This window comes from Chionomys nivalis, chromosome 11 (genome assembly GCF_950005125.1).
Source record: "Chionomys nivalis chromosome 11, mChiNiv1.1, whole genome shotgun sequence".
Lineage (NCBI taxonomy): Eukaryota > Metazoa > Chordata > Mammalia > Rodentia > Cricetidae > Chionomys > Chionomys nivalis.
Window position 1 is genome coordinate 18165586 of NC_080096.1, and position 68525 is coordinate 18234110.

The 68525-nt window shown below is 50.7% G+C and overlaps 2 protein-coding genes across 8 annotated transcripts; one reads left to right on the forward strand and one right to left on the reverse strand.

The window, feature by feature from the left end:
• Nucleotides 1–1933: 1933 nt before the first annotated feature.
• Nucleotides 1934–34014, reverse strand: Pafah2 (platelet activating factor acetylhydrolase 2). 5 transcript variants are annotated; one of them, XM_057785020.1, is made up of 12 exons: nucleotides 33954–33996; nucleotides 33195–33352; nucleotides 28287–28421; nucleotides 26961–27111; nucleotides 26138–26234; nucleotides 19849–19917; nucleotides 19297–19435; nucleotides 17256–17369; nucleotides 11357–11448; nucleotides 9742–9912; nucleotides 8795–8949; nucleotides 1934–4296 (listed from the first exon to the last, which is right to left on the reverse strand). In XM_057785020.1, exons 3-12 carry the CDS (start codon nucleotides 28374–28376, stop codon nucleotides 4202–4204), a joined length of 1173 nt encoding a protein of 390 aa, XP_057641003.1. In that variant the 5' UTR covers nucleotides 28377–28421; nucleotides 33195–33352; nucleotides 33954–33996; the 3' UTR covers nucleotides 1934–4201. The 5 variants fall into 5 exon arrangements, with proteins under 5 accessions (XP_057641003.1, XP_057641004.1, XP_057641007.1 ...); XM_057785021.1 differs by lacking the exon at nucleotides 33195–33352 and having other exon boundaries at nucleotides 33954–34014; XM_057785024.1 differs by lacking the exon at nucleotides 33954–33996 and having other exon boundaries at nucleotides 33195–33385.
• A 14925-nt stretch (nucleotides 34015–48939) lies between these two features.
• Nucleotides 48940–65731, forward strand: Extl1 (exostosin like glycosyltransferase 1). 3 transcript variants are annotated; one of them, XM_057784700.1, is made up of 12 exons: nucleotides 48955–49004; nucleotides 49765–50539; nucleotides 56713–56803; nucleotides 56997–57104; nucleotides 58499–58618; nucleotides 59119–59251; nucleotides 59402–59508; nucleotides 61476–61565; nucleotides 62233–62319; nucleotides 62616–62776; nucleotides 63651–63840; nucleotides 63940–65731. In XM_057784700.1, exons 2-12 carry the CDS (start codon nucleotides 49785–49787, stop codon nucleotides 64120–64122), a joined length of 2025 nt encoding a protein of 674 aa, XP_057640683.1. In that variant the 5' UTR covers nucleotides 48955–49004; nucleotides 49765–49784; the 3' UTR covers nucleotides 64123–65731. The 3 variants fall into 3 exon arrangements, with proteins under 3 accessions (XP_057640684.1, XP_057640685.1, XP_057640683.1); XM_057784701.1 differs by having other exon boundaries at nucleotides 48940–50539; nucleotides 63651–63819; XM_057784702.1 differs by lacking the exon at nucleotides 56997–57104 and having other exon boundaries at nucleotides 48940–50539.
• Nucleotides 65732–68525: the final 2794 nt, after the last annotated feature.

Genomic DNA, 68525 nt, shown 5'->3' on the forward strand with positions numbered 1-68525 from the left:
TCTCTGTGTAGACCTGGAACTTTATAGACCAGGCTGCCTTCAACTCACAGAGATCCGCCTGCTTCTGTCTCCTGAGTGCTGGGATTAAAGGTGTGAGCCACGTGGTCCAACATCCAAGGCCGTCTATCCAGCATCCTTTGATCCCTTGATGTTAACCAAAAACTAGAACAAACGGCCAAAGGCCTGCGGAGTCAGAGGAAGGATCATAGTCACAACAGCAGGGGTGACAGACACACTTTACTGTCAGGAGGGTCCCTAAAGAAAGCCGCCCCTCAGCACCTCCTTCCTTTTCTCGTAGCTTCAAACAACACAGATGATTACCCATTGCACACCGGAAGTCACAGATTCAATATGAACAAGTTGATTCATCAAGGGATCTGAAGAATGGCATCTTGACCACAATGGAGTCAATACAAACTCTAAAATGTGATGGCAGAAATTACAGTCACAGAGCAAGGGTGTCCCCTCTCGCCACAGGCCTTGGAACCAACCTCTCCGGCATGGGACACAGGCACAAGCACTTTCGTTCATTCTGGATGGCACAGGGTATTAAAAGTGCCAGGTGGCAAGCTTTGGCATAAGAAATTAAGACTGGAAGTAGATGGTTGCCATGCTCTCCTCCCGTGTCAGCATGGTGACCTGCAACCACATGCAGACAGTGGCAACCCTGCCTTTAGACCCACCATGAGCATAAGCATCACGGAGGCAGGGGATGTGGCTCCGTGGAAGAGCACTTACCTAGTGTGTGCAAATCCTCAGCACTTGGGGAAAAAGGGGGCGGGGGTAGGATTGAGGCAGGCAAATCTCAGGGAGTCAGAGGCCAGCCCAGACTACACAGCAAGTTCCAGGCCAGCCAGGACTACTTAAAGACCCTGTCTTTAAAAGAAATAAAAATGAAATGATGTTGATCCTTATTAAAAGCTGAGCACTGTTAACCAAAATATTGGTGACTTAAGCTGGGTGGTGGTGGCGCACGCCTTTAATCCCAGCACTCAGGAGGCAGATGCAGGTGGATCTCTGTGAGTTCAAAGCCAGCCTGGTCTACAGCATGAGTTCCAGGACAGCCAGGGCTACACAGAGAAACCCTGGTGAGAAAAACTAAAAAGACCCTCTCTTAAAATCAGCTGATTAACTAATCAACAAATAAACAAACATAAGCATGTACTTGTTTAAAAAAAAAAATCCTTGGTGACTTGAGCCCACCCAGGAATGCCAGCCCTTGGTTTTAGAGTTGGGGAATGGCTCAGTTGGCAAAATGCTTGCCACATAGCATGAGGACTTGAGTTTGATCCCTATACAGACACAGACATATAGACAATAGTGGTACCCACGTGAGAACCCAAGTGCCTAGGAGGCCGAGACAGGAGGATCCCTGGGGGCTTGCTCAGAAGCCAGTCTATCCAAATCAGTGAGCTGCAGGCTCAGTGAGTGATTATCTCAGAAACTAAAGTGGAGAGTCACAGAGGACACCTGATGTCAGCCTGCGGCCTCCACATGTATGTGCGTATAAGTGCACCTGCACCTGCACACCCTTTAAGTGTGTGGGCTTCTGTGCAGACAACAGCTTCAAAGAGGCCATGGTTTCATGACTTACTGGATAGTTCTCCCAAAGGGACGATCCCCCTGATCCAGTAGATACACGGACCGTTGGCATCATTCTGAACGAGAAGGTCCTTTGTCTCAGATCCAGGTCGCCTTCACAGCTTTGTGCCTGTATTATTTTGGGGTCTCAGGTAAAAGTGCTATGGCTCCCATAGGTGACCCCAAGGTGTCATCTTCTTAGGATGGCCTAGGGATAGTCCTGTGGGTACAAGGGGACTCTGGTCCCCAGGTGGGAGGCTGCAGGGTCCCAGTTTAGACCAATATGTGCTCTCTTGAAAAGAAATTCCAAAGAAGAAAGCTGGCCAGCCAGCGACTTCAGAATAGACAGGTTCTTTAATCACACAGTGAACACTGACAGAGTTGACGTCAAGGGGGCCAACAATCACGTTTCAACAGATCTTGAAGGACGGAGATCATGTGCATCATTCTTACTGTGATACACAGACAATTAGAAAGTGCATGTGTGGGAAGTGGGAAATAAACATTTAATAACCCATGGGTCATGCATCCCCTCACTCAGTCACCCAACAGTTTGTAACACAGGCCCTCACATGCGGGGACTGAGGTTGGGAAGACAGCAGAATCTGCCCTGATTCCTGCAGTGGTGGAGCCAGGGTGAAGCCCAGCTGTGTGGCTGTAGAGCTGCAGAGAGAGAGAGAGAGAGAGAGAGAGAGAGAGAGAGAGAGAGCGCTTCCTGACTTGATTTGGTGGCCCTGACCCTGGACTACTACGCAGAGATCCACTTCCCTTCTGAACTTGCCCTCCTAGGGTTCCCTCCTTAGACTCGGGTGACATACATGTCTTGTATGGCGGAGATGCAGTTCATGGTGGGCCTTCCCACAGAGCTTGGAACTCTGGGAAAACTGCCTTTCTTCCCCAAGATTTTCCATATGGCTCAGCACGACTAACAAGTGAAGGGGACAAAGAGAAGCCACTTCCAGCGCTCCCGGCTTGCTAATGCAGATTACACAGACTGCATATTACAGCATGTCGTTAGGCAAGCATGAGCACCAATATTCAACAGGACAGGATGCAGAGTCTGTTTCTTAAATTTGGGGTGATGGCCTCAAAAAAAAAATAAATTAAAAAAAAACCCAGATGACTAAAGTACCCATATTTGGAACAAGTTGGTAGTTCATGGCACAGGAGGTAAGAGGCAAGACAAAGCTGACCTCAGATCTCCCTGGGAACATTCCCGCAGCTGAGCTGACCAACCCAGTGCCCTCTGGTCTGTGCAAATGGCAGCGTGGCCCCATTAATAGTCCACAGCCTGTCTCCACCTCCTCAGGGTGTTTCCTGACAAGATACACTCGCAAAACCTCAAAGGCGCTCAGCTTCTGAGGGACTCCTTGGTGTCTGTGTCTTTCTCTGGGTTCTGAGGACAATACTGTTGGCCCCGCATGGGCTCCTAAGAGTAACAGGACGGAGGGCCCATTACTGTTTCTCATACAGCAGGGAGAGTGAAAAGTGAGAAACCAGAGAGCGACCTCGTGTTGTACCTCACCAGAGGCAGGTGGGGAACACCAGGAGAGCAGGTGAAGAACACCAGGAGAGCAGGTATCAGGTGGAGAACACCAGGACAACAGGTGGCAGGTGGTGAACACCAGGCAGGGCTGCAGGCCCTAAGGGTCCCCCTCTGGCCTTTGGCACCATGACTTGCATTCAAGAGGCAATGCTAGCCCATGATGAGGGAGTGAACTCACCCAGTCAAGTCTTCACATCCAGGCTTCACTGGGTTCAGCCTGGGGCTGGGGGCTCAGCCAGTCCCACCCCATGACTTATTCTCTTAGTTCAGCCTCAGAAAGTTAACTCGCCAAGGGCCGGGGATGTGGCTCAGTTAATATAGTGGCCTAACTTATACAGCAATCACTGTAAAGTCAGTGCGTAGCAGCAACCACAGATCCATGGGTTTTTCCTCGAGGTGAGCACTGGACGCCAAAAATACTGGGTGTGGGGGCTGTGGTGGCAGTGGGGGCTGTGGTGGGTGGGAGTGGGGGCTGTCGTGGGAGTGGGGGCTGTGGTGGCAGTGGGGGCTAGCAATAATGGCATCTATTGCTCCTGATTCCACGTGGTAACTATGGCTGGAACAGAAGAAATGCCCCAAGCCGAGAGAACGAGCTCTGGCAAGCAGCTAGACACTGTTCTTATTTGAAGTGAACAGGCCCTGGGACAGAGGCAGGGATGACTGTCATGGGGAACAGATCCTCAGCACCTAATACTTCACAGCCATTAACTCAAGACAGGTTTGATCCTCAGCACTGGATAAAGACCAGGCATAGTGACAATGTGTGTCAAAGCCAGTCTGGGATACGAGTCTTTGACCAAAAAAAAAAAAAAAAAAAAGGAAGGAAGGAAGGAAAGAAGGGAGGGAGGAGGAAGGGAGGAAATGTCAGCTTCCCGTGAGCCAGTGATTTGTTCGCAAGCTGCTCTGAGCTGTAAGATCAACGATTCCAAGAGCAAAGGGCCCAGCTGCCCAATCAGGAGTCTGATTACATCCTCTCAATCTCTAAGAAAGGATCCTACCACTAGGTTACAAGTATCCTTGGGCAGCTCCTACGTGGAAACTCGGTTCGAATGACCTACAAATGGCCAGTTGTGCCTACAAACTGGACAGATGTGGTGGGCTCCCTCGAATGAGCGCTGGTCCGATGCCTTCCACGAAGCTGTTCCATTGATCGTAGTCCTCCTTCAGGTCTGGGTGGGCACAAACAGGAAGAGGGTTAGCAGACCACTGTAGAGTCAGGTCAGCTTCCACAGGGTCCCTGGGGCACCCTAGAGAGGAGCACTTGGGATACCAAAAGGACTAGGTATGGCGGCCTCATGGGCAGCTAAGGAGGGAGACCCAGCAGTCAGGGCAGCTGGGTCTACTCACGCAGGCCCTGAGAGGCTGTGGTAGCATGGTGGCTTCCATTTGAGCAAGAGGGAGGCAGTGTCATTCAGCAAGAGACAGAGAGGGAAGAGGTGCTGGAGGTGTGAGGAGGAAGAGGAGATGTGTGATCTTCCAGGAGGGCAGGTGGGGAACAGGGAGGAGGAAGAGGAGGCGTGGGTAGTCAGCGGGAAGGGAGCGGGATTTCACTGAGAAGGTGGCATCGCTGGGCTCTGGAGGCGTTAGGCAGCAGCTGAGAGGCTGCGGAGCCACCTCCGGCTCATTTTAGTTCCCAGTGACAAGGACCCTAGAAGCTTCTTTCCTCTGTAAGGCCAGATGGTGAAGATACAGTGTCTTTACTCAGACTCTGCTCTCTCTCTTCTCACCTGGGTCAGCACAAGAGCTTCCACGCCACCCACACTCTAGGTTCTCAACTCTTCGCCTCACCCATCCTCCGCTTGTAGCCATTCTCCTGCTGGAACCTAGGCTCCTCGTGGACTGGGGGCTCAGATCCATGCCCTTCAGCAAACCTATAGGCTGCTGCTCCTGACTTCTGCCCACTTCACTCCCTTCCCCCATCAAGAACCCCCTGTCCTGAGCTCAGGAAGTAGGGGAACTTCCCACACTACCAGGCCTTCTGTCTTAGAAGACCCCTGTCCCTTCCCTCCCGGTGGCCTTTCTTCATCAGTCGGGACCAAAGCCAGAATGGTCTTGTCTAGGCAGCCCCTTCCCTGGTTTTTCTGCCTTAGTCAGGTCTACCCTCTGACTCCTAGGCAGTCACTGCGTGCTGTGGTCAAAGACACTGTTGTCCAGTATGACACTGCGACACACAATGAAGGGTGTGGTGATATACTGTTTGTGATCTAGCAAATAAAGCTTGTCTGAAGATCAGAGGGCAGAGCTAAGCCACTAGTTAGCCAGAGGGGCCAGGAAGTGGTGGCACACACCTTTAATCCCAGCACTCGGAGACAGAGGCAGACGGATCTCTGTGAGTTCAAAGCCACCCTTGGCTACATTACATTGATACAGTGTCAAAGAGAAACAGAGCCAGGCAATGGTGGCTCATACCTTTAATCCCAGCACTTGGGAGTCACACGCCTTTAATCCCAGCACTAGGGAGGTGGAGACAGGAGTGATACAGCTGGGCAGAGAGAGGAATATAAGGCGGGAGGAGACAGGAGCTGGGTCGGATGCAGTCTGAGGATTTGTAGAGACAGGAGCGCCCCTTTGGACTGAGCGTTGGTAGAGGTAAGAACTCTAGTGGCTGCTGCTCTGCTTCTCTGATCCTTCAGCTTTCACCCCCTAGTATCTGACTCCAGGTTTTTATTATTAAGAACAATTAGAATTCGTGCTACAGAAGGGGCCTGGGCTGTGGGGCTACACAGTCAGGCTGCATGCTGGCACCAGAACCAGATAACCTGAACAAATTACAGATTAAAGAAAATTTCTAAGCTCTAAAACAACGACGTCTGAAAACAACGACGCTAGTAAACAATAAAAGAAACTACTGGAAGGATCATCTCCAGATCAGACACGACAGACAGTGCTTCTAGAATACCGAGCGTGACATCAGAACCCTCAGCACGAGCAGACTAAGTCCCCAACAAGCTTGCTCCAGCCTTGACTCCTGCCACCACCTCCTCTGCTGTTCTCTGGCTGGTCACACCATCATGGGCTCCCGTGCCACCATCAGCTTTTTTTTTTCTTTTTGAGACAGAGTCTTACTATGTAGACCAGGCTGGCCTTGAACTCACATAGGATCCACCTCCCTCTGCCTCCCAAGTGCTGGGATTTAAGGTGTGCGCCACCACTCGTAGATGCCCTGTCATCTTTAATCGTGGGCTCCTATAATGACGTGTGCCCAGGGGAAACAGGAGGTGTGGGCTGAGGATCGGGAGCAGCAGCCGCTAAAGCCCTGGGAAGTGGGTCCACCCCTTTCTCTCAGGAGCAAAGGCATGTCTCTGTGAGCCCCTGCCAATTTCTAAACTCAGGTAGGAACAGTTCTCCGCTCTTAATTTGCAAGGTGAAAAGAGCAAATACAACCAGAATTGCAAATTTGCCTCAAAGCAGCAATGCGTTCTTAACAGGGCAGGCGTATTTTAAACACAAGCACAATCCAAACCAAATGGGTTGCACAAATCGTGGGAAACAGGAATGTATCCAGGCTATGCAGGGGAAGACCCGTGTCCACAGCACGGAGGGGAGAGTCCCATGTCTACTACAGTTGCAGTCAGGGCGTGTCTCTTTAAAAGAGGCCCTGACAAATTGCTCCCAAAGGAAGGCGACAACAGACTGCATGGGGAAATTGAACAGGGAACCACTGCAAGTCCCCAGGCCATTAGCCTAATGAACAGAGGACATTAGAAATGACCACAAATATCTAAAGAGCTGCCACGTGCTACCTGAAGCTTCTCTGGTCAACTCTGGGGACAACCAGAGCAGCTGTGTGTATGGACGTGCATTTGTGTGTGTGTGTGTGTGTGTGTGTGTCAGTAATAAGGTATCAGATCTCGCTGGAAGATTACAGTAGTGTGTATATGTATGGCATGTGTATATGTGTGTGCACATATGTGTGTACGTGTGGGTCTGTGTGCGAATGCGTGTGTATGTGTGTGTCGAGTGAGTGTGTATGTGTGGAGTGTGTGAGTGTGTGGGGGGGATAAGGCATCAGATCTTGCCGTGAGGTTGGTCCAGGCAAGTCGGGCTGCCTCCTGATGAAAATGGCTTGGGAGCGGTCAGCTTCATGAGGGTCATGGTGCTTCCCCTCTATGCTGACTGCACTGACAGGGACATGTGATCACGATAGCTTCAGGCTAGGGCTGGATGGTGCCCCACAATGTATTTCGGGAGGCAAAGATGAGCTGACACAACCAAGTACCTCTTTTGGGAATCTAGTGTTAATAAATAATCATAGTAAATACATAAGCAAATAAAATGAAGTCGTCACTACCCCCAAAGTTTACCCCCCATACAGTTGTGAGCAGTGGAAGCTGAAGAGGAAAGCTGGGAGCCCATAGAGAGAGAACCAGCCGCTCGGTGGCACGAGCTGAGCTGTGACCCACAAGAGAGAGAACCAGCGCTGGTGGCACGAGCTGAGCCATGTTCTGAGGAAGCAGAAAGTGAGCAGACACTTCAGGACAGAAAAAAGAGCACAGAAACAATGAAAGAGGCTGAGGAAGACATGAAAAGGAAGACACACACTGAGCCTGAGGGGCAGAGAAAGAAAACCACATCCATCCTTGACTGGGTCACCCACTGGGTCCAGGTAATACCTCAGAAACTAACTTACAGGATTTCCCCTCCTCCCTCCTTCCTCCTCCCTCCTTCCTTCCTCCTTCCTCCCTTCCTCCCTTCCTCCCTTCCTTCCTCCTCCCTCCTCCCTCCCTCCTTCCTCCCTCCTTCCTTCCTCCTTCCTTTCTTCCTTCCCTCCCTCCCTCCTTCCCTTTGTTTTTTGTTTTTGTTTGCTTGTTTTTTGAGACAGGGTTTCTCTGTGTAAAGCTCTGGTTGTTCTAGAACTCACTCTGTAGACCAGGTTGGCCTTGAACTCACAGAGATCCACCTGCTTCTGCTTCCCAAGTGCTGGGATTAAAGGTGTGCACCACCACCGCTTTCACTTTTTACTTGAGGTAAACTAAACTTCTAGTCTTTGTGGTCCAAAAAAGTTTAATTAGACCATTAGCTTCTTTTTACAATATTTGTGTGTGTGTGTGTGTGTGCGCGTGCATGTGCGTGCACGTGTGCACATGCCACAGCAAGTGTGTGAGGTCAGAGGTCAGTTCTCTCTTCCACCTTTGTGTGGGTTCTGGGGGTTGAACTCACGTCGGCAGGCTTGAGGCACAAGCACCATTTACCCACAGAATGATCTCACCAGACCCAAGACGATCACCCCAAACATCCAGATCCCCAGTGGAAAAGCCAGCTTGCTTGTCCACCAAAGAAGACACCCTCTCTGGGTAGAGATAACACCACGGACCTCAAAAGGCTTTGCTATTTAGCTGCTCTATGACTTACGACATTGGTCATAATCCTTCCATGTTTGGTTTCTTAAAAAAAAAAATCTTCCATGAATTTTGCCCAATTATTACCATAAAGAGCCCACAATGCATAAAGTGATGGTAAGTTTGGGGACCAAGGTCATGGAATAAAGAGAGGAAGATGTACTGTCCCAGTGAGGAAGCTGTGGCTCAGAAAGGTCAGGTGACCAGGCCGGGCTTCAGACAGGTGCCATGACTCTCCCGGGTCCTTCTCGTGTCACGAAAGAACACGGTGCTGCGGGAGACCCAAGGGACCCCACGTGTGCTCCATGAGCCCCAGCTGTCTCCTTACCAAGGTGCTTCTGCAGGAAGGCCAAGATGGCCCGCACCATAACCTCCTGACCTTCATAAGGGTCCAAGGTCCCACGAGTGTGACTGGATAAGAATTTAGCAAGCAGGTTGCCGTTCACGAAAGCAAAGTCAGTTTGACTCCGATGAACAGCTCCGCTAGAGACAAAGAGAAACAACAGGTAGGAGGGTTGAGGTCGGGCACTCGTGTGTGCCTACCGTGTGCAACTCTCCCAGCAACCTTGTCGGGAAGTACTTTCCATGCGACAGAGTCTGAGAAGGAAAGACGTGACTCTGGACAGAGCTAGGGTTGGAAGCGAGGTGTGCCTGGCTGCACCTGGCTCAACATCTAGATCACCATGCCTGACAATACGGGGAAGCAGGGTGACCCCGTTAGAGGGGAGCTGGGAGTGGAAGGTGAGGTACCCAGCACCTGCTGTTCCTATTACACCATAGCTTTTATCCAGGGACCCCAAGGACCATGAAACATTTCCCCTCACTGCCAGAACTGCGCCCAGGTTGGCCTTGAACTTTCCATGCCCCTGCCTCAGCTTCCTATGTGCTGGGATTACAGGTATGCACCAACAGGATCAGCATGCTTTAGTGACTTTTAGAGAAGGGCCTATGTTAGGATAACCTCTATGAACTGGATGATCACAGAGATTCTACAAATCGCCCCAACTGTCAAAGCCTTCTCTAGTCACGGTTTTCAAATCCCCATAGGAGGCTAGAGATGTCTGGAATCCACCCAGACCCAAAACACCCATTGGACCTAAGCAGAGAAGAGAGACACATGAAACCCTATAGGAATTGTGACATAGGGATTCTAGCAACATTTAGATGCTCTTTGAATATATAGAAAGTTCTGGATAACCTAGAAGAAATGAAGGGAGACCCAGCTGATTAAAAAATGAACAGAATGCGGGGGTCGTACCTTTGGGGCATACTTACACGACAGTCACAATCCTGGACTGATCGTCCTGGGCACATATCTTCCTCATCAAGTTGACGCTCTCCACTGTCTGGAATTTCTCAGCGTTGATAAAGAACACAGGGCCCCGGGCCTTGGGGTAAAAGTCATGTTCCAGAGGGAACATCCAGGCATCCAAGGCCACAGCGCACCTGGGATAAAGCAGACATTTGGAGCTGTCACTGAAACCCAGGCAAAAACACTTAGGGTGGAGGAGGATGGAAAGGGACTCTTCTTTCCAACGGGCGGACGACTCAGAAAGCCACACCCTCCTAAGACAATCTTACACAGTCCCCTTTGCTTGTCCCCAAAGTGCCATCTAGAATTTGCACTCCCCCAGAGCAAGGGTCAGATTTCCTTCTCTGGATCTACCCTCAAGTGACACACTCCAGCTCTGCCGAATGTCACCTCATTCAATTACTCACTTCACTCAATAGTCACTGAGTGGCCATGGTGGTCAGAGCTCTCTGGATGCAGAAACCAGTGAGAAAGGCCGTACATCTCAGGAGCTCCCAGGACACCAGGGGAGAGCGAGGCACTTTGAAGGTATCAGAACCACAACTCAGAGATCTGACGCACAGGACGCTACGTGAGCCCAGAGACTGTGTGGCAGAAAACCCATAACCTTCCTGGTACCAAAAGCAGAACCATGGCACTGAGTCAGAGGTACACCCATTCCACCTCCATCTCAGCAGGGGACAGCCACTGTCCACCTAATGACAGGTGCAACCTCAAAGCTCTGCCTCCCTTTTCCTTGCTCTCATACATCACCAAGGCTTGACAATTCAAATGAATCTGATTCCATCCGTGCTCCCCAACTCCATCCATGCTCCCCAACTCCATCCACGCTCCCCAACTCCACCCATCCTCTCGACTCCATCCGTGCTCCTGGTTCCATCCATGCTCCCCAACTCCATCCGTGCCCCTGATTCCATCCGTGCTCCCCAACTCCATCCGTGCTCCTGGCTCTATCTGTGCTCCCTGACTCCATCCATCCTCCCAACTCAATCCGTGCTCCCCATTCTCTACCCTCATGTGTATTCATCCTCTCTCCATTTTGCTCTCCCTCGGACTGCATCCACCCAGCCCTTTGAGCTGCTCTGCTCCATCACACACTCGCCAGGAGGCTCTTTAAAATCTAAGACTGACTGTGCTCTGTTTAAGATCCTTTAATAGTGTCCTCATTTTATTTTATTATTTTTTTAAGATAGGGTTTTCCTTGGCTTGCCTTGAACTCTGTGATCCTCCTGCTTCATCCTCTATAGCACAGAGACATGGGTGTGTAGGTCACGTCTCTTGGCCTGTTTATTTTCTTCATTGTACTTAGTGCTACGAAGTTGCTAGTTACTTTCCTCTCCCAACAACGTAATCTCTCGAAGTCAGACCTTGTTCAGCTGGTCAGATAGTCCCAAGAACACAACCCTTTTGTAACATATCCCTGCTGAATGAATGAGTGAATGAACGGTGTGTGACGTGCCCAGGACATGACCTTTGTGTAACACATCCCTGCTGAATGAGTGAATGAATGAATGAATGAATGAATGAATGAATGAACGGTGTGTGAAGCTTGATGGCAACAGCATCACCGGTACTCACCGAAACCGGACCTCCTGGGTCAGAGCAAGAACAGCTGTGGCTCCTCCAAAGGAGTGTCCCATCACGGCCACCCGGCTCATGTCGATGCCGTCCTGAGGAAACCAGGGAACTCAGCAGAGCAGACACTCACAGAGAAGTGGCTGTAAGGGAATGAGGTGAGGCGCAATGCCACCGAACCTGCACCATCTGCGCCTCCAGCCAGAGGAGGCAGGACTGATGTGGGATTTCCCTCTGTATGCTGTGATTCTGCTTCAAGAGGAAGATGAGCATCGAAAAGGCTCCTTATGGAGTTTGTCAGTCATTTGGGCAAGAAACTGCTCTTGCCTGGACTGCTTGATAAACTGGACATGTGGGAACCATAATGAAATGACTGCTGAACTTGCCTAAAGGTGAGATGATTCTCTGGGGCTCCTGCTACACAAAAAGGTTTGCCAAATATTCTGCAGGACACAGAAAAATGTGACAGACAAGCTGCCAATATAAGTGGAACTGTCTATGAAATTTCCTGCCTCACAGAAAAGTCTGCTGGATACTATGAGCCTGTGAGCTGAAGATGGATGCCCCAATGGTACAGAAGAACTTTGGGTGACTGTCTAGGCAGCGAGATGTCTCTGTCAATTCTAGAGTTTTGGAAGTTGCTTACAATGCACTTCCTGTTTACTTAGATAATATATCCTTTTGGAGTCTTTGATGGAGTTGAAGAATTTATAGTTATAGTTACAGTTTTCCCTAGTTATAATAAAAGATAAAAATAGATATAAATATTGTAACTGTAATTCTTGCTTGATACCTGTTTTGTGATATGTAATTTTACTATGCTACAGTTCAAACCTTTTTTATTTAAACAGAAAAGGGGAGGTGATATGGGATTTCCCTCTGGGTGCTGTGATTACCATTAATGAATAAAGAAACTGCTTTGGAGCTATAGCAGGGCAGAATTTAGCTAGGCAGGGAAACTAAACTGAATGCTGGGAGAAAGAAGGGCAGAGTCAGAGAGACACCATGTAGCCCCGCTGGAGACAGAAGCCAGAACTTTAGCAGGTAAGCCACAGCCATGTGTCTATACACAGATTAATAGAAATGGGTTAAATTAATATAAGAATTAGCCAATAAGAAGCTAATGGGCCAAGCAGTGATTTAATTAATATATTTTATGTATGATTATGTATATTACTTCAACAAGCAGCCCTCCCTACTACACAGAATGATGGCAAGTTCAGGACCAGCCTGGGCTACACAGTGAGATATTGTCACAATTTTTTTAAATATTTATTTTATTTATTTATTATGTATACAATATTCTGTCTGTGTGTATGCCTGCAGGCCAGAAGAGGGCACCAGACCTCTTTACAGATGGTTGTGAGCCACCATGTGGTTGCTGGGAATTGAACTCAAGACCTTTGGAAGAGCAGGCAATGCTCTTAACCACTGAGCCATCTCTCCAGCCCCACATTGTCACAATTTAAAAAAAAAAAAAAAAAAGAGGAATCTCTGGTCTCTGGGGTGTGGCTCAGTGGCAAAAGGCGCAGAAAAGCCTACAAGTTTGACACCCAGCATGGCAAAGAGAAGCAAAAGAGGACTAGAGAACTAGGGGACTTTCTGTCACCTGAAGAGCCGATCTTTCTTTTGATCTTTGGTGTGAGCGACCTTAAGGGGACTGTGCTTTTTGTTTTTGTTTTGAGACAGGGTATTTTTTTGGTGGGGGGGTTGTTATTTTCAAGACAGGGTTTCTCTGTGTAACAGTTCTGACTGAACTGGAACTTGCTGTATAGACCAGGCTGGCCTCAAACTCACAGAGATCTCTCTCTCTCCACATGTTGGGATTAAAGGTGTGGCGCACGCCTTTAATCCCAGCAGTCAGGAGGCAGAGGCAGGCAGATCTCTGTGAGTTCGGGACCAGACTGCTCTACAGAGTGAGTTCCAGGATAGGCTCCAAAGCCACAGAGAAACCCTGTCTCAAAATACAAACAAACAAAAAGGTGTGTACCCCCACATTGGCTCAGCTTGACTTCTGTAATTCCCCTGCTAACACTACTATCTGCTGAGGGCAGGCGTTCAAATGTGTGTGGGTACCCAAACAGACAAGTTGTCAGGGTTCCGCCAGCTCATCAAAAAACACACTGAGAAGCAGCCCCCTTCATCCGCTACAGCAGTGGTTCTCAACCTGTGGGTCACAACCACTTTGACAAACCTCTACCTCCAAAAAAAATTACCATTATGATTCATTATAGTAGCAAAACTAGTTGAAGTAGCAATGAAATAATTTTATGGATGGGGGTCACCACAACATGAGGGGCTGTCTGTATTTAAGGGTTGCAGTGTTAGGAAGGTTGAGAACCACTGGTCCACAGTTCCTGCCTCACAAGCTGGTCCTGGAGGATACCACAGAGCACACAGAGGGGAACACAGGGAACTCCTGCCCTCCCCCCATTTAGCTCTGAAGTGAGGCCCGCTTGTGCAGACAGACAACAAGTCAGGTTCTCCTTCCTCTGCACGGCTGTCCTGATTTTTATCCACAGCCCAGGGAGGCTTTGTGCGCTCTGACTGCTCTGTGTCTATTCCGGGTTGTTCCCAGAAGTCTCTGAAGCGTGGCTCTATAAAAAGCCACCGCTGACGCCTGCTAAGGGGCTGGGGAAACCTCCCCGGGCTTTGTGTTCAGAAGCCCTGCTCTCCTCAACGTCTAGCCCAGCGAAGGTGTCCGTCCTCCCCCTCGGCTGAGAGAAGCACCCGCAGGGAGGGGCTCTTTGTTGTTGCTTGTTTTGTTTTGCCAGACAGGTTTTCTCTGTGTAACAGCCCTAGCTGTCCTGGAACTAGCTCTGTAGACCAGGCTGGTCTCGAACTCACAGAGATCCACCTGCCTCTGCCTCTTGACTGTTGGGATTAAAGGCGTGCGCCACCACCGTCTGGTGTGAATGGGCTCTTAAGCTTTTAAAACCCAAGTGACTGTTCGTAGGCTCCAAACTCAGGTTTGTAGAGGCCTCCCACCCCTAGTTTCCTTTCCACCAGCTGCCTGCTTCCTGCTCCCAACCAGTGAAGGTTTCATCAGTGTCCTTGTTGAGCTTGTCACTGGGAAGGCGAGCAGACAGGATGGACACTCCTCCTTCTCCCCACAGGTGCTCCTCCAGTGCGTGTCCATGCATAGCAGTATTAGTACAGAGGGGTTGCCTCGTCCTTCCCTATGGCTACACTTGACATCACTCGGAAACCGACAGCTGGCTGCTCACTAAATCTGTCCCCAGACACACAACGAGACTATTTCTTTGCAGTTCCATGTGACGGAGTCCTAGCTAACAGCATGAGCAAAAGTCTAACTTCCAAAGCTGAAAGTTTGGTTTAAGAGCACTTGCTGCTCTTGCAGAGGACCCGGATCTGACTTCCAGCACTCAAGTCTGGCTTCTCACAACTGCCTGTGACTCCAGCTCCAGGGGAATCCACACCTCTGGCCTCCGTACTTTTGTACACATCCACATGCAGGTGCACACACTAACACATGACCTCAAATAACAATATATATATTTGAAAGTCTTACTTCCAAGGACATCTATAAAAGCTCTCAGGTGCTTCCCTGCCCATGTCCTTCTGCAGGCCTAATGCATGTAGTCCATGCCCTTCTGCAGGCCTAATGCATGTAGCCCATGCCCTTCTGCAAGCCTAATGCATGTAGAACATGTGAGTTCAAGAGTGCAGAGGGCAGAACCCCTCGGATGAAGGGAGCCCAGGGCTGGGGTGCATTTCAGTGGTGGAGCGGCTTTTTAGCTTGTGCCAAGCTCCAACTTTAATACCAGTTCTGAAAGGAGCCGGGAGCCCTGGACTGCCTCCTGCCCCCCACCCCCCAGTGAATGATAGACAAGAGAGACATTTCTATTGGATGAAGCCACTGAGAGGGGTCTAGGGGTCCTAGCAATTAGCATTCCCAGGGGCTCTGAGAGGAACAGCTGGCTCCTCCCAACTGTTTGCTCTTAGGAACAATACAGGATAAATTTACAGACTGGAAACTGGTGGATAAAAAAAGAGAGAGAGCAAGGAAGAAGGATGGAAAGAAGGAGGGAGGGAAGGAAGGAAGGAAGGAAGGAAGGAAGGAAGGAAGGAAGGAAGGAAGGAAGGAAAGAAGGAGCAACACAAACCAAAGCATGCTTCTGTGCCGCCGACAGCTCCCCAGCGAGCGACACACTGCCCTCCTCCAGGCAGTGGAAAAGGCTGACTTTGTCAGGGGGCTAATGGATGCTCAGATTCAGTCTCAGAGGCACGGTTTACTTAGCTGGTTGGTTTCGCATTTCCTCTAAGTTCTACCTGGACAGCGGCTGCTGCTGCTCAGTGCCTGGCTCAGATCTCAGGCAGGAGGTCTGGACTTCAGCACTGGGGTACTTGCTTCTCCACTCAGCAGGCAGTCACCAACGCCCACTGGAGTCCAGGCTCTGCCTCATACATGGGCATGTGGGATTTTCAAGAGGTGTTGAGATATAAAACTTAGGTTTTTGGGAACAAAAGTCCTAGATTAAAACTGGTGCCATTTTCTTTTCTTTTTTAATCTTAATTGTATTTTATGTGCATGGGTATTTTGTCTGTATGCCTGGTGCCCATGAGAGTCAGAAAAGCGTGCTGGATCCCCTGGAACTAGAGTGTCAGACAGTTGGGAACTGCCGTGTGGGTGCTGGGAATCAAACCTGAGTCCTTAACCACAAGCCATCTCTGCGGCTCCTCCACCACGTTCGTAACTAAATGTTGTTTGTAGGTACTCAGACTCATGATGGTCTTCACTCAATGTGCGGAGGTATGATGCAGACTTCGTGAGTCTATGTGGGGAGCCCTTCCACAGCAGAATTCTTATTCACACAGTGGAATATTACATGAGCATTCAAAATATGCCATAAGCAGTACCTGGCTGTGCATACCTGAAATCCCACTACTCAAAAGGTAGACGCAGGAGGACCAAGAGTTTGAGGCCAGTCTCACTACACAGTAAGCTTGGGGCCAGCCGGGGACCCATGAGACCCTGTCTCAAAAGAAAAAAAAAAAAAGAAGAAGAAACAGAAAACACTAACTAGCTAAGTGTAGTGGCTCACATCTGTAACTTCAGCACTTGGGAGATCGAGGCAGGAAGACGGCCATGAGTTCAAGGACAGTCTGGGCTGGGCTGCACAACGAGCTCTGGACTAGCCTGGGATATGAATCAAGACCCTGTTTCAAATTAGCTAGCATGAAAAAAACACTGTTTTACTATGTGTGTGTGGGGGGGGGGGCTGCTACATTTTGTTTTGACATTAGAGGGAGAAAAAAGATTAGGGGAGAAAAACTGGGCATTGGAAAGCAGAAACTGTACCTTCCCAGCCACCAAGTCCACAGCCAGGACAGTGTCATGCCTTCTAGGAGGGGTCTTGGGACTCCCTTAGAAGCCTACTTAGTTACTTGCCTGAAGTAGACAAGTTGCTGTTCCTCAACACCCTGTCCTTGGGAAGGAACTGTCCCCTCTAGCCATATGGCAAAGTGGGACCCTTAGTCCTGGTGTCCCAACTCCTCTGACTGGAAAGGTGGCATAGCCCAGGCAAGCCAACCTGAATACCCTCTCCCCTGGCACAGTGACTAGGCCATGCCGACTGCGTCATCCACACAAGCCACAGCCTAGAAGCTAAGAGACTTTTCTTTTGGATTCTGGGGCTGTTTGGGCACAGGCCTGGGTTTTAGCAACTATCTTTCTTGCTTGGAATCTGGTGATAACGAAGGCCACACATGCACAGGGAAACTGAGCCTACAGAGGGGGGGCATCAGGGTGCAGAGCTGCCAAATCCGAGACTCTAGATCCCACTATGCCAACCTGATGTCTCCCGGTGCTCTTGGTGGCTGTGAGCCAGCAAGGCTGTGAGGAAGGTGTAGCTCTGAGTCATCCCAACTGCTGTCGTACCTTCAGGGTCATCAGGTCCAATCCACCAGGAAAGACATTGAGGACTGTCTTCCCGCCAGAGGCGTCCTGCAGGATCTGCAGCACCCGCACGCACTCTCTCACCCGCTGGTGGACCTGCAACACAGCCAGTCTGCTGGAGCACCCCATAACCACAACTCAGCCCCCACAGAACTCAGTAGGAGAGGGGGTCTGCCCACTGCATCTCTGCAGACACTGTGGTCCCGTGCAGCTCACACGGATACTGAGATCGTAGAGAGTGGACCCTGGAGTTTGGATTCCACTAGCCTACCCGCAGGGCCACCAGGACGGCCACACGAGATGGTGTGCATGAGAACATTATGCCAACAGAAGGAGCTGTCAGTGTTCTTATTCTCAAGCCTTTGTCTGCCACCCCTTCTCCCGTTAACCCCGCCTTTTAAGGACTGACCCTGCCCCGCCCCCAACAACCAGACAATGGATTTTTTGGTGGGAATTTTTCTCTTGCCTCTTTCTCTGCAGGCTAGGAATCCTTTACCAGGAATTTTCACACTTGAGCTTGGTGCTGTGATGGAGAACCAGGGAACGCCCAGAGCCTGGTCCCTTGCTGATGGTTAACTATCAGTAGGCAGGGCTGGCAGGCGCTCAGAAAGAAAGTCAGCCTGCAGATGGGAGTTATGCAGAGGCAGGGATGGACTGGCCCCCTCTGAGAGCAAGTCCCATGACTGTGAGGCTGCCCCAGAGGTCCCACTCACCTTACCTCCTACCAACATGAGCCAATCAGCTCCGCTGCCGCCTAAGCAGGCTTAAAATGGACTCTGTCAACCTCAGTAGCCCTGTGAGTCATACCTAATCTATTCTCACGGATGTGGGGAGCTCAGGCCACTACACTGAGGCTTTTGTTTTGTTTTTTTTTTTTTTTTTTTTTGGTTTTTTGAGACAGGGTTTCTCTGTGGCTTTGGAGCCTGTCCTGGAACTAGCTCTGTAGACCAAGCTGGTCTCGAACTCACAGAGATCCGCCTGCCTCTGCCTCCCGAGTGCTGGGATTAAAGGCGTGCGCCACCACGCCCGGCTTACACTGAGGCTTTTGAGAAAGAAAAGTGGTTAAAAGTCTTGCTTGTGGTTGACTGAAGGTTCATGTTAATGGCCTGCTCTCCCTGGGGATGCTATTGGAAGGTGGAGTCTTTAGAAGGCAGGGCTCAGTGGGAGGTCTTTAAGTCACTGGGGACCTGCCCTGAAGAGGGACTGGGGAGGCCACTACACCCCAGCTTCCCTGCCATCAGGGACTTTCACCAGAGGCCCCAAGCAATAGGTCCACCTGACCTTGGCCTGCCGTCTCCAGAACTAGGAACTAAAAACACTGCTCCCTTGTAAAGTAATAGCTTCAGGTATTTGCTGGAGAGACGGAAAGATGGCTAGAACCACGATATGCTGCAGAACCAGCCGGCCTCTATCTTAGGTGTAAAAGCCATCTTATAGTAAAGACAAACTCGGTTCACTCCTGTTTATGATTATACCTGTTTCTCAAGGGTTGGGCTAGGCCCCACCTGTAACCCTCACTGCAAATGGTCTGTACCGCCTGCTCCGGAACGGCCGTCATGTCTTTGCTTCAAACAGTTCTTTATAACCATTTCGCAACCCTGTCTTCACTTCAAAAGATTATATGACCGCCTACGACTACCTTGTTATGACTATGACTACGTTGTTATGACTGTGACCGCCTTGCTAGGCCCATTTTGCAGCCATGTCTTTGTTCCAGGAGGGACTAACTTGTTACGCTCATTCTCCACTCCCATAACCCCGACTACTTTGCCCACCAAACCCCCCATTTAGAAACCCACGGGTTGCAAAAGATTTGACTTCCTCACATCCAAGGCTAGTGTCTTGAACCTTGCCTTGGGGAAGCAGCCGTGTACAGGAGTAAAAAATCTTACTTTAATTACTGGCTTGCTTTAATTTGGCTGTGATGATTTGGGTCCCATCTTTGGATTAACACCAGAGGGTGTGAATCCACCTTGCCATTCTGATCGTGGTACTGCGACTATGCCACCTGGCTCAAGCCTACCTGAGGATTCCTAATGTGGAACTCCTTCTCCCCTTCCTTGATTCGGCGGAAGGGGATCCATTCCTCCTCCAGCGATTCAGTGGGCTGGCTCTCTTGCGGGGTCTGCTTGCAGAAGTAGGTAGTTGAAGCTGACTGGTCCCTGAAGCACATGTGCAATCAGAAAGAAGACAGCGGTAAGCTTATTTCTCCCCTTTATCTGCGCCCTCCCCTCCGACCATAATACAGGGGCTTTCTGCTTGGCTGGCAGGTAAGGAGACGGGGGCATGCGCAGGGAAGCAGAAGGGCTGGGGACAGACCTAGGTTTGAGCCCAGAGTCACTTTCAGCCAGCTACTGAGCATCTTTTAAATGGATATGATAACTGTTTTGTGTGGTTATTAGAAATAATATACCGGGGTCAGGAATGTGGCTCAGGGACAGAATGTTTGCTATGCGTGTGGGTCTGAGGCCCCAGCACCACAAACAGAACTACCGAAATAACACATTGACAGTGACTAGCCTGTACCCTAGCTCGCAGGCATCCACCTGACCGCACTTCACTGGAGTTCACTCACCTGTGCTCCGGGAGAGCAACCACGAAGCCCCGGGAGGCCAGCTCCATGCTAAAGGCCGAGTACAGCGCCCTGGAGAGCCACGGAGAGAAGAGATCAAAACCACGGCCCAGCTTCACCCACACTCTGCTGGCGGTCACCTCAAAAGGCTGGCAGTAGGTGTCATGGGTGGTCCTGAGTACTTTCCCCAGACTGTGCAGCCCTCATCCCAGGGCTCCGGGCTCCATCCCGGAAGGCAGGGCGTTTGCAAGTCAATCTTCAACCCGAGATGCCGTTCCACCCCACTGAGTCAGTCTACCCCAACCCCAGCTAACTACGCTAATGGATTTGTGTGTTCCTGTGTGTTAACATATATGTACACGTGTGTGTCTGCATGTGAAGGCCATGTTGTCGGGTGTCTTTTTCAATCACTTTCTACCTTATTATTACTATTTTCAGTCAGGGTTTCTCATTAAACCTAGAATACATCGATTCTGTGAGACTCGCTGGCCAGAGAGTTCCAGGGAGCCTCCTGCCTCATCCACTCCTGAACTGGGATTGCAGGTGTGTGTGGCCATGGTCAGACTTTACACAGGTTTTGGGGATCAAACTCAAGTCAGTCTCATGCTTGTACATAAAGTACTAAACCCACTGAGCAGAGTCTTATTGTATAGCCCAGGCTGTTCTGGACCTCTCTATGTATGTAACCCAGGCTGGCCTTGAACTCACAAAGATCTGCCTGCCTCTGCCTCCTGAGTGCTAGGATTAAAAACGTGTCACGGTACTCAGCATAAATACTTTTTAAAATCACATAAGGGGCCAGGTGGGGATGGTGCGTGCCTTTAACGCCCATACTTGAAAGGCAGAGGCAGGAAGATCTCTGTGAGTTTGAAGCCAGCCTGGTCTACAGAGTGAGTCCTGACAGCCAGGACTGCAGCACAGAGAAACCTGTCTCAAAAACAAACCACAAACAAACACCACACAAGGACCGGAAAGGTGGCTCATCAGGTAGAGGCGTTTGCCTCACCAGCCTAGGACCCTGAACGTGGTCCCAGGACGCATGTACTAGGAGAGCCCGTACTCCACACAGCTGTTCTTACCTTCCACCAATGAGTCCACAAGCACTAAGTGATGATAATAAAATTTAAACACACAGACAAATCAAAAGCAGTTGAAAATTTTCAAGCAGTCATGTTTTTTAACATTAAAAAGGGGCATTGGGATGACTGCAGAGCTGGCTCAGCAGTTAAGAGACGGACTGCTCTGCTGGAGGACCCAGGTTTGACTCCTCGCACCCACATAGTGGCTCACAACCATCTATAACTCCGGTTACAAAGATTCTGGGACCCTCTTCTGGCCTCCAAAGACACTGCATGCATGCAGTATACGGATATACATGCAAGCAAAACACCTATACACATTAAAAAAAAAAAAGATGGGCTGTAACTCAGTGGTAGCTCATTTGCCTAGCATAGCATGCACAAGGCTCTGGGTTCAATTCCCAGGACTGCAAAAAATACAAAGAAAAAGGTATTTTAGCCAGTTGAGGTAGCATATAACTATAACCCCAGAACTTGGAAGGCAGAGGTAGGAATATCAGGAGTACAAAGTCATCCTTAGTTATATAGTGAGTATAAAACTAGCTTGTGCTACATGAGTTGCTGTCAAAAAAGGAATGAAGGAAGGGAAGGAGGGAAGCAAGGAAGGAGGGAAGGAAGGGAGACAGGCAGGCAGGCCAAACATGCTAGTACACACGTGCTATCCTAGCACTTGAAACATGAAGGTGGGGTCAGGAGTTCAGGGCTAGCCTTGTCTATGCATCAAGATCTTGTCTCAAAACAAGTAAGAAGAAACTGAGAGCTGAAGAGGCGGCTCAGTTGTTAGAGCATTTGCTACTCCAGCTGCCTATCACTCCAGTTCCAAAGGATCTGGTGCCCTCTTCTGGCCACAGTGGACACTTGCACACAAGTGCACATACACACATGCAGAAACAACTAAAAAAATATTTTTAATCTATTTCTTAAGTAAAAAAGAAGAGACGGGCAGTGGTAGTGCATGTCTTTACTCCCAGTACTTGGGAGGCAGAGATAGACGTATCTCTGTGAGTTCAAAGCTAGCCAGGTCTACAAAGTGAGTTCCAGGACAGCCAGGGCTACACAGAGAAACCATGTCTCAAAAAACTAAAACCAAACCAAAACAAAGAAAACAGAACAAAACAAAAAACAAAAAAAGCAAAAAGAAGCAGTCTGACTTTACTGATCTGTTTTATTTAAGCTATAATAGCCTATTATACTTTTACCTTATTTCACCTGCTGTAATCTGTGTAACCCACTCTAATTTCTAAATATAATAAAACTTTTTTTTTTTTTTTTTTGGTTTTTTTCGAGACAGGGTTTCTCTGTGGCTTTGGAGCCTGTCCTGGAACTAACTCTTGTAGACCAGGCTGGCCTCGAACTCACAGAGATCCGCCTACCTCTGCCTCCCGAGTGCTGGGATTAAAGGCGTGTGCCACCACCGCCCGGCTTATAATAAAACTTTTAATAAATGAAATGTTATTGTAGACTTTTACTCCCATGCAGACTTTGTACTCTGGTGCACATTTTACACCTGAAGCATTTCTTGGCATTGATTAACCATCTTCTAAGCCTTAAAGACTCACACAGAGCTGACAGCCCTAACAAATGAGAGGTAGTCAGCTGTATCACATAAGAGCATCCCAGAGATTCCCTTTCAAAAATAGAATGCTCCTTTATATTACCTGGGATGCAGATGTAGACTGGAACAAAAGTAGCCCCCAGAGGGCATGAGATAACTTTATAATGGAAGCCATACATAGTAGAGCAATATTATAAAGTCTGGTGCTCTGACACAGTCATGCAACTGTGACGTCAGCCCTAAACGTCTGTCTTTGGTTCCCCTCAGCCACTTCTTTGTGTTTTGATGCAGGGCTTTATGTAGTCCAGGGTGGTCTCAAACTCACTGTTTGGAAGATGACCTTGAACTCCTGATCCTCCCGTTTCTAGCTTCTAAGTGGTGGGTTATCAGCAGATGCCGCTGTGCCTGCCCTTCTAGCTGGCTTTAACTGAGAGAGAAATAAAGACATTTTGCTTGTGGGTGGGTGTTGCTTTCTTCTTTTGCAGCCTATTTCATGCTTACACTTGCGATGCTCTCGGCCTCTCAGGGGCCATGAGTACGGGCATGTACAATGTGCCCGGGGAAGGAATGAATTTGATATGCTTTAGACCCTCATATCTGGTGTGGTCTGTTAAGCATACCTTCACAACTAAGGGAGAGCCAATTTCTAAGGTTTCTTTCCCGTGTCTCCCAGGCTTCCAGAGAGGCAGATGAACGACTTCACATCCCTTCCTGGTGTGTACTGTGTAATGTAGACAAGCTGCTGCTCGCCGCTCAGGGTCCAGACATGCCTATCTGCCTACTTCAGAGGGCCATGTGGGGACCACGGGGGGCAGTGGCCTTCTGGAAGCCAGCTAGGTGACACTTACAGGCACAGGCTCCTCCCTGGGAGCACGGGAACAGTGGCATTCTGGAAGCCAGCTAGGCAGTATTAACAGCTCAGGCTCTTCCCTGGCATGGGAAGCTACCCATCCGTGAACAAGGGAAGAATTTCAAGGTGAAATTAACCAGAGAAACTAAAAGGAAAATGTTCTTTGACCCCCTCCCTCTTCCTCTTGGAATTTCACTTGTGTTAATGAAGGACGTCTGTACTGGCTCACTCTGGTCTACTGAGGACTGGACTGTCCCTAGCTTCCTAGTCAAAGGGTCACCTCCAGATCACGTGCTCACTGCTCTCTCCAGTTTAGCTATGGGTGGGGAGTGCCTGTTTCCTAGTTTCTTCTCTCTGATAGGCCAACACACACTCACACACATGCACGCACACACACACACACCGGGCTCTGAAGGCTGAGTGTGACTCTCATACTCACAAGCAGACTCGCTATCAGTTTACTACAAAAGAAACCAAGCAGGGCAGTGGTGGCGCACGCCTTTAATCCCAGCACTTGGGAGGCAGAGGGGAGGAGGAGGAAGAGGAGGAAGAGAGGAGAGGAGAGGAGAGGAGAGGAGAGGAGAGGAGAGGAGAGGAGAGGAGAGGAGAGGAGAGGAGAGGAGAGGAGAGGAGAGGAGAGGAGAGGAGAAAAAGGTTTTATTTAGAAGAACACTGATGTACTCAACAAATGTTTACTGAGACCTCAATCTGCCAGGCATTCTTCAAGATACTAGCAAGGTCAGATCCGGGCTTCTTTTGGTGTAAGACAGGGCATCACCACACAGCACCCACTGAACTCAGAACCCTGCAGCTTCTGCCTTCCAGACTGACCAATGTGAGCCACTACACTCTGCCATCTTGAAAACAGATCTTCTTGCCTGTAGTGTGGACAAGAGCTGGAGGGTTGGCAGCGTCTGAGACATGTTGCATTCTAGGAAATAAGCCGGATGTATATATTCACGGATGAACCGACAGAAAGTTCACTAACACACCTAAGGGAGAGCAAGCAGACTACACCCCATGGTGTGGACAGCAAGGGTCCTGGGAGCCCAATGTCTGGGAGAGAACTGGAGGGCTGTGCACCTAGCAGGAAACAGTCCAATAAAAATCTCATAAAGCACCACGTGGGAGCCACGGATCCAGTTGGCAGATGTTGAAACCCAGGCTCAGAGAGTATCACAACTTTCCCGAGCCCTTGTGGCACACAACTGTCACGGGTAGGGTTTGCAGGTTAGGTCGCACAGGCTAGCATGTTCCCAGACGACCGGAAATTAATTGAAAATCAATGGTATATGAATCCAAGGTGTTTCTGGCACTGCTTGCCCAAGCTACATCTGGAAACTTCTCTGCTCCCTTGGGCTCTGCACGCACGTGTACCATGCACTACGCCATGCCATCGTGCCTGGCTATGTCAAAAAGGCTACCGGAAACACCTGGGCGCAGATTTGATGCTGCTGCATGCCACGAATTGCAATGTTTTTACCGTACAAAGATCTCTGCTCTTCTGGGCTTAACCACAGAAAACAAAGACCTTTCGTGTGTCCGCCATCATTCCTCCATGTGTCGGTATCAAGCTAGTCTAGTTTTAGATTGGACTGGAGTGGAATGTTGGATTTTTAAAGACTGGCACCTGGGGTGGCTGGAGAGATGGCTCAGTGGTTAGGGAGCACTGGCTGCTCTTCCAGAGGACCCAAGTTTGATTCCCAGCGCCCCACATCAGGTGGCTCGCAGCTCTCCGTAACTTCAGCTCCACAGGACCTGACTCCTTTGGTCTCCGTGAATACCTGAACTCACACACACAGCCACACGCACACACCCACATGCGGAGACGCAATCTACACACATAATTAAAAAGAATAAAAATAAATCTTGAAAAAAAAAAGGACTGGAGTCTGGGGTGCTAATTTGAGTTTCACACACACAAAAAGAAGTGTTAAATGAATCTTGGCTTGGGATTAAGATGAAATTTCCAATTTCTGAAATGCCCCTAAGCATGGTTCTGTCATTTTGTACTAGGTATTTATGTAAGCGACATTCTCAGCATTGATGACCATAAAATCAAAACTCAATCATGAAAAACCCTGAAGACGCTCTAGGACTTCTGGTATCAAATATTTACCCTCGAGTCAATCCCTTATGCAAAAATAAACAAGTCCATCCAGCTCATCAGAGGCAAATTTGCTTTTGCTGCCGGGCGGTGGTGGCGCACGCCTTTAATCCCAGCACTCGGGAGGCAGAGGCAGGCGGATCTCTGTAAATTCGAGGCCAGCCTGGTCTACAAGAGCTAGTTCCAAGACAGGAACCAAAAAGCTTCGAAACCCTGTCTCGAAAATCCCAAAAAAAAAAAAAAAAAAAAAAAAAAATTTGCTTTTGCTTTTAATGAGTGGTAAAATGATATGTGTGCCAAATCATTATTTTAAAATCAATTTCTTTTTGCGGGGGTAGGGGGTTTAAGACAGGTTTCTCTGCATAGTCCTGCCTGTCCTGGAACTCACTCTGTAGCCCTGGCTATCCTGGAACTAGCTCTTGTAGACCACCGCCCGGCTCCTTTATGATTTCTTACCAGCAAATGTTTGACCTGTATTCCTATTTTACACACTCTGACAGTGGGCGGTCAGGTAACCATGTCCAGCAAAAGAGAGTCACAAGTGGAAAGCCTTAAGAAGCCTGGGTCTAGGGAGGGAAGGCCCAGCTACGCCAACGGGCAGATGGGCAGTAAGGTGGCAGGCAGGTGAGACACCTGTGACTCGACCCTCAGACTGCATTAAGACACAGCAACTCTCACGGTGCAAGGGACAAAGCTCTTACCTGAAGCCTCCTAGGCCATGGGACAAGACGATCAAGGGGTATCCAGATTCCTTTGTCTTAAAGGGGCCATTCCAGCTAACAGGCAAGCGACAAGATCCTGGCAGAGACACAGGCTGTAGCATCTCTGGCTGCCCGGAACAGGGGCAGCCTGAGTACAGGCAGGGGTGGGCATTTGTGGTCCTCCCCTCTCCAGAACCACCAGGAAAAAAATCCACAGAGGCAGTACTGAAGAAGTCTGGGGCAGATGTGAGAGATGCCCGGATCATGGGGACACCTGGGGTGGGGACTTGGGATGAAGGAGGCAGAACGGCCCAGAGGGCATGCTGCAGGGGTGGCGATGCTCCCTGGGGACCAAGACTGTCTGCTATAGCTGCTGGGGTGGCAGTGGAGCGCATGGCTAGTGGGATGCGGGTCAGTGGTAGGACACTGACCTAGCATGTATGAGGCCCTGGGTTTGATCCCCAGTACTGAAATAAAAGGGGGGGCTGTGATCTATAGAGCAGGTAGGAATGCGTGCTAGATTTAGGAATCGCAGCCATGCCCCCACCTGACGCTCCAAATGCTGCACTAGAGGCTTTTCCCATATCTGGCCCCACAGCTCTACAAAGCCTGGCAGGCGAGCAGGGTAAGGGACTTGCCTACTATCAGTACATTACAAAGCCTGGATTGGAAGCGATGACCCAAATTCTCACACATTCAATTCTCTCCCATCTCTCCATACCAAGGACTGGACTGTACAAGCTTAAAATTACTGTGTCTGCCTAGGTTTCTCCTGGGGACAGAAACAGGCCACTGGGAAGGGCCCCGGGCCAGGCAGCCTTACCGATGCCCAGGTTGAACAGAGACCCCACCCAGCGCTTGTTATACTGCAGGTAGTCAGCCAGGCCCAAGCAGTACTCATAGCGGGGAATCCACAGGGGCTGCTCGTACTTCTCTGATGCTTGGCAGGGGTAGAAGAGTCGGAAGAAGCTCCCCTGGAGAAAAGAAGAGAGCAGCTACTGGGCCAAGAAGCCTAGACACTGGGAGTCAGCAGGAGCCAGCACCAGCCAGGCTGGACTGCAACATAGAGAATCAAAAGCTTCTTCAAACCCAGAGACGATTTGTTGTGAGCATAAAGAACATATAGCTTATGTTCTTCCAGTCGGCAGGCTGCATTTTTTAATTATCCCAGAACGGCACCGCACCAAAACATCACGAGCTCGTGGGCCTAGGCTTGGTGCCAACGGTGGAACTGGATTTGCTCTTCGGTTGAACAGGGTGGCACATTAGGTCACCCAGGCCATTCTCCCAGGCTGCCTCTCAGGAGGCAGCAGGATGCTTGGTCAGAAGGGAGCAGGAGAGAGGTTACCAGGAAGTAGGTGTCTCTCACAGTCCAGAGGAGAGTCCACCCATTAGGAACAAAAACCTAAGAACCTGTGGGGCCCTGGCGGCTCACGCCTGGAGTCCCAGAGATGGGAGGACCAGGGGTTTATTTAGGGCCATCTTTGGCTACATTTCCAGTTGGAGGCCAGCCTGAACTACATGAGAAACCTGTCTCAAAAAAAAAAAAAAAAAAAAGTTTAAAAAGGAGAAGGAAGAGGGGGAAACAAAGAGAAAGAAAAGCCTAGAAACTGGCAGGCAGTTCAGAAGGTGGGAAGGAGATGAAACCAGGAGACACCATCCTCCCACCCAAGGCGCAGAGTCAGGCCAGTGTGCAGGGCCCCTGTGCCCCCACTCCGCCTACACTCGCCTGAGAAAGAACTGAGTTTCCCCATCAATTGGGAAGGTTCTAATATTTTGAAAGAAGAGGTTTTTTGTTTGTTTGTTTGGTTTGGTTTTTTGGTTTTTTGAGACAGGGTTTTGCTGTGTAGCTTTGGAGTCTGTCCTGGAACTAGCTCTTGTAGACCAGGCTGGCCTCGAACTCACAAAGATCTGCCTGCCTCTGCCTCCCGAGTGCTGGGATTAAAGGTGTGCACCACCACTGCCCAGCTGAAAGAAGAATTTTTTTAAAAGGCAGGAAGACAGGAAAACAGGCCTAAGGGCTGATACCCAAGCCCAGTCCACCTGTACCCCAGGTCCCCAGAACTGCATGCTTGGACCTACAGTGGTGAAGACCCCACACGGGCGGGAATCATGGGGTAGCGCAGGGATGGAGCTTGGGACACCCTACCTCAGGACTCTGACCCTCCATCACATCTGTGCAGCCAACATGGTGGGGTCCTGCGATGGCTGGGAAGCACACAGACTGTCCGGTCCCCATCTCATCACCAGCAGGATCAAATCTTGGGCGTCCTGAACTTGCTGCCTGGAGAGCAGAACACAGAATAGCCTCTTGCTGGTCTCTTCTTCGCTGTTGCTTCTCTAGGTCATGTGCCAACCCTATCTACTTCCTGGCGCCCTTATCACCCCAACCTTCCTGTCGGCCACTCAATGCATCATTTACGCTCACGATTTGCCAACATTTACAGGCTGGCTTTGTGGCTGCTGTTTTTGTGACGGTGTGCGCACGTGCGAGCAAGTGTTCTACTCCCAGCCCTGCAGGCTGCATTCTTCGTTTTCTTCTGGTGGGGTGAGGAGAGGGTAGCCATGAGCTAATCCTCAGTTCCCTCAAAACCTACAAACACAAGGGCTGGGGGCATGGTTCAGCTGGTAGAGTGCTTGCCCAGCCTTCAAGGACATCAGGTTTCAATTCCTATCACTGCATAACACAGTTGTGGTAGTAAACACCTGTAACCCCATCACTGGGGAAGTGGTGGCTGGAGGATTAGGTCAGGGGCATCATTGAGCCACGTCGTGAGCTCCTGCCTCAGGATTAACACGCGCTGACACTACACCTACCACGTGTTCACCCAGCAGTTAACTGCTGTAGTGATCACGCCCAGACAACATTGTCCTTTTAAGGCTAAAAGCACCCACTGAGACCTAGCGTCTCCTACTGCTTCCTCTGCTAGCACTGTACTGTGCCCCTTACAGACACTGCTTCATCTAACCTCAGCACCTCTCTGAGAAAGGAGGTATCAGGACCAAACTTACAGTGAACCAGGGCAGAGAGTGTTACCCCAGCGGGGTGGGGGTGGGGGGTTAACCTATAACCCATCCCGTTTAAAGCAACAAAGTTTAGATTCCTATCCATGATAGCCAAAACCAACTGCACAGGTAGGGTCCTGGGCCCACGTGATTTGTTTTGACATTATTCCGATTCCTCTTCTGGGAGGATCAGTGTGCAAGTCGGAGCAAGCCTGGGCAAGGAGAGCTCAGAGGTGGCTGCCGCTAAGGCTCCCGGCAATCTCCCCTGGCCTCCACCTCTATACTCACGCTTGCATCACTGAGCAAGCCAACGTCCTTAGAGACTCAATGAGCTGCTCAAGGTCCCAGCATAACCGTCACCACACACAGACCACCTGACTGCCAATTATCTGGTCCAGAAGGAAACCCCAGAGAGCCCCCAAAGACTCTTGTGAAATGATGTTGGGAGGAGATGGCTTTTCTTTCTATTATCTGTTTTCCCCTTTTGGCTTTCCGATGCACACTTGAAGACCCGCACTATCACAAAGAGGAGGGGAGCTAAGTTCTGTGGCGGCAGTGACGGTGCAGCTGGAGGGAAGGAGGAGTCTCCGAAGGTTCCCCCTTTGAGGCTGCAGGACACATGTGGATCACATGACAGCGGAGTAGCTGCAGATCCTGTCATAAAGGAGAGACAAAATGCCACTGGAGTTCTGAGTAGAGGGAGAGACTGCGTGTCCCCTGAGCGTGGGAGCAGAGAGCAGGGGGAGGCAGGAAAGACACGGAAGTGGTAGCCAAAGGCCTGTGAGACTCAGGGCAGCCAGTGCTGGCTGCAAGGAGACCGAGGGCTGTGTGTACACATTCCCATGCATCTGTGTCATGCATGCTGCAGGCATGCGGAGGCCAAAGGCCAACCTCACATGCGGGTCTCCTGCACTTCCCTTCCCACCTTGTTGTTTGAGGCAGGGTCTCTCTTGAGCTAGACCTTGGCCACACAGGCTTCCCGGGTCTGCCTGGCTGCCTCTCAGTTCAGCAACACTGAGGTTGTAGTGAACCATCAAGTCTGGTTTCTTTTTCATTTCTAAAATTACCTTTATTTATTTAACGTGTGGAAACGCACGCGTGACAGCACGCTTGTGGGTGCCGGAGGACAACTGGAGGGGTTGTTTCTCTCCCATTTCGAGGGTCCCAGAGATCAAAGTCAGTCATGTTTAGCAGCAAGTGTTTCCCCACCTCACTGGCCTCTGACTGCTGCTTCTTTAATGGCAGGGTCTTTCTACATAGCCCAGACTGTCCTGGAACCTGCTGTGTACACAGGCTAACCTTGAACTCAGAGAACCACCTGCCTCTTTCTCCTGAGTGCAGGTGTTATAGCCATGTGCCACCACGACCAGTCTTTTTTTTTTTTGTGAGCCCTAAGGATCTGAACTCAGGTCTTCCCATCTGTGAGACAAGCGTCTTAGCAACTAAGCAGTCCCCCGTGAATGACTCAAGCCTGCGATCCAGCTCCTCTGCCATCTAGCTTGGGCACCTTAACCTAATCTTTCTAAACCTCATTCTGTATCTGCATAAGGGGATTTGGCTTAGTCTTGTGGTTGCTATGGAGATAAATGAAACCACGCAATTAAAGTACCTTGCACGGTACCTGGCAGGAGCAAGTATCTAGCTACATTTGTAGACGGCAAGAAGAGCAGAGTCAATAGCGTTTGGCAACTGTGCAGATCTGGGAGCCAGCAGGAAGGCAAAGGTGAGGCAGGGTCAGGGTTTTGTGGAAGGGGATTTTGGTCTCAGCTGAGATCAGTCCTGGGGTGAGCATCAGGAAAGAGTCATGGAGGTGGGGTGTAGAGATCTCTGGTGATGCTGGCAGGCTTCTGAGAGGGCCCAGCAGCTAAATTCTGCTTGGAAATAAAAATAAAAACCAAAGACGACAACTGACCAGGCTGGGGCTAACTGGAAACCAGCCTGAGTTCCCCAAGCTCGTGTTGACTGATGTCCAAGGACAAGACGGGGGCTAAAGGCCAATCTCACTTGCAAACTGCCACGAAGAGACATCCGGCCTTATTCCTCATAAACGGCACGGGAGTCGGTCAGGGCTGTCCACTGCTCACCTCGGCTCCACAATTCATGGCAGTGCCTAGCTGGGGCCTCTCCCTCAACCGGGCCCAGGGAGACCTCCTAGCCTGCTGGGACAAGTTGGCTAAATCTGGCCTTCCCTCCTCTCAGCTCTGAGCACAGCCTCCTCCCCCGGACTCCCCACACAGGCTGCTGCGAGGTGCAGTGTCTAGCCCGGCAGTCTCAGTGACTTGCTTCCCATGACGTCCGTGGGAAATCTATGTCAGAGGTTTATGAACTTACTACCCACCCTCGCTGCAATCCCTAACTGTATTTCCTCCATTTTCAGGGAGGAAAAAAGAAAAAGCACTCTACCAGCTATGCTCCTAGCTCCAAATTAATGTTTTCAAGTCCCAGGTGTTTCCGGTCAGCAGGATTTGAGGATCTCTGAGAGAGGGTATGTCCTTCAGACACGCACGGTCACACACACGCAACAAACCCTGAGCGTACCCTGTGGACTTTACCCCATCTCACTGCACAAATCACCATGGCCACCCAGAAACACACGGGTTAATGTAGGCAAGATGGCTCCTAGGCAGGCAAAAGAGCCTGCCTCCCAGCCCCATGGTCTGTGTTCAGCTCCCAGAATGTACATGGTGAAAGGAGAGGAGACGGACCGCTGGCCCCGCACATTCGCCACAATCCACAAGTGCCCAGTCACGCACAAATAATTAACTGTTAAAAGAATTACTTTCTCCAATAAGTGCTATTTAATTTTTAACACACGTATGCCTTTCCCCTTCGTGGAAACTCCACAGTGCAAAGACCAAACTTTAGCAGGTGATGGTGGCGCACACCCTTAATCCCAGCACTCAGGAGGCAGAGGCAGGTGGATCTGAGTTCGAGGCCAGCCTGGCCTACAGAGCGAGTTCCAGGACGGTCACAGCTACATAAAGAAACCCTGTCTCAAAAAATAAACAACAACAACAAAAGTCATGTTTTCTCCCTGTAGGACAAGTGCTTTCCCCAGACAGCAAGAACTCGCTCTGTTATCTTTAGGCTTTAAAATCTTCCAATTCTTCTCCTCAGTTGTTCTGAGGCAAGGTCTCTCTGGGTAGCCCAAGTTGGCCCCAAATTCAAGATTTCCCTGTTCACCCCTCAAGTGCTAGGATAATAAGCGGGTACCACTATATTTAGCTCAGTTAGTTTTTAATCTGTCATGTTTATCAAAAGAATAAAGTTCTTATGCTATAGAAGGAAAAGAGAAGCTTTGGTGACTTTGAATTCCATCTCTGCTACTTACCAGCTGGTTGAGAGCTATCTATATGTGTGTGTATACATATACATATTTACTTATTTATTTAAATATATTATATAATATATATATATATATAAAACATTTATTTATCTATTGGAGGGGTACCATGGCAACCCATGTGGAGATCAGATAACAACCTGCAGGAATTGGTTCTCTCCTTCCACGATGTGAACTCCTGGGATAGAACCCGGGTCATCAGGTGTGACCATGTCTTTACCCACTGAAAAACCCAGCCAGCCACATCTGTGCAATCTTCAACCGATGCCTTAACTCTAAACCTGTTATCTACAGCTACTCACAAGATCAAAGATTAACGTGTGCAAAGTGCATGGCATACTGAAGACACACGGAAGATACTATCGCTTCGTGAGGCAGCTCTAACTAGTCTAACTCTATGACTGCTCCAAGTCTAACTTTCCTATACGGAAAACAGGGACGCGTCATATGTGATGCTTCTCAGAAGGGAACTGATACGGCCTAAGCCCTGGTACACTGTGATTACTCATATGACATTAGTAACTAACCAGCAAGGCTGTGGTTCTCTTTCAAAACACCCAGCTGAGGCCTTCCATTTTTCCTGGCATAGGTTCCTTCGGCAAAATGAATCCTTCTCTCCCAGGTTTTCCATGCCTGAGACACACCCACCACTAAAGAGGCCCAGAAGAGCCCAAAGGGAAGGGATGGGGCTTTCATTGCAGCGCTGACCTGCTGGAGTCCTGCTTCCAGCGAGCAGCTCTGTCCCTCTGCCAGCCCCGTGGACTTTTCATCACCAGCTATTCCAAGAATAAGCACACCTCTCGGGCTTCCTTTCAGACAAAGCTCTCTGGGGGTCACAGGCTCGGGGCCTGTCTGATCTTTGGTCTCTGGAGGAAGTGAAGAAATAACCCGGTCATAGATGAAGACATCAAGATCTCAAGGGACAGGATTGAGCAACGAGGCGGCAAAACCAGAAAGGCTGTCCTGATAAGAATGTTCTAGGGCACCAACAAATGGCACAAAGAGAACCTCTGTTGTTTGTGGAGGCCGTGCAGTTTACAAAGCTCTTTCACACACTGGAAAACAGAAGAAGGAAATGAGTCCCAGAGAGCCTGTGCGATTCGCCCAAGGTCGCGGCGGGTGAGAGAGTCCCCTGCTGCACTTCAAGTTCACAACACCGGGAGGAAGAATTTAGCAGTCCTCTTCCACCCGCAAGACAAACAGGACAAAGAGGAGTGGAGCGCAGCGTGGAGGACACAAAGCAGCCGGCGCTCAGGGACGTGAGGGTCAAGGTGGGAATCGCGGGGCGTGGGAGGGGCAGTTAGCGGTGACCCTAGGAGGGCTTAGGTGCGGGGTGGATTCTGACGGGACTTGTCTGAATAGGAAACAATGAAGACCAAAGATTAGCGGGCAGGTTCTGAGTCTGAGAGACAAGAAGGCCCCACGCTGGAATATGAAAAGGTTGGAGCTTTCGTCAATCAAACTTACCCAGTCAAGCTGGTCACTCAGGCAATCTTAGAAGGATTGCTCGACGGAAACCCGACACCGCCCTAGAGCCCGTGGCCCTCTGGGAGTAGTAGTTCCATTCATTCAGCATGGGAGCTTAAACCCACGTTCTGCCCCTAAGTGTTAAACTACAAGTCCCGAGGCGCACGCGATAGACCGCCTTGCCATCCCAGGACTACAATTCCCAGAGTTCCTGACTACACCCTGGAATGCCTGAAACCTGCCAAGGCCAGGGATACGGTGAGATTGCTCCCCCTGGTGGTCTGCGGAGCAGCAGCCGAGGTGACACGGCTCAAGCGGAGGGTTATAGTACTGGAAAGTAACCCTCCGCCTCACTGGCCCTCACATAGTTCCCAGGCGTGCCTGGAAATACACTTGGCTTCACTTTGTTCTCAGGAAGATGTGGAGATGGAGATTTGTTACTGTAGACAGGTTGTTTCCTGTGAAAATATGAGACTGACTGTTTAAGCTGAAGGTATGTCTCTAGCTGTCAAACACCCCTGTTGACACCTGAGATTTTCCATTGTTCTCAGAGGACCCACTTAGCCGAGCACAGGGAGGAGCCCGAGAGATCCGGGGGTCCACATCTCAGCCCTCCTTCTTCTATTCACCCCCATTTGCGTGCCCCGTGGTGGGTTTTTGGAGATACATGGATGAACAAGATACTGTCCCGAGGATCAACAGAATTTACCATCTAGCAGAATTCAGAGAAGGGTGGGAGAATCAGAGCGAGTGTGGGAACCTTGAAAAACACCCGCCCAAGCTAGGAGAAAGGGAACCGAGTCTCAAGGTGCTGAAAGGAAGAGGAGAAAAGGATGGACTTAGTGCAGGGAGTGTGGAGATTTCAGATGAGATGTAACTGAGTTCAGGCTTACAGAGTCACAGGACGTGAGGGCTGGATCGGCCAGTCCAATAAATGCGAACAAAAACCGGATCATGAGCCGGGCGGTGGTGGCGCACGCCTTTAATCCCAGCACTCGGGAGGCAGAGGCAGGCGGATCTCTGTGAGTTCGAGGCCAGCTCTGGTCTACAAGAGCTAGTGCCAGGACAGGAACCAAAAGCTACAGTAGAGAAACCCTGTCTCGAAAATTAAAAAAAAAAAAAAAAAAAAAAAGCCAAAAAACAAAACAAACAACAACAACAACAACAAAAAAAAAAACCGGATCATCCATGAAGCTCAACCATAGGGTACATATCGGTAGCCCCAGTGTTCAGGACACAGAGACCAGGCCTAGATCGTATAGTGAGACTGTCAAAGCCCCACCATCGCGACACATACTCAACAGCTCTCTCACACATACCCAACAGCTCTCTACAATCTACTGAATGAGGCCCCAATTTCTTACCCTGGCATTTAAGTGGCCCCAGTCCACCACGGTGTTGTTCTCTAAGACACTTTGATGACTCCCACGGTCCCAACCTCTGCTTCTTCTCAGTCAATGGAACAATTACAGACTCCTTTCTGGGTGTCTTTAACTTCACTTTATGACATCAACCAGGATGAAGGCTCTTTTTGTTTGTTTGTTTTGTATTTTTTTTTTTTTTTTTTTGAGACAGGGTTTCTTCGTGTAGCCATAGCTGTCCTGGAACACACTCTGTAGACCAGGCTGGTCTTGAACTTCCTGCCTCTACCCCTCCCCCCCACCCAGTGCTGGGATTAAAGGCGTGCACCAACAAACTGAGCTCCTGGAGGTCAATGGTCCTACATTTACCATCTCCATGTCCCAGCGAGTCACCAGTGTCTCTAATCCTGCCTTAGGTTTCTCAAGGTTCCTTTCTCCTCCTGAAACATCACCACCACCACCCCTCCAGGAGCCATGATAAGGTCATCAGAAGAGAGATAACAGCAATATATTAAGCCGAAGATTCAATTAGAGCTGTGGTTGGGGGCGGTGGCAGAACATAAATATTTTAGGAGGGGCTGGAGAGGTTGTACTTCCACCGTCTACTCTCCAGTCAGGCATGCTGACCTCCAATAATGTAGGATTTCCTTCAAGGCAGCTACATGCCGACCTTTCCCCTGTGCCTAAGCCAGGTTGAAGGAGATCTGGTCGGGAACATACACAAAGCTGCTCTCTGTCTAGCAAGAAAGAAGGGAAACATCAACAGATTGGTAACTTACCCACTATGTACTTTCTGATGATCGATGTAACAGAAGAGTGTGGCTAAGAACACAGACCCCGCTCTCTGCTTCCCGAATAAGCTGAGAGCTGCTGTTCATTTTGGTGTCCGTGGTCTTGTCAGCCCCAATCATTCACACCAGATTTCCACTGGTATTTGGATGAACAACTTTGGATTCTCTATTCCTCCTCCCTACTGAATTAGGACACTACTTCCTAAAATCAAGATGAAATTAGTATGTAATAAACAGCATTAATTTTCTTTTGGTTTTTGAGAGGAGGGTTATACTATGTAGCCCAGTCTAGCTTCAAACATACTTTCCTCTTCCTTCTGTCTCTCAAAGGCTGGGATCACTGGTATGTGACACCATGCCCAGCCTAAACACTCTAAGTTTTTAAAATATTTTTGAAAGATTTACTTTTATCGGGCTGGAGAGATGGCTCAGAGGTTAAGAGCATTGCTTGCTCTTCCAAAGGTCCCGAGTTCAATTCCCAGCAACCACATGGTGGCTCACAACCATCTGTTGTAATGAGGTCTGGTGTCCTCTTCTGGCCTGCAAGCATACACACAGACAGAATGTTGTATACATAATAAGTAAATAAATATTTTAAAAAAATAAAAAAAGGATTTACTTTTATCTTGATGGATGTTTTCAGTGTGTGTACGTATGTGAACTACATGTATGCATGTGAACTGCATATATATATATATATATATATATATATATATATATATATGCCTATGGAAGCCAGAAGAGAGTATTAGATGCCCTGGAGCTGGAACTAAAGGGTTGTGAGCTACCATGTGGGTGCTGGAAGTAGAGCCTAGGTCCTCTGGAAAAACAGTGCATTTAATCGCTGAGCCCTCTCTCCTGTCCACTAAACATCTAATCTTAAATGTACAATTCAAAACTGTATGTGAGCATGTGTGTGAGTGTGTGTGTGTGTGTGTGTGTGTGTGTACAGTGCATATTGTGAATGTGTGCGCATGCGTATGGACACAGGGCAGAATGTTGGATGTGTTACTCTGTCACCCCCCACCTGATTGCCTTAGATAAGGTCTCTTTCTCACTAGAAGCTTGCTCTTTGGGCTAGGCTGACCTGCCAGTGAACACCTCAGATTCGTCTCTGTCCACCTATGTTGGGGCTTTAGGAACATGCAACCATGTCCAGCTTTTTACATGGGTGCTGGGGAGTCAGATGCAGGTTCTCATGCTTATATAGCAAGTGGGCTTCCCCTTTGAGTCATCTCCCTGGTTCCCCCGATTTTTAAAAAGGTTTATTCTATTTTATGTGCACGGGGTGTTTTGGCTGCAGGTATGTAAAGTGCACCACGTGCGTGCCTTGTACCTACAGTGTCCAGAAGAGGGTGTCAGATCCCCTGAAACTGGAGTTACAGGCCTTTGTGATCTGTTCTGTAGGCTCTGGGAGCCCAACCTGGGGCCACTGAGGGCTCTGGACCTCAGAGTCATCTTCATGGTGTAGCGCCCCACCCCACCCCCAACCCGCATTGTTTGTAGAACACTTCCAACACCCGGAAAGATTGCCTCTGCAGCTTAAAGCCAGTCCCCTCCAGACCACCAGAGAGAGAACTTCCCTCCCACCATCATCCCAGGGTTTGGGGCGAGCATCATGGTAAATGTTGACAATGCTGTTTTATGCTCCTTGAACAACACCCACCAACGACACTCTAATCCAAGGCCACAGAGACACACCTGCCAGTAGCCAGCTGCGTTTATCCTCCTAGAGTAAAGGGCAAAGAAGGTGACAGGGGCACACAGGACCAATCAGTAAGAGGGTGATGGCAAAGAACTCCTCACTTCTGTTAGGCTTTTTTATGGGCAAGTACTCAAAGAAACAGGACTTCACTTTGAGGTGGAGGCTTCCAAGAAGTGTCAGGGATGGAGAGCTGGCTACATAGGTAAAGGCGGTTGCCACCAAGCCTGATAGTCTGGGTTCATTCTCAGGGACCGCTTGATGAAAGGAGATAACCCAAAAACATGTGCGCGTGCATGAACACACACACATGCACACGCATATGCGTGTGTGCACACACACGTAAATAAATAAATGTACTTTCAAAATTTAGAGAAGTAGCACCGGGCGGTGGTGGCGCACGCCTTTAATCCCAGCACTCAGGAGGCAGAGGCAAATGGATCTCTGTGAGTTCAAGGCCAGCCTGGTCTACAAGAGTTAGTTCCAGGACAGGCTCCAAAAGCTACAGAGAGACCCTGTCTCGAAAAGTCCAAAGAGAGAGAGAGGTAGCAATAAATTGAGGGAAAGCCGTCACGTGGGTGCTGGGTGCCCAGGTTCTCTGGAGGAGCAGCCAGGGCTTTTAACCAACTAGCCATCTCCCCAGCCCCCACCCATACACCCTTGACCAAAGAACGGTCTTCTATGGGGATGTGTTCCTTTCCGCGGAGCTTGCAGCACAGGGAGGGACACACAAGAAGCGGTGATGGAGGAAGGCAGCACCAGCTAGATTAGATGACATCTCGACTCGGGGATACAGAAAGGCCTGGAAGTGGAGTCTCCTGACTCCAAGCTTGGATGGGCTCTCCTGATCACCCGAGCCCTGGCTGAGAGTAGCAGGGACCACAGAGCCCTGGAGAAGAGCAATCAGAGGCCTTTTCTACAAGGCAGAGAGAAGCTGGGCAGGCAGGGCATCCTGCACTTTGCTTTCTGACTCCTTCCAGGCCTTTGAGAGTTTACTTGGCCTCAGCAACATCCTGCTTCCCAGAATCTCTCACCAGAATTGGCTGGTGAAGACAGAGCCAGTTCAGAGATGCCAGAGGCCAAGGCAGGGCCCAATTCCCACTCCTGGCTTCTCTTTCTGGCTCCCAGCCCTGTTATCAAGGATGCCATCAAAAGCCTGGCAGAGGCTTGCCTTCCTGCCAAGCCTAAGGAGGCCTGGAGGCACGAAACTCTCATGTGTTTAGGGATGGGGAGAGATGCCGAACAGGTTGGGAGCAGAGAGGTTACCAAACAAGCCATTAGTCCTTATTTACCCTCTGGGGCCTCTCGCCGCTTTGACACAAAGGTAGCAGCCCTTGTCAAAAGCCCTGAATGCTTCCCACGTGTGGACCAATGTCCTCCTGCCAGCGAGATCCGTTCCTCTTCCACATGCAGCGACTGCTAGCCCCTGGCAGGCACGCACCCGGTCTCCTCTCCGCTTTCTTACAATTTCACACTGCTCTCATAGCTTCAGCACTCTCATCTCTCCTGCCCGCCCCCTCGGTGCTCCTCAGTGTTCCCCCACCCCCATGACAACGCACACAGTAGTGAAGTGGCCTCCTCCCCATGTGAGTCATAACAAAGCGTTCCTTCATTAAGTCTCTTTAGTCTGCTATTCTGTCACAGGGATGAGAAGAGTAGCCTAAGACAACCTTGCGAGAAACCCAGGCTAGCCTTAGACTCATAGTAATTCTCCTGCCTCAGCAACCCGTCTGTGGACCATAGGTGTGTGCCATCATACCCAGTTTGGCTGGATTTTATTCTAAGTCTGATGGAAGCTACAGGGGGTTGGCTTTAAAATATTGGCTACGGGGGCTGCTGGGGAGATGGTTCCGTGGATGAAGAGCTTGCTAAACAAGTATGTAAATACCGGCTGGGTGTGGCAGCCCACCTGCAACTCCAGGAAGAGACAGAGGAAAACCAGAGCAAGCTGGATAGCTAGACTAGCCAGACAGGTTAGCTCTGGGTACGATTGAGAGGCCTTGCCTCAATGAATAAAGTGAAGAGTCGCTGAGGAAGACACCCAGGGTCAGCCTTGGGTCTCCACATACATGTGGACACAGGAGTGCCCACACGTAGCTAGGCTTATAACTCCATACGCACGGAAAATATAAATAATGGCTACACTATTGCTTAACTTGACCAAGGCCACAGACCAAGGCATCTTCCACTAAAAGAACTTCTTACAGATCTCCAGAGAAGAGTGAACGTCATGGCCTGGGAGGGCACCCAAAGAACTGCCTCAGCAGTCAGGAGGCAGGATTCTCTAGTGCGGTCTCCTTGGGAACAGGAGGGAGGTGCTGGAGATGGGTAAGGCCTGACCTATTCGCACCATTTCAAGAGGCACAGGGACTAGAAAGTTGGTAGCTGGTCCTGTGGTTAGAGCAGAACACTGCCCCTGTGGGTGAGCCAACTGAGGAGGTGGTGGGGGGTGGCCTCTGAGCCTTTGGAAAGTCTATGCCACTCCAGGGCCAGCTACTTACCCTTCCCTAACAAAGAGAGCCTTGGTAAGGAGCCAGGCAAAGCTGGGGTCAGGGCTGCTGGGGAGGGGGTGGGGGAGAACAGAACCCAGAGCCCAGCACCTGATCTTGCTGCCGAATGGTGGCAGCTGAACTGGGGTAGGGGTGGGGAGATGAGAGCTAAGCTTTGGGGTTTGTTTGGAAGTGGCATTGGAAGAGCTTTATGAACAGCCCGAGATGGTGTCACATACATGACAAGTGACGGTGTCATGTACGTGACAAGAGGCCCATCCTGTCTCAGCCTGGAATAGGCACGTGTGTTTCTCCCACACCCCAGAACCTGTTGTGTACTGCACAGCCTCACAACCACACGTCTGATGTCGGTGACTTGGTAAAGAGCGGTTGAGGAAAGGGTACCTCCAAGACTCAAGACAGACGGAAAGTATTCAGCACAATACCGGCGATGAAGGGAGCCAGAGGATTGCTGTACCGTTTATTATCAAGCAAAATCCGTGCACAGCAATCACAAGAAAGAATGGGGAATCCGAAACGGGTCACCAGCTGCTTTGCCGCTGCTCTGCTCACCCTCCTTGTCCCAGAGGGGCAGACCTGGGTTGCGTCTTCTCTTTTGTGTCTTGTACTCCACCCTTTGGACCAAACCGTTCCTTTTCATTGACTAGCGGACCAGCGACAGGGTTCCCATAACCGCCTGGCCCATAGCAGGGACTCTGTAAACGCTGCTGCTGTGTCCACTGAGAAAGTAGAAAGTTTGGCAGAGCTCATGCCCTAGGTGCCAGCTCTCGCTCCCCCCCAGGTAGGCAACCCTGAAGAGAGCAATCTTACTTCTCATCTCCCTCCCCTCATCTGGAAGCCCAGATAGAAGGTTCTTCTGGTAGTTATGAGGATTAAAGGAGCTTGTGCCTGTCTGGGACCAGCCCTTGCACAGTCTGCATCAGTTACAACAGCATCGATTTCTAATATGCTGAGGTGAGCCAAGACTCAGAGAGAAATGAGACTGAGGCCTCTCTGTCTTCTCCTCAGAGTTCACTTCTGGACCTGCTTCTTCCCCCCACCCCCCATCCCAGTTCTCTGTGGGATTTCTCCTCAAGGCGCCCACAGAAAGCTGGCAGAGTTCATGGTGCCAAGCAGCCATCCCTGGGGATGGAGAGGAAGAGAAATAGATCCTCTAGCCACTGCTGTTGATCACCTGGGTTTGAAGCACCCTGCTTGCTGGGTACCAGCCTGGTGCCTCTGCTGATTAATCCCTAGGTGGTCAGAGCTGGCATGGCGGTGTCTGAGTGTGGACTATTCTGAGAAAGTCCACGAACTCCCTTGAGGGAGCCCCAGCTTCAGAAATCTCCAGAGAGTCTATTTCAGAGGAACAGGCAGGAGAACAAAATAACTTCAGGCTCAAGCTTTGAAATTTATTTACTCGGTTTGGCCAATCCTGCCATTTCAAAGAACTTTGTCCCATGGGACTGGCCAGACCTCAAAACTCAGCCTGCAGCTTGAGGTGTGGATGCTGTCTCCATGGCCTCTGGCTTTAAAATTTTAATTAATAAATTTAGAGTCAGGGTCTATGAATGCCAGGCTGGCTTAGAACTATGTATATTAGCCCAGGCTAGCTTTGGACTCATAGCAACCCTCCCATCTCCTGCTCCTGGGTGTGGTGCTGGGATTACAGTTCTGCTCACCATATCTGGTTTTCTCTGAATAATAGAAGTTCATCTTATGATGTGAGATTTCCCTCTGTATGCTGTGAATATGTTTTATTATCATTGGTTAATAAAGAGTCTGCTTCAGCCTATAGCAGGGCAGAATAGAGCGAGGTGGGAAAACTAGACTGAACTCTGGGAGAAAGAAGGCAGAGTCAGAGAGACGCCATGTAGCCACGAAAGGAGAAAGATACCTGCCAGGACCTTACGGGTAAACTATGAGCCTCGTGGTAAAATATAAAATAATAGGAATAGGTTAATTTAAGTTGGAAGAGTTAGTTAATAAGAAGCCTGAGCTAATAGGCCAAGCAGTGTTTTTAATTAATATAGTTTCTGTGTTATTATTCAGGTCTGGGTGGCCAGGAAGCAAACAAGAGCCTCCATTTACAAATTGGAGTGCCAATGTGGGCTGACTACAGTCACATAAAACCTGAGAAAACTTGAAAAGCAATTCTAGACACGAATAAACACGAGTTTAGCAGTTTAGCGCAGCTTCTTGGTAGCCGCATTCTTTTGGGGGGGCGGGGGAAATGGACTCTGTTTGCAGGCTGCAGGCCAAAGTATGTCTCTTTTTTTTTTTGGTTTTTCGAGACAGGGTTTCTCTGAAGTTTTTGTAGCCTGTCCTGGAACTAGCTCTTGTAGACCAGGCTGGTCTCGAACTCACAGAGATCCGCCTGCCTCTGCCTCCTGAGTGCTGGGATTAAAGGCGTGCGCCACCACCGCCCAGCAAAGTATGTCTCCTTTGAGAGAGGTCTTCCTGACTCAGCCATGGCAGCAAAGGCTACAAGGCTTCTTTAGGGGAGGGTTTCCTGGTTTGTGCTAGTTGCATAAGCTCTGGCTCTTTCAAGAGGCCAAGCACTTAAATGGGGTCTGTGAGAAGTGTGTTACAAATTGCTTAATAGTGATATAGATCCTCTATGACCCTGGAGCTGGGGCAGTGAGCATGGTTCTCAGAGGCAGTGAACATGCCTCTGCCATGTTGGACTGGGCGGAGCCAAAAGGCAGGGCCATGGAGTTGGTCCCAGCCATACCCTCTTAGCATTAAAAAAAGTGTACCTGATCAGAAAATGATTACAAATACGCAATAAAGACAGATTCAGATAAAAATAAACCTCTAAATGGGTCACAGTGTGTTTTTAAAATGTACATAGGCTTGAGAGAGAGAGATAAAAATATAGTTATAAAAAATAAAGTAAATGGTTTTAAAAAATAAAACAAAGTCTTTAAAGAGACAGTAAAAGTAATATAAAGAATACAGTTAGTCATAGATTAAAGGAGTAAAGAAAATAAGCTACATAAACATAAAAATACACAGAGAGTCTGGATTATGTATATTATTGTGTTTTCTTTGAATTTTGAATTCAAGATGTAAGAGTTAGCTAGAAATATGCTAGAGTCATTGGCCAAACAGTGTTGTAATTAATACAGTTTTTGTGTGATTATTTCGGGACTAGGCAGCCAGGAAACAAATGAGCAGCCTCCACCTACAAACCTCCAAGAAGCAGATATTTAAATTATGATTAATAACAGTAGGAAAATTAGAGTTGTGAAGTGGCAACAAAAAGAATTTTATGGTTGGGGCCACCACATATGGGACTGTATTAAAGGGTCGCAGCATTAGAAAGGTTGAGAACCACTGGAGTCCAGCTTGTGTCCGGTGGGGTGGGGTGGGAGGACCTACCCAGCCCTGCTAGAGATCGAACCCATGTCCTTGGGCAAAGAAGGCAAGTGCTCTATCATGGAGCCACACTCCCAGCCCCTGGGGTGCTATTTGTTTGGCGCCTGACAGGCATGGTTTGCAGACTGTTGCATGCTCGATACCTCACAACCCCCCCTTGGGAAGCAGCTATTCTGAGCATTCCCATCATGCAGTCGAGAACGCACAGAAAGGTCACTTGACCAGGAGGGCGGAGTTTATGGGGACACTCGGGCTGTACTGTTAACTACAATGTTCGTTCACGTTTGGGGCCTTCCTCTCAGAAGGATGTAGCCAGTCCTTCTGAAGAAACAGAAGAGGAGGGAGGAAGGGAGTAATTCAGACCAAACTCCATGGAGGTGACCTTAGCTCCCATTCTCTGTGCCGTGTGCCTCAGGCAGGAGGCAACACCTGTCCCCAGGCTGGGAGGCAGAACCACCAGGGCTGTGAGGCAAAAACCACTCTGCCTAGAGGTCCAGGGGCACTGGCTAGTCCTCAAGATCACAGAAAAAAGGAGCCTCCCCCGCGCTGAACCCAGTCCTTGCACGCACCTCACTGTGTCCTCACCTTCCTGTGGCCACGCCACAGTATGATGGCTTCCACCCTGTAGAACAGCACCCAGCTGCAGGACACGGGTCTTCTAGTGGCTTTGATGAGCACTAAAGAGTCCCACAGATGCCCCAGGAGCCCTTGGCACAGCCCAGAAGTCTGTTTTCAAGATGAGCTTAGGACAGTCCCTCTTCTCTGCCTCCACCCAAGCCTGCAAGCAAGCATGGGGAATTGGTTTTTTTGTTTTATTTTATTTTATTTTATTTTTGAGACAGGGTTTCTCTGTAGCTTTGGTTCCTGTCCTGGAACTATCTCTTGTAGACCAGGCTGACCTCGAACTCCCAGAGATCAGCCTGCCTCTGCCTCCCGAGTGCTGGGATTAAAGGCGTGCGCCACCACCGCCCGGCCAAGCATGGGGAATTGGTTTAGACAAGCCCAGGCCCCGCTGGCCAGAGAAACTCCCCTGCAGGAATGAAGGTAAAGAGGGTGTGTGTATGTGTGTGTGTGTGCTGCAACACAAAAGGAACACACTTCCAGCATGACCCGTGGCAGTCAGAGCATGACCAGAGTATCCCTGTTGTGTGACTAAACTTTTCCTGGGGATAGGGAGCCCCCAAACAGACCAAAGTACGGATACAACCAAAGTCCAACTTGATGAACCAATGAGTTTTTATTGAGATTACATACAGGAATACAGGTGAGGGGTTACTGGGAGTAGAAATGACTCAAAGACAGCTACCTCACCAAGGCCCACCCCAGTATCTGACAGCTCTCAGAAGCTGGGAACAGCGTGACGCAGGGCCCATAAGCAGCTCAACAGGTTGGAGAGTGTCCCTTTCAAGGGACATCACTGGTCTAAAGCTCTTCCAGGTAGCTAGTTTGGTGTCAGAGCTTTCTTTCAGGTTGACTTATCTGAGCTTTTTTACTTACTGGGGATGGGGGTGGGGTCAGTTTCCCGGACTTCCTAAACCTAGTTTGAGCTGTTTATCTTCCTGCTTACGGAGATTCCCCTCTGGATAGAATGTGTCAATCTCACACTAAACTGTTGAACAATTTCTGAGTCCTCAAGCCTGTGCCCCTTGATCACCCATCTTTCTCACTCTGCTTCTCCTTCACTGTTCAGAGCCTTTGTTGGAATTCACTGCCTCAGAGCTGCAGGGAGGGGGCGCACCAGACCCGACTGCCTTTCTACCCTTACACAGCAGCCAGCCTTCTGGCTTTCCTGACTCCACGGAGGATGCTGGGGCTGCAGCCAAAGGCACACTTGGCTCATCTGTGAGCCTCTTCTCTTGCGTGGCCAAACCACCTCCAGAATGCACAGACTCTGTGCATTTCTAACCTTGTCGCCCAGGTCCAGGCCACCTTTACAGCTCACCTGCTCTAAGCTTAACCCAGCAGGTCTCCCCATCTAGTCTGAGTCTGTGTGGTGCTGGGAAAACAGGTCACATAGCTACTCGCCTGCCTCTGAACCTGTGCCCTGTCTGTCCCTGTGTCTGGAGCCAAGGGGAGTCCCCTGACATCGCCACTCCTCCCCTTTCCCAACACTTTGGAAGATTTTCATCGAAGTCTTCTGCTTCCGTGCTGGAAAGAAGCCTCCATGAGGCTAGGACGTTTCCAGCTACCTGCTGCCCTGAGGGACTGCCTGGCCCACAGGAGGAGGCTCACTAAATAACTGTGGAATGAGGTGACCATTTCCTTACTCCCTCACAGTGACAGGGATTTTTCTCAAAAACGTATTTGGAAGCTGGAAAGGTGGCTCAGTTGGTAGTGTTATGGTTTGAGGCTTTTCTCTGAATTTACAGGTTCCTGGGGTGGGGTGCTGCTAGGTTAGCCTCTCATAAAGGCAGGGCCTGGGTTTAAAATGGCTTTAGTCTTGTCTCTTCAGCAGCACGCTAGTGTAGCACGCACAAAGCCCTGGGACACCATATAAACCTGGTACAGCGGTCCACGTCTGTAATCCCAGCACTCAGGAGGGCAAAACAAGGTCATCCTTGACCGCAAAGCGTGTTCAAGGCCAGCCTCCAAACCAAACCAAACCAAACCAAACCTGCTCTGTAGCTGGGAGGTAACTCAGTACGAGACCAGTTACTTCACTCATGGAAGTCCCAAGGTTCCAATCCAGTGCAGCCCAAACAAAGCAAAACAAAACCACAAACAGTATTACTTCTTTTCCAGGCTTAAGGTCAATATTACTCCTTAGAGCGTTTCTCTGCCCTGGGTCCCTGGACCCTAATACTGGTCTCTCCTCTAACAGCAGGGGGTGGAATAGGACCCCCCAACTCAGCAGAGAGATTGCCTTGTTTAGTGGTTAAAGGAGCAGATGGTGGAGCTGGGGAGATGGCTCAGCAGGAAGGAGCACTTGTTCTTGCTGATGACCCAGGTGTGGTTCCCAGAACCCACATGGTGGCTCGCAATTATCTGTAACTCACGTTCCAGTGAATCTGCCACTTTCTTCCGGCCCCCACAGGCACCAGGTATGAGCATGGTACATGTATATACATGTGGGCAAACACTCAAACACACCAAATAAAAATAAAACATTTTTAAAAAGGTGTGGGGGGGGTGGGACTGGGTGGTGGTGGCACACACCTTTAATCGTAGCACTCCAGAGGCAGAGGCAGGCAGATCTCTGTGAGTTCGAGGCCAGCCTGGTCTACAGAGTGAGTTCTAGGGCAGCCAGGGTTACACAGAGAAACACACACACAAAGCCAAAAACAACAGCAAATAAAACAAAAAAGGAATGGCTGGGCATTGTGGCATACACCTTTAATCGCAGCACTTGAGAGGCAGAGACAGATAGATCTTTGCAAGTTCAAAGCTAGCCTGGTCTACATAGTGAGTTCTAGGATAGCCAGAGCTACCTAGAGAGACCCTGCCTCAGAATTTAAAAAAAAAAAAAAATGGCAAGTAGATGGTTTAAGAACTGGCTAAACCAGCCGGGTGGTGGTGACACATGCCTTTAATCCCAGCACTCGGGAGGCAGAAGCAGGCAGATCTCTGTGAGTTTGAGGCCAGCCTGGTCTACAAGAGCTAGTTCCAGGACAGTCCAGGACAGGCTCCAAAGCCATAGAGAAACCCTGTCTCTAAAAATCAAGAAAAAAAAAAAAAAAAAGAACTGGCTAAAGCATGGGAATACAGACAGAGTATCAGGGAACTTGAGTTCGGCTTTTGCTTCTGTAAAATGGGGATGATGATCCTATCTCTTTTCCCATCATTCCCAACATGCTCAGGTTGTGGTCACTTACACCGCTACCCTTATTTAGTGCCTCCGGGGGAACATGTCCAAGTTAGAGCTGCTAAGGATATGTTAGATGACTGTGAAGAGGGGGGTGGAGAGAAGCGGAGACGGCATGAGGACCTGGAGGAGAGTGAGGGCAGCTTCCTGCAGGAAGGAAACCTCCACCAATTCCAGGCAGCTGAGGAAACCAGCCCGGTAAGACAGCAACAGCACATACCCACACCCATCTTCTGTGTGAAAATGGTATTTGCCTGAGCAGCTGTCTCTCCCTGAGCAACCAACCTCGTAGTGCCAAGAGCCCAGTTTCCCTTCGACTCAGTTCTCGGGATGTTCCTAGGCACACAGCTGTGCCGTCTCCTCAAGCTGGCTGCTCACTGAGGATAAAATGGTCACCCAGTGGCTCTCCTATCAAGTCAGCAGCCCTCCCAGATCAGGGAAGGCTGCCTCCTTGTGGATAAACTGCCCCCCACCCACCAGTGGCTCTACTAGAACCTACCTAGGCAACCCTCCAGGGAGGATGCTGTTCATCCATTCTACAGATGCAGGTAGTCACTGCCCAGCTCTGCCCAGTGATCAGGGGGACAAGCAAAAGCCCCATCAGGCCAGGCTCTGGGTTCAAATCTTCCCCCAGACATTTCAAGCTGGGTCACCTTAGGGGGAGTCTGTCCCCTCTCTCAGCTTCACTTTTCTTAAAATAAAAATAGGGCTGGTGAGGTGGCTCAGTGGTTAAGAGCACTGACTGCTCCTCCAGAGGACCCGGGTTCAACTTCCAGCACCCACATGGCAGCTCACAGCTGTCTGTAACTCCAGTTCCAGAGAATCTGACATCGTTATACCAATGCACATGAAATAAAGTTAAATGCATTTTAAAAAAAAATAAATAAAAATAAAAATTAAAAAACGACAACTGGGCTGGTGATCTCTCAACAGTTAAACAAATGAAATAATAATAATAATAATAAGCAATCGGCTGGTGATCTATCTCAGTGGTGGACCGCTGTCTAATAGGCCAGGCTCTGGGTTCCAGTCCCAGCCCCACAAAATAAACTTAAAATATAGATAATGATAATAACAATAATCAAGAGGGAAAATGCCAGGTAAATGTGACTGTGAATCATCCAAAGACCTTGGAGAGAAAAAGGCTGTCAGCACAGGGCCACAAAGAAGTGTGGCGCCCTCCTGGTCATCATTAGTCTTCCAGAGTCAGGTGTGACGACACATAGCTGGAATCCCAGCACTCGGAGGATCAGAAACTCAAGGTCCCTGGCTGCAAGGTTGTTTGAAACCAACCTGGGGTACTGGAGACCCTGTCTCTAAAGGAAAACAAAACGAAACAGAATAGCACCCCAGGAAAGGAGACCGGAAGGGGTTAAGAGACCCTGCCTCCTAGCCAGGAGCCAATCAGGGCTGGCGGGGCGGAGTCAGGCTGCAGCTAGGAAAGCGATCTGGACCGACCAGATGCTTACTGGCGTGGGACCTGGAGCTGTCGGCAGCGCTTGTGGGGCTGGAGCAGGATCGAAGCGTAGGTCTTGGCCTCTGCCCTGTGACAGCTCCCTTACCCTGTGACAGCTCTCAGCCGGAGGGTGTAGGGGAGCTGCCCGGGTTAGGGGCCATAGCAGAGGGGAAGAACAGAATCCCGAACCCTCTCATTCCCCCAGGCATCAGGCATGGGCTGCACCCAGACTCTAACTTCAGCTGGCCCAGGTGGCCCACATGGGCATAAGATCTATTTTTAGCTCTGCCACAGAAGGGCAGCCACCAAGCTACAGGAGTAACCAGGGTTTCTCAAAGGCCGTTGGGGCAGAGGCAGGAGTGGGAGAAACCAACCCTGTTTCCTTCCACATCACCGTTGGCCACCCCCCCAGCCACCTACCCCCATGAGCCCAGATTAGTTCTCGGAGGTCTGGCTGCCTGCCTCTGGGTCAGGGGTAAGGTCAGGGAGTGCAGTCACCAGGGCAGATGGTCACGGTCTTGTGGCCTGGACAAGGGTTACATCAGTCCAAGCGGTGGCTCAGGGCAGAGGGGCCCTGATGAGAAGGCAAAGGCTGGCTAGGCTGTGGGAAGGCCTGTTCAGAAAGCCAGGACCTCCCACGAGGGGTCATTCCCACAGGTGGCCAATAACGCTGTTTGATCCAAGGCCGGGAGCCCGCCCACAGTGAGCCTCAGTCTCCCCGTCTGCGCAGTGAGGGTACTGGACCAGAACGCTGATTCCCAGACCCCCTCTCCTGCCCTGGGGTCCTCACCTTCCCCATTTGCTACAGAAGTCCCTAACTTCCTTCTAGCCCCGGCTGTGGGTGGCCACATGCCCCTGTGGAGAAGAAAGTCCTTCTGGCTGGCACTGTCAGCCTTCTGGCTCCTCCTCATCCTCCTGGGACTCTTCCCGCTTCGCCTGGCAGTGCCACCCAGGCCTCTTCCAGGGCGCTCCCAAGGCTGGCCCCGCTGGCTGGATGCTGCCTTCCTCCGGAGTTTCTTCCAGTCTGAGGCACTCCCAGAAGATGCCCCGCAGCTTCGTCAAGCCCCTCGGGGGAGCAGCTGCACCTGGGGAGCCTGCTTCGACACCTCCAAATGTAAGGGAAATCTCCTCAAGATCTTTGTGCACTCTTCAGCTGGACCAACCGCCGAGGCTCATCGCAGGATCCTGGACTCCTTGGAAGGCTCCCGATACTATGCACTTAGCCCAGCAGAAGCTTGCCTCCACCTCTTCCTCCCCAGCCAGGACCATAGAGGAGCGTGCGGGTCCCTGCCTCCGTATTGGAATGGGGGTCGGAACCATCTGGTCCTCAGTCTGTACCCAGCTCCCTGCACCAGGCTGGGACAGGCGATGGTAGCTGAGGCCAGTCCCTCCTCGGACATCTTCCGACCAGGCTTCGATGTAGCGCTCCCGTATCTTCCTGAAGCTCACCCATTGCGAGGTGGGCTCCCTGGTCAGCTGCGGCAGCATAGTCCCCAGCCTGGGGCTACCTTACTGGCAGTAGCAGAGGAGAAGGGTGGTTGGCGCACCCATGCCTCAGCCTGCCCTTGGGACAGGCACTGTGAACAAGACCCTGGACCCCAGCAGTAAGTAAACCTGCCCTTGGGGAGCTGAATGGGAGGGGGCTGCGGAAGAGTGACATCCTGTCCGAGGGAGCTAGTCCTGACCAGTCTCAGCTGCAGCAGGCGAGATGGGGTTAAGATAGCAGAGTGGACTTCCGCCAAAATGATTTGTCTTAAAGGGGTGGAAAGGTGGGTTTTGGAATTCTCCCTTGGAGAGTCTTAGACACCTAACATGGCTTACTCCTCCTCCCCCTCCCCCATTCCTGTTACCCCGTCCCTCCTACTCTTAATGTTTTATGTAACAGACATTTATCTGTCACTCACTTGGTGTAAGTACTTCCATAAACAATGGTTGCAGATGGGGGAGGGAGAGCAATCATATGGTTTTGACATATGCTGTACAAATAGAAAGACAGGGGTTCATTCCTCCACGTACCCCAAAAAATGCCTGGTCCTGGGGAGGCAGAGACAGGAAGGTCCCTAGAGCCCCTGGCAGTGAGTTTAATTGAGTGGGTTTCAGGTTCAGTAAGAGACCCTGCATTAAAAGAGGGCTCGATGAGCAAAGGCCCTTGCCACCAAGCCTGACCTGAGTTCAGTCCCCGAGCCCAGAAGCTAGAAAGTGAGAACAGATGTCTGGGAATTGTCCTCTGATGTCCACACACCACACACTCCTCTCCAAGGCACGGAGACGCGCATGTACACAAATAAATAGATACGTGTACAAAAGATAAAGTGGAGAGTGATGGAAAGACACCCAGCCTCCATCTCTGGCCTTCACACCTGTGTGTGTACAGACACACACACACAATTATACGTAATCGCTCTCACTAAAATATGTAAAGATGATACAGGCTCGGTAACTTAACCTGTGGCCACCGGGCCAGAGTGAGCACAACCAATATTTGAATCCAGAATTGTCTGTCTCCAGAGCCTTCAGTATGACAGTTCTGTGTTTTAAGCAAGAGTTATGATCACTCACTCCCGTTGAAGGCCTCAGGGGAGCCACAGAGACTGGTAACTGGTCCCAGCTGGAATCTGCTCTTGTGTCTAATTTTGGTGATTAATCTCTCAAGGAAATAACAGCCTTTGAGTTTAGAAAGATGACTTAGGTCGGATTGAAAGAACTTCCTACCGGTGAGAATGCCTGCTTAGACATAAGGGCCTGAAGAGCTTGTGTAGACAGCCCTCCGCCTGTGCTGGTGGGCAGGGCACACGTCCTAATTACTAAGTGACCCAAGCCTGTCACCCTAATTAGTGAACCTTTAAGTCTCCAGAAAGCCATCAACTCCAGCTTCTAAAGTTGCCCAGGCTCTGGGCCCGGGGCTCCCTCTCCATCACCCCAGGGCAGGCCTGAATTTCAGTCCTCAGGTGTCTTCTGGTGTCTCTGTTTTGCCTCCTCCTGTGGTCTCCCTCCCTACCCTCCAGTTGGGCTATTCTGAGCTCAGCTTCCCCCAGGACTCCTTCCCCTGGCCACCAAGCTCCAGTGCTGCCTCTGCTCGAGGCGCTGGGCTCTGAAGGGAAAGGAATCCTGGAGGCACTTGGAAGGCTTCCTGGAAGCCTGCCCTGTCATTCCCAGGGCCAGCCCTTCTGGAGATGAGAGAACTTTGGGCTCCTCGGGCCCAGAGCCTTCCGAAAACTCTCCTGTGGTGACAAGGTTCCTGTGTCGGGGTCACCGTGCCCTCTCTTTGCCCACTGAGCCCTCACGGCTCTGTTTGCTCACCAGAAGGCCCTCTCTGGGCTAACTTTAGTTATGACTGTACTTGCTGAGGGAAACTGTTCCTGGTGTAGGATGTAGATATGTGTGTGGTTGTTGCTGTTGTTGTTGTTTTGCCCTGACCTACTTGGAAGGTTCAGGGTAGACCCTGCTGGCCTTGAGCACACGATAATTCTTCTGCCTTTGCCTCCTGAGTGTGGGGACTGGGACACAGATGTGTGGCCACCCTGCTCTGGGAAGCGTTTCCCACGATAAGTTTGTTCCCAAGATCTGCTGTGTGGCAGTCATTGTCCTCAGTTTCTCAGAAGGACCCAGTAGCTGCCTAGGGACAGAGTGAGAGAGGGACACCAGCCTCAGAGGACAACCCGAATAAGCAAGCACTGGCCAGAGAAAGAGGCACTGCAGTCCCTGCCACTGTCCCACATCCCCTGGCTGGCAGGCAGGTGGTGGTGGTGGCGGCTGCCCAGGGGACTGAGCTGTACCCACCTCCCTCCTGACTGCTGATTCTCCCAGCATCCCCCACAGGAGATAAGAGTCCCCATCTCAGGGCACAGGAAACAGACTCAGGGAGTTGTGTGTGGGGAGTACCAGGGGCACTCTGCTCCCCAGATCCCCTCACTTTTCTAATCAAGCACTCTGCAGTGGGGTTGGGATTCAGAACTGTACTTTCGGCCCCCGTGCCAGTGTTTTTCCACCTTGGTTGAATAGTCTCCTGTTGCTTTGGAATAAGGGCCTGCCCACTGAAATTGTAATTTCTTTATTTTTATGAATAGGTGATTCATTCACAGTACGAAAGAATTCCAATGGTACAAAGGGGTACACATTCAAACGTCCCCCTCCCACCTGGCTCGACCACCCAGATTTCCTTTCTGGAGCCGAGCCCTGGTTCCATCATCTTGTGTGTTTTCCTTTTCTGGGGAGCTCTGTACACCCAGGGTGTGTGTAGATACTCCCATGTACCTCTTTTCTGTTTGTTCTGTAGCCCAGGCTGGAGAACTTTCAGCTCACTGCGTGGATGAAGATGGTTTTGAATGCTTGATCTTCCCTGTCTCCACCACCCACGTACTGAGATGACAGATGTGTACTACCATGCCCAGCCTCGTCTCCGTTTTTAAAATTCTGTACATGCCTGTGCATACATGCACTCTAGTTCACATGTATGTGGCCACACATGTGTGGGGATCCATGTGCACAAGTGGGCACATGCGTGTGGAGGCCCGAAGTTGATGGCTATCTTTCCAATTATTCTCTACTTTATACACCGAGGCACAGCCCCTCTCTTGAACCCAGAGCTCGCCAGTTCACTGAGTCCAGCTAGCTCGCTTGCTCATAGGCTCCCGTCTCCATACCATATGTTGAGATTGCAAGTGAACGGCCATGCCTCCTCAGTATTTTGCTGGGTGTTGAGGGATCTAAAGTCTGGTCTCTTAAAATTTGTTTATCTATTGTTTTATGTGTATGTGTCCTTGCATGCATTTATTATACCATATGTATGCAAGATACTTCAAGAGATCAGAAGAGGCCAGATGATGGTGGTACACACCTTTAATCCCAGCACTCGGGAGGCAGAGGCAGACGCAGACGGATCTCTATGAGTTCCAGGACAGCCAGAGCCACATAGTGAGACCCTGTCTCAAAAAAATAATAAAAAAAATACAAAAACAAAAAAACAAAACAGAGAGAGAGAGAGAGGAGAGGGAGAGAGACAGAGAGCAAAAGAGGGCATTGGATTCCTGGGTTTAGGAGGAACTACTGTTACAGATATTTGTGAGCTGCCATGTGGGCGCTGGGAACCAAACCCGAGTCCTTTGCAAGAGCAAGAGGTGCCCTTAACTGCTGAGCCAGCTCTCCAGCCTCCAAAATGAGGTCTGGTGTGTAGTGTTCCACTTGTTGAGCCATGATCCCATCCCCCCTCCCCATTGGAAAAGTTTGTGTGTGTGTGTGTATGTGTGTGTGTCTGTCTGTCTGTCTGTCAGAGGACAGGCTGTCCATCTTTACATGGGCTCCAGGAGTCAAACTCTTTACCCATCTTCCCATAGTTAATGTGAATTGAGTGGATGTTTCCATGCCCTGCTCCGAAAACACTTTGATATATAAACGCTTTGATTATTTTTTTATATATTAACCCAGTACTTAAATATAATTTGAGTATTTTCCTCCAGGGTAGGAGTGACTGCAAAACCCTAGGAACCATGGAAGTCACACTATAGCTCTGCCGTGGACAGGCTCTGGTGAACCCCGTGGCTGTGGGCAGAACCGTGCCACTCACCATGGGCTCTGAAGCCCTAGGCCTACGGCACATAACGTAAACAGTAGACTAGCCTCAGAGTGCTTGGTGGTCAGCACAAGTTCCCTCTCTGTCGCTCCCAGCCCCACACAGCTGTTCATTCAGCCTCCACCTCCACAAGCAGGGAATGCACTGTCTCCCAGGGGCCCCTCCTTGCAACCCCCAGCACCCTCAGGCCCTGTGCTCTGCTAACTCAGCCCTGTCAGGGAGGCAGGTGACCAGTGGTACAGTGTTAGGCCGCGGGAGGCTATAGTGCAGCGATTCTCAACCTTTGGGTCGCCCAAGACGATCAGAAAACACAGATATGTACACTATGATTCACAACAGTAACAAAATTACAGTTTTGAAGTAGCAGCGAAAATATTTCTGTGGTGGGGTCACCACGTGAGTACCCACATTACAGGGCCACAGCATGGGACGGCTGAGAACCACGGCTGTAGTCTGCTCTACTTCAGAACCAAGGGCGTCTTTGGGCCTCAGTTTCCTCGCCTGTCAGATAGGATAGGATGACGGTCTGTTCCATCTCAGGGAGTGCTGCAAGAATGATCTTTGTACATGAAAAGCACTTAGAACAGGAGTGGTGATTGGCTGGGCTATCAAGGAGGACTTCCTGGAGAAGGTGACACTGAGCCAGGTCTTTGCTGTAGAGCAGAAGGAACTTCCCGCGTGGGGCAGGGAGGGCACTTCGGGACGAGGGAGAGGGCATAAGATGGAAGGGAGCTAGAAACCAAGGGGTACAGTCAATGCAGTGGGCCCCTTTTCTCTCCGTGGGCTCCTTTTAGTTCTGTACAGCTCACTGCGGGGGTGGGGAGCTGGGCTGCCTGGCCAGAGCTATGGTTTAATGTCGCAAAGGGGTAAGGTTTGTTTTGTGGTTCCTTCCAGAGGCCCCTGGTAGGTCCCGAACCTATCCTGCATGATGGTTGAAATAGCTGGGGATTGGGATTGGCACATCTTAGTTCTCACGAAGCCCAGCCCCTCTCCTTGAGACTAAGTCTCCTTTACTGGAGTTGCCTGGTTCAACTGGAGGACTGACTCAGAGCAGAAAGCAGCTGAGGAGGTCGTGGGTCGCCCCTTCATGCGCTTCACTGAGCACTGTGTGCACCCATGGGTCCCCTCTAGCCCTTTCTTCCCCAGCTAGATTGCAGTCCTTGGTTCCCTAAACTGGCAGTTCCAGAGAGGTGGCTCTGAGGAGGCTGTGGCTTCTGGGCGCTCCCTCAGACTCACTAGCACAACCTGATCATGGCTCTGGGGTTGGGGGAGGAGGAGGGGGGAAACAGAGGAGGCCTGTCCTTCAAGATAGGGTTGTGGGCAAGAGCTTCCTGTATAGTTCCAGGCTGGAGGCCCAGCCCACCTCAGTACAGAGAAGCCTTTCACGGCTAGGTCTCCAGTGCGGGAGGGCTGAGTGTGGAGATCTCTCGGGTGACGGGGAGGACTGGATGTGGAGGTCTCTCGGGTGAAGGGGTGGGCTGGATGTGGAGGTCACTCGGGTGACAGGGAGGGCTGGATCTGGAGGTCACTCGGGTGACAGGGAGGACTGGATGTGGAAGTCACTCGGGTGACGGGGTGGGCTGGATGCAGAGGTCACTTGGGGTGGGCTGAGTGTGGAGGTCACTCGGTTGACAGGGTGGGTTGGATGTGGAGGTCACTCGGGTGACGGGGAGGACTGGATGAGGTCACTTGGGTGATGGGGTGGGCTGGATGTGGAGGTCACTCAGGTGATGGGGTGGGCTGGATGTGGAGGTCACTCAGGTGATGGGGAGGAATGGATGTGGAGGTCACTCAGGTGATGGGGAGGAATAGATGTGGAGGTCATCAGGTGATGGGGAGGACTAGATGTGGGGGTCACTGGGGTGACGTGGAGGACTGGGCCAGAGTGGAAGTGGAAGGAAGGACACGAGACCCAGAACCTCCCACTTTGTAAATGAAGGAACTGAGGTACAAGGAAGAGGAGGGAGGTGTCTAAGGCCACCAAGGGCAGGCATCGTTTCTGAGTCCCCAGTAGCAGTGAGCGGAGGAGAGGCCAGGGCCAGGTCTCTGCCCCTGGTTACATTACTGTCAGTGTGTGGCTGTCTGTATGTCTGAGGACACATCTTGTGACTGCGGGAGAGTCACTGCAAGGCCACTGGGGCCACCAAGCACAGTGAGGGGCAGCTGTCTCGGGCTCCCATGCCCAGAGCCCTTCCTGTACCTTCTCAGGACCCACCCAGGAGAAACATTACCCAATGCCACCTTCTGCCTCATTCCTGGCCACCGATCTGCTGCCTCCTGCTTCCTCCAAGCCCTTCAGGTACATCCCAACCTGAATATCCCCCAGCCTCTGCACCTCCACCCTCGAGTGCTGGAATGCTGGGTACATGCACATAGGAAGGGGGGTCCCTGTCTCCCCCAACCCTCCTTATCTTTCCCCCAACCTTTAATTGGGGTGGTGGTGAGTCTGTGCAGGGAGGGGCTGGGCTCCCCAGTGACTGCCCTCCCCCCAGGCCGGCTGTGTCCCTGTGCTCCTTAGCCCGCGCTGGGAGCTGCCTTTCTCCGAAGTCATCGACTGGACCAAGGCAGCCATCATTGCTGATGAGAGGCTCCTGCTGCAGGTAGCTCAGGGGGGTACCTTGGTGGGGGGCACGTCAGGGGAGGGACCCCAGGAACCTGGCCCCCTTCTATCCCCATTGCCTCCCTCAGGGGCTCCCATAGATACAGATGAAGGTGGAGACTCTGGGCTTGGAGAGAGCAAGTTTTGAGCCACTTTCAGCCTCAGTTTCCCCATCTCTACAATGGGATAGGTTAGATCAGGTGATCTCTGGAGCTCTGCTGAAAGGAAATGAATTAAGACCCCGTGTCTTTTCCATCTGATGAAACTACTTTGCTTGGATCTGAAGAATACATGGGAGCTGCCTTGAGGCGTCTGGGGAGTTCGGTGGAGGCCTGAAAGGCAGCAATGGCGATCCTATAACGGAGCCTGGTGGCCACACCTACAACCCCAACAGGATACATAACAAGGCAGGGAGATCAGGAATTCAAGGTCCCCTTCAACTACATAGGAAGTTTGAGGCTAGCCTGGGATAGTGTCAAAAAGAAACAGATACATGAACATGCTTGGGCTTACACACACACGCACACACACGCACACGCACGCACACACACACGCACACAACACTTATATTCATCCATTGAGTCTCTATATGACCTAAACATTAAGTGGGCATTTTCTAGTTGAGTCTTTATAACCAACTATGAGGAAGCGTTTAATGCGCCCATTCTACAGATGGAGAAAGTGGGACTGGAGGTGTTGTGACAGTCACTGCCTCCCCCTCTCCAATTTGGTATTTTGAATAGGGTCTTGTGTAGCTCATGCTGGCCTCAAACCCTCTTATACAGCCTAGAATGATCTTGAACTTCTGATCCTCCTGTCTCCAGCTACTGAATACTAGGATTGTGTCAATGGTGACAGTTTATGTGGTGTAGGGGATCAAACCCATGGCTTTGTCCATGCTCTGCGGGCACTTTGTCAACCGAGTCCCCGTTTCCCTTCCTCCTCCCCCATCCTCAGCCACTCTTACCCTTTGGTTTTTTGGCTTTCTTTCCTTTCCTTTCCTTTCCTTTCCTTTCCTTTCCTTTCCTTTCCTTTCCTTTCCTTTCCTCTTTCTTTCTTTCTTTCTTTCTTTCTTTCTTTCTTTCTTTCTTTCTTTCTTTCTTTCTTTCTTTCTTTCTTTCTTTCTTTCTTTCGACAAGGTATCTTAGTCCAAGCTGACCTTGAATTCAAGGTCCTTCTGCCTCCACCTCTCGGGTGCCAGGATCTACAGACCCGTGCCACCTTACCTAACATTCAGTGCCACTTAAAACCCGGTTTGTGTGACCCTAAACACAGGGTGCACATCATGGAAGCTCCGAGTTCCCAGAGCTCTGACATCAGCTTTCTCCTTTCCGGGTCAGTCAGGACCAGACCCCAGACCCCAGGCCTCCTCTTTCTCTCCCGCTGTGCCTTCAGGTCCTGGCTGCCCTCCGTGAAATGCTCCCTTCGCGGATTCTCTCCCTGCGCCAGCAAACCCAGTTTCTGTGGACCGCCTACTTCTCTTCAGTGGAAAAAGTCGTCCACACCACACTAGAAGTGAGAGACTCCTCTGCCCTTCCCTTCTCCATCCTTCCCTTCCTGGGTTGTGGGTCCTCCCTCGATGCTTCTGGGAAAACCTAGGCACGGATGGCTGTGTGGTCCTGGGCGCGAGTTTTCCCCTAGTCTTAGCTTGCCCTTGTCTGTGGCCTGTGCGTTCCAAGCATAGGCTCGCTCTCATGGATGGCAGAAGCAGTCTGGAGTACTGGAAGTACTTGTGTCTGTGGGAGTGAGGAAAGGAGGGAAAGCCATGTCGCCATCTGTTAGCTGTATAATCCCGCTACAGAAGTAGGCTCCTCTGGCTTCTAGCTTCTAGGGTGTTCTGCACCAGCGAGGGAAAGGGGTGGAGCTAAGTACTCCTGGTAGAGTATCTCCTTCCAATGCCCCCCTCCTCAGGTCCCGCCTCCTTCAGGCTCTGCCCCTTCTCAGGCCCCACCCACAACCTGCTGTCTGAACCCCCCCACACTAGCCAGCCTGACGGTCGCCTCCTCTTTCCACAGATCATTCAGGACAGGATCTGGGGTGCATCAGGTCACCCCTCACTGATGTGGAACAGCCCCCCGGGGGCACTCCTGGCTCTCCCTACTTTTTCCACGAGCCTGAAGGACTTCCCCTTTTATCACCTGCAACAGGGTATGTCTGGGAGTGGGACAGCTTGAGGTGACCTCAGCTCCCCCAGGTTTGTTCCAGCTTTGTCTGTAGATACTCTCAAACTCTAACACCTCTCTTGGTTCTTTGGGGCTCCACCTTCTTCCTCCTAACTGCCTGTGTCTCCTTCCCCAGGCTCCAGCCCTGAGAGCAGTTTCAGTGCCCTGATCTGGGTGGGGGTCTCTGGCGAGCCCCTGCTGAAGCTTATCCAGGTGGTGGCAGGTTCCCGGCACTGTGCCCAGGTCTGACCCCCCTCCGACAGCTGGAGCCCTGGGGCCCAGGGTGGACGCAAGGAGCAGAGCAAGGCCCTAGATGACCACACGTCTGAGGGAAGGCAGGCTTTCAGTCTCAGATTCCTTGTTCTTTCCCTGAACTACATCAGAATTGGCAAAGCCCTAGAAGAGGTGGTGCTTCTTGGTGGGGCTGGAAGGAAGCATTCACTCATTCATTCATTCATTCATTCATTTTCTCACCTTGAGACCAGGCCTGGGCATCAGTGCTGAGGACCAAAGAAAGAATAGGAGAGGACTTCTCCCCTTGGTCTGTAATGTTAGCAGTTCTTGGTACCGACACTGTCCAGTCTCACTTCCAGAGAACACAGGTTGCCAAGTGTGGGGGCTCATGCCTGTAATTCCAGCACTTGAGCTGGAAGGATGCTGAAAGATGGAGGCAGGCTAGCCTGGGCTACACAGTGAGTGTAAGGCCAGCCAAGGCTACATAATAAGATCCTGCCTCTATGTAACAGACCACTCCAAAAACACCAGATTGCCAGTGGACATAAAAAGCAGAAGCTGCTTTCTAAAATACGGTTACATATGAGTAGTTAGTATAAATTCCTTATTTACATTGAAATCTGTGTAGGCTGCTGGTGTGACCACACCCTTAGAAGGCAATCACAGAGGAAGGAGCCTCGGAGCTGGTAGACAGGGTGTAAGGGAACAAACACTACGCTAAAGTCACAAACCATCTCAGGTAACACTGTGATCATCTGTTAAAAGTAAACCATTAATGGCCAGAATTCCTTGCTCTGCAAACCAATGGAAATATGAACGTAGACACATTGAAGTAGATGAATGTGAGTCTACATAGATGACTGATATTCCAAGTCATGCTATTATTTAATATCATTTAAAAATCATAATAGAATCTCTCTATCTTTAAAACTTGTAAAGGAGCTTTACAATAAAATTCTTAAATAAAAAAGATCCTGTCTCAAAAGCCATATAACAACAAAAACAGGGGCTGGAGAGATGGCTCAGAGGTTAAGAGCACTGCCTGCTCTTCCAAGGGTCCTGAGTTCAATTCCCAGCAACCACATGGTGGTTCACAACCATCTGTAATGGGGTCTGGTGCCCTCTTCTGGCCAGCAGGCATACACACAGACAGAATATTGTATAATAAATAAATAAAAACCATCTGTAATGGGGTCTGGTGCCCTCTTCTGGCCTGTAGGCATACACACAGACAGAATATTGTATAATAAATAAATAAATAAATATATTAAAAACAAAAACAAACAGGGCTGGACAAATGGCTCATTGGTTAAGAGTGCTTGTCCTTTAAGACAGCCCAGGTTCAGCTCCCAGCACCCTCATGGCTCACGACCATTGGTGACGCTAATTCTAGGGGATCTGGTGACCCTTCTGACCTCTGTAGGCACCAGGCAGGCAGGCACCCAGTGCACAAACATGCAGGCAGAACCTTCCTGCACATAAAATAATAAATCCACCTAAGCGAAAACAAAAACCCACCAAAGACTCCAGGTTGACTCTCAGAGGACGGGCCAGGGTGAAGTGGGAGCCTCTCTCCGGTTGGGGCAGTGGGACTGAGCAGATGATGACAAGGACGAGGATACAAAGCCCAGAGGGAAGACGGGGATGGCATGTGAAGTGTGACACATGGGAGCAGTGGCAGACTGAATTCAAGATCAGCCAGGTCTACATAGTGAGTTCCAGGACAGCCAGGGCTGTATAAAGAGACCCTGTCTAGGGCAACCACTCAGAGATCTGCTTCCCTCTGCTTCCTAGATGCTGGAATTACAGGCATTCACCACCACCCGTCTCAACCAGAATTATTGCCTTTCAGAAGGTGGCAGTGAAGGGACACGTATCCACCAAGTCCCCGCTGCTGTCCGTACTCCGTGCTCCATCCCCGAGACTCCCCTTCTAATTCCGATCCCAGACTTCAGAAACATCCCCTTTCTTCCTAGATCCTGATCCTCTGGAGCAGTGAGGAGCCACCCCCTGACAGGTGGCCTGAGACAACGGTGCCCTTGACAGTCATCGAGGGGCACAGGAAGGTGAAGAGGGAGGGCTCACACTGGGGACCAGGGAGGACTGACCCAGGATGTCCTGAGCCTAGCTGGGCTTCACTACGGGTCTGAAAGAGTCAGGCCATGCGTTCTAGCTGAGGGTCTAATTGGACCGATGCTCTTAGGCTAGGGTGGGTCTCGCTGGTATGCAGTTGCCTGCTCTGTGCAGGGTCCTGGGTTCCACTTCTAGCCCTGGAAAATACAGAGTACTGAGGTTCCCGGAATATGTGAGGGAAGAGGCTTCAGGGGTGTCTCAGATAAGGTGTGAAATCTCAGATGAGGAACGTGGGATCGTGGAGAAATACTGCAGAGAGCAGCACAGTGGGCTGGAAAGCGGGGGCGGGGGCGGGGGCTGGGAACCCACACAATGCCACACCACATGCCCCGTGCCGTGGTCTTCTAGGCAGACACTCTCATCTCACCAAGTCGGATTTCTTTCAAATAACGTATCTGATGTGATAACAGAGGGAACCCTAGATGTCAACTAAAGGACCTTAGAGACAAAGGGGAAAATGCCCTCTAGGCTTGTGGGCAGGCTTCTGCATCCCTTAGCTTTCCCTTCTACACCCTATCTGAAGGACTTCTTCTTACTGGGTGGGGGTTGAGGGGTGTTTCTCATGCTGAGATGCCCTCAGCTCCCTCCGCCCCACCACAGGCCAGCGATCGATTCTTCCCGTACGACAACATCAGCACCAATGCCATCCTCAGCCTCGATGTCCACAGCACTCTTTCTACCAGTGAGGTGAGGGCGGGACCCGAGAGACCTCCAGTGTGATGGGGACACACCAGTGTGATGGGGACACATCAAAAGCACGTCAGGTTCCCACGCCCTGAGATCCAACCCTTTGCTCTTGACTGGGCAAGTTCCCCCCTAATTTCGCAGGAACACTCACACTAAACTTCTAGTAAGACTCCAAGCAATGGCTCCCATCCCCTAAGCTCTGCCCCAACCCCTCAGGCAGGCTGACCTCCCCTCATAGGCTGTAAGGATTTGGGTCAGGAAGTTCCTCCTCATAGCTCGCTTAAATCCCTCTGCAGGTGGACTTTGCCTTTGCGGTGTGGCAGAGCTTCCCTGAGCGGATGGTGGGCTTTCTGACGTGGAACCACTTCTGGAATGAGGCCCGGGGTGGCTGGGGCTACAGTACTGAGCTGGCCAATGAATTCTCCATGGCCCTCACTACAGCTGCCTTCTACCACAGGTGCAATTATTGGCCCCAGCACAGGGAGAAAGGACCAGAGGCTCCAGTCCCAACCCAGGAGTGGGTGGGTGGGTGCCTGCTGTCTGGAGTCAAGGCTCATCAAGGCCTAGATAAACCTCTTCCCAGTGATGTGATCTGGGGGCTTCTCCTCTTTGAGCTGGGCTGGGAAGCTAGCTCAGTTGGTCAGAGCACTTGGGTAGCATGTGCAAAGCCTTGGATTCCATTCCCAATCCTGACTAAAAGTGGGCATGTTGGCACACAGCTGTAATCCCAGCACTGGCTCAGGGGGGATCAGGAGTTCAAGGTCACACTCCGCGTGGTGAGTTTGAGGTCAGCCTGGGATGTCTGGAAACCCTGACTCAGAGACGGGCTCCCTACGCAGCTGAGGGCTGAGATTACAGATACTGTTCCCCACCAGGCCTGGCTTCTGGGGCCTCTTGAAAGTGATTCTTTAATCCACTTAAACCTCATCCATGTATCATGGAACCGGCTCTCAGGATGGACAAGGATAATCCTTGTGTGTGCAGAGGGGGCCCAGCTTGTACACAGCCTCCCTAAAGCTGGTCTTTGGGTAGCCATGTTTGATGGCTTTGGAACCATCTCACACCCCCCCTGCCACCCAGTCTGACTGAGTTCAGACTTGGGAGCCCAGAAGGTAGGCCCCAAGAAGGGGTTGGAGGGACAGGATACATCACTGCCCATCTCCTAAGCCACAGGGCACTTGGAGAGCCTGGTCATGCCCAGGACAGGAGCTCCCTGTGAGGAGGTGGAGTACAGGTCTTGGAAAACAGCTTCAGGTCTGGGGTCCAAGGATAGAGAATGGATCCTGCCTGCAGCCTTTTCCATCCCCTAAGGCTTACCTCACACCTCACAGGTACTACCACACCCTCTTCACCCACTCCCTGACTAAGGCCCTGAGGACCCTGGTAGACGACACGCCTGCCTGTGTGGACGTCCTGATGAACTTCCTGGTAGCAACTGTCACCAGGCTGCCCCCTATCAAGGTGCCTTATGGCAGGCAGCGCCAGGACGCCGCTCCGCTGGTGAGAGGACCCCGGGGACAGGTCCGCACTAAGGAAAAAGGGCGGATTCTCTTTTGCCGCAGCAGGGGTGAGGGCTCAGAAAAACAAGCTTCATGGAGACGTTTCCCTTCCACCTCTTAGGTCGCTGAAGGACCTGGGCCCCGACCGGAGCCTCAGTCTCTGCCTCAGGACTGCATCAACCGTGTGGCAGCAAGGTTCGGCCACATGCCTCTGGTGTCCTCTCGAGTGCGAATGGACCCGGTGCTGTTCAAGGACCCGGTGTCCGTGCAACGCAAGAAGTACCGCAGTCTAGAGAAGCCCTAGGTAAAGCGCTGCACCTGCCTGCAGGACAGGAGACAACCAATCAAAACTTTTACGGATAAAAGTCACGTCCGGGTTGGCCGGGCACGACAGGGCGCCCTGAGGGGCGGGGGTCTCCCCCTGGCTGAGGCGAATCTGCGTTTGGCAAAGGCCGGGGCACAAGCCGATCCCGGTCCCAGAAATGCCTTTCTTTGTATCTCTGCTTCAACCATTCCTAACCCGCATGCCCACTCACCTCCTTGGTGGTTCGAAGCCATAGCACGGTTCACACTGAGTGCTTGCGCACACCGCCGGGCCTCAGGACGGGCCTGGGAGTTCCGGAGGGCGGATATTGCCCTCCTCTCTTTGGTCTGGCAGGTGCATCGTAAGTTTTTTATTTTTTAATTTTTTTTCGAGACAGGGTTTCAATTGTAACCCTGGCTATCCTGAAACTAGCTTTGTAGACCAGGCTGTTCTCGAACTCATAAAGATCCGCCTGCCTCTGCCTTCCGAGTGCTGGGATTAAAAGGTGTGCGCCACCACCGCCTCGCTCATCGTAAATATTTGACCTATAGTTACAAGAGTGTTAACTGGATGTCAGCGTTGTGGAAAGTGGGAGAGCAGAGTGTGCACGAGACAGAACTCCATCCCCTGCTCTGGGGTTCTTAGTCCACGAAGAAAGCAGTCATTCGTAAACACCAGGGTTGCCAGGCTCAATTAAGAGTGAGCGAAGAAGGGGGCTGGAGAGATGGCTCAGAGGTTAAGAGCACTGGCTGCTCTTCCAGAGGTCCTGAGTTCAATTCCCAGCAACCACATGGTGGCTCACAACCATCTGTAATGAGATCTGGCGCCCTCTTCTGGCGTGCGGGCATACATCGAGGCAGAATGTTGTATACATAATAAATAAATAAATCTTTAAAGAAACAAACAAACAAAAAAAGAGTGAGCGAAGAAGCCAGGACTCAGGAATAACTGAAGAATTTTGGGTGTTGTGTGTGGCAGATGCTGGTCTCTGGAGCGACCATTCTGGCCGTACTGCACTACCAACCTTGACCACTAGAGGTCAGCTGCTGCACCACTCTCCCTTCAAAGGAATGGAATTTGGTGTTTGGTTTTGCTTTCTTGATTTTTTTTTTCTTTCGTTTTTCATTTTTTCAAGACAAGGTTTCTCTGTATAGTCCTGACTGTCCTGGAACTCATTCAGTAGACCAGGCTAGCCTCGAACTCACAGAGATCATTTGCCTCTGCTTTCCAGAGAGCTAGGATTAAAAGTGTTTGCCATTACAGCCTGGCTTTCAATTTTTTTTGGGGGGGGGGCGGGGGAGGGTGTACATGAGAAGTGAGACAAGGTCTGACTCTGTAAACCCAGGCTTACTGCCTCAGCTTCCCAAGTAGAGTTACAAGCGTGAGTCACAGTGCCAGACTATGGAGTTAAAGACTGAGCCAGAGGGCGAATTGAGGGGAAGTGGAGGCACGGGTGTGTGTAGCCCCCAGTCTGGAAACTCGGGAGGAATATGACAGAAGCCCACTTTGGCCTGCACACCCAGAGCTTGGGCTGTTCCCAACTGTGCTGGTTGCGGGGAGAGGGCTGTTCTCGGTGTCCTGGAGGTGAGGGTGGAGTCTGGGAGGGACTTTTCTTGGGCTTGGCCACCTGGAACTGGAATTATCACTTCCGAAATAAAGCACGTGTCCTTGCCCACTCACGCTCAGGCTATAAATACCCGCGCAGCAGCTGCATGGTGTGGCGGGCGCTCAGGGTCAAGGGGGAGCGTGGTGGGGGCCTGGGGTGACTCCAGAAAGTGAGGGTGGGGTCTAACACAGGCCCAAGGTATCAGGTGTTCTCCTTCTTTGATGGATTGAGCCACTGTGGAAACTCCCGTGACTGGGTTGCTGGCCGGAACAGTCTGTCCCCTGAGGCCTCTCACCCCCTTTCTCCAGCTTCACTCCTGGCCCTGTATGACTCAGGTCCTTCCTGGATCCTATCACAGCCCGGTGTGGAAAGTGGGCCGTTTATTGGAAGCAGGGAGCTGTCAGATGCTTGAGGTGCAAGAGGGGACTAGAGATTAAAGTGGGGGGGGTGGCCTGGCCCACGGTCAGGAGCACTTGAGGAATCTGCACAGCTGCCGTCTAGGCAGCCTGCCAAAGATGGAGGGCACCCAGTGCCAGCACCAGCCCCGGGACAGGAGACACCTTTGCAAGACAATAGGCTGCGTCCCATTGGCTGTGCCTGTGTGGAAGGCAGCGTTGAGTTCAGCAGGTCTCAACCCCTGCGGTAACAGAGATTACCCAGGGTATGCGGGACGTGTCTCACGCCGGCTGTGTGACTTAGCCTCTTTGAACCTTGGTTTTCATGAAACCTGTGGGAACTGGAGAGATGGCTCAGTGCTTAAGAGTGTTTTCTGCTCTTGCAAAGGGCCCTGCCTGGGTTCCCAACCACACTGGGTGGCTCAAACACCGATAACTTCTGTTCCAGGGCATCCAACAACCTCTTCTGGTCTCCATAGGCACCCAATCACATGGTTCATATGCAGATAACTGCACACACGTGTACACACACATGTATACAAACACACAGTCACATACTATTTAAAAGAAAGAGGAAGACAGTCCAGGAGCTCATGTCTGTAGTCTCTACAGCACTCGGGAGGCTGAGGCAGGCAGGAGACCCTCTGAAGTCCCAGGCCAGTCTAGACCACGTGCACAAGATCTATGGAACACTGGCAACTGTGAAAGGGACAGCAATGACCTAAATATATCCACACAGATATCCCTAAAATCCAGAATCTTGGGGTTAATGGAGGCTGAGGGGTGGGCACTCACAGTGCTGAGAGGCAGAGTTTGTTCTTTTGTTCTTAGTTTTGTTTTTAACAGATGGGGAGAGGGTCAAACAAGAGGTCAGGTGGTGAGTGGTTCATGCTCTAATCCTCCTCAGGAGGCTGAGACAGGAGGATAGGAATTACAGGCTAGCACGGGTTATCTAAAATTAAAAATTGAAAAAGCCAGATGTATCTGCAGTATACCTGTAATCCCAGCATTTAGGAGGCAGAGGCAAGAGGATCAGAAACCCAGCCAGTGAGACCACTCTAGGTGGAAGTACAAGACTGGTGACCCAGAACCCACGGCGGAAAGAGAAAACCAGTTCCCGAAAGCTGTCCTCTGACCCACATGCACCGTGGAACACAAATGCCCATACTTGTGCAAGGATACACAATAATAATCAAATAAAAAAATTAAGGAGCTGAAGAGATGGTTCAGTGGTTAAGTGGCTGCTTTTCCAGAGGATCTAGGTTAAATTCCCAGCACCCACATGACAACTCACACCTGTCTGTCTGTAACTCCAGTTCCGGAGCTGACACCCTCACACTGTGCAGGCAAAAATCATGAAATAAAAATAAAGTATATAAAAACTTTAAGATGATCAGGAGTTCTAGGTCATCTTGGGGTACCTGAGTAACCTGTCTTAAAAAACCAAACTAAGGTGCTGGACAGATGGCTCAGGGCCAAGAGATTCTGGCTTCGGTCCCGGCAACCACATGGTGGCTTACAACCACCTCTAATTTGCGTTCCAGGGGGTCTGACGCCTTCTTCTGGCCTCCAATGTACATGGTACACATACATGCCCTACAAGGTGAAACACTCAAACACATAAAAAATTCAAAAACCCTAAAGACCAGACTCCAAACATATAAAACAGATGCTTGCCATTTATTTTAAAAGTGGGATGCTGTTGGTGGAGGCGGACACTTAGCCTCTTACCTGCCAGGGCAGTGAAGACAGGGGACCAGGAAGCTGGTCTGGCCTTGACAACAGCTTTAACTGCGGAGTCCCTTTTCCGGGACACTGATCAAAGTGACCCATACACAACCACCAGGTATGTGGCAGGCTTGGCTGTCTTCACAGGCCCATAGGGGAGGTGTCCCGAAGTTCCAGGTTTCTATGTAAGTCACCCACACTGAGGAGTGACCTCTGACAACTTCCTGGGCTGGGGTACCAGGAAGAAACCAGCCAGGTCCTTCTGTAGTTAAGAGGCCTCCTCCAGGAAGTCACATGGGACCCACAGTCAAAGTGGCCAAGACACGGAGAAGCCTCAGGTACCCTTTGGCCCCACATCTCAGGGGTGGCCTTGGTAAGTCATTATGGGCAGGGGCCCCCAAGGGCTGCAGGGGGGACCAACTGGGGAAAGGCAAGCAAGTGGGGGGCTGGGATCCTTGAGGCCAGTCTCCTAGAAGCAGTTCTTCCTAGTCAGAAGAATGGAAGCTAAGTTCTACCCCTGGCCCAAGGTGAAAGATGGAACATTCTAACCTGCTCCAAAGATCAGAACATTCCATACCACTGTCCCCTCCCTCAAGGGTGGCTTGGGTCTGACAAACTGTCATTGATTCCAGGAACTCACAATGAAGTGCTGAGAAGCAACCCCAAGTTGTCCT

Excerpts from the sequence above, each read along its gene's own strand:
- Pafah2 (XM_057785021.1), bottom strand. The coding sequence starts at position 28,376 with ATGGGGACCGGACAGTCTGTGTGCTTCCCAGCCATCGCAGGACCCCAC. Across the intron at positions 11,449-17,255 it reads TGGACCTGATGACCCTGAAG|GACGGCATCGACATGAGCCG; the intron begins GTACGACAGCAG and ends TGGTTTCCTCAG. Across the intron at positions 8,950-9,741 it reads TCCAGGATTGTGACTGTCGT|CGGAGCTGTTCATCGGAGTC; the intron begins GTAAGTATGCCC and ends CTTTGTCTCTAG.
- Extl1 (XM_057784700.1), top strand. The coding sequence starts at position 49,785 with ATGCCCCTGTGGAGAAGAAAGTCCTTCTGGCTGGCACTGTCAGCCTTC. Across the intron at positions 59,252-59,401 it reads CTTTTATCACCTGCAACAGG|GCTCCAGCCCTGAGAGCAGT; the intron begins GTATGTCTGGGA and ends CTCCTTCCCCAG. Across the intron at positions 62,320-62,615 it reads GCACTCTTTCTACCAGTGAG|GTGGACTTTGCCTTTGCGGT; the intron begins GTGAGGGCGGGA and ends ATCCCTCTGCAG.